General features: G+C 35.7%; 1 protein-coding gene across 3 annotated transcripts; it reads left to right on the forward strand.

The window, feature by feature from the left end:
* Nucleotides 1-10,052: 10,052 nt before the first annotated feature.
* LOC125647903 (neurotensin receptor type 1-like) lies at nt 10,053-48,011 on the forward strand. 3 transcript variants are annotated; one of them, XM_048874737.2, is made up of 2 exons: nt 10,053-10,559; nt 43,659-48,011. In XM_048874737.2, exons 1-2 carry the CDS (start codon nt 10,480-10,482, stop codon nt 44,821-44,823), a joined length of 1,245 nt encoding a protein of 414 aa, XP_048730694.1. In that variant the 5' UTR covers nt 10,053-10,479; the 3' UTR covers nt 44,824-48,011. The 3 variants fall into 3 exon arrangements, with proteins under 3 accessions (XP_048730694.1, XP_048730695.1, XP_048730696.1); XM_048874738.2 differs by lacking the exon at nt 10,053-10,559 and adding an exon at nt 24,618-29,211; XM_048874739.2 differs by lacking the exon at nt 10,053-10,559 and adding an exon at nt 29,297-29,432.
* Nucleotides 48,012-72,089: the final 24,078 nt, after the last annotated feature.

Below are 72,089 nucleotides of genomic sequence, written 5' to 3' on the forward strand. Positions count from 1 at the left end.
TTAAAAAGCATCAATTCACTAAATGTAGTACTTAACTGTGACGTTGTGGACAGTGTGACACAGAGCTATATATTCGATATCATTGTGAATTTGACTGTATACTACATATCATATCATGATTCTGTTCAAAAATGAATTTATAAATAATATCAAAATGTATTTTTAAAATCCATTTTGATTTAACATAAGTCGTTAACTTAATATAACCAAAAAAATCTAATATGAGATATTTTGAAATTGCACCTTTAAACGTTGTGACACATATCAGATACTTATGATGCCATATTGATATTGTCTTATGTACAGTTATTTTCATATCACAATAACTCTTCGAGATACTGATTCAAAATTTGATTGAATAATTCAGAATTCTCTCAAATATCCAAATACCTGTCATGATCATTGACTATTTTCCTTACTTTAAGGCTTATCTACATCCCCATTTTTGCATTTTGAGCCGGCGTCTACAGCGTATGGTTAGTGTGACGTAAAAATTTAATGACGTATGTTATTTACATCATAATTTCAATTATTCCGCAAAATTGTATGTTTATATTGTTAGTTTTAAGAAAGTTATTAACATTTTGGTAAGGTGTGTTTGGCACTCTCGTTACCTATCTACGTGCAATATTTACATAAACATTAGGATATTCAAGCTAATACATTAAATAATTCGCATTCTTAAAACAAGGATTGATAGCTAAATTGATAGAAATTAAAATTACCGTCAAAATGATATGTAATTTTATATGTAAATTGTTTTTATTCAAATTTAGAACGGCGTAAATGCTGCCATAATGCTATGTAATACGTTTTGACACCAATAGCGTGCGCAACGTTAGTGCATATTTAGGAAAAGCAGGAAATGATGACCAACACTGTGAATTTTGCAACCTTAGGGTTTTGACTTTAGAACAGGTCGAAATTAGTCATATAGTGTTAATGTTACAATATATTTTACATTATGTAAAGTCTTTCATCAGTATATGCATTTAAGTTTTAAGAACACGTCTTGTTTTATGCTGTTTCTAAATATTAGAATTTAATTTAGATGTGCAGAACAGGAAATGGTTTCTAGATTTTATAACCTTTGGCAATAGTGATACTTTTAACTAATACTCAGGTGACCGACAAGGCCTGTGGACTAGTGATACTTTTAACTAATACTCAGGTGACCGATAAGGCCTATGGGCCTCTTGTTCATTACATGATGTGTAGTTATTTCAAGTATATGTATACTGGTAGTTGTATGTACATTGTGATTTATTTTTACATTTTATTACACTGTTTAGTGGCTTCTGTTGTTGGTATTTTAATAAATGCTCTTAAACAACATCATTTGAATTACTCTAATCCTTTGACTAAAAACAAAAGAAAAAAGCAAGGTAGACTTTGGTAGAAAGACTTTATCACAGTTTGTGTTGTAAACTGTCTGAGATGATGGTATAATGACGTCATATTAGCTAAAGTCTCTAATTTATAACTAGATGTATATCTTATGTGTAACTAGATATAGATCTTACAATAAAATTCTAGAAAATAAACTCACGAATATTTGGATAAACCTCCTATATAGACATTACTAGGGAATTGTAAGGAGGGGGGGGGTTGTAAATCAATCGGAGATCGAACCCGGAACCATTGCAGTACTAGTTAAGTGATCTAACCACTGAGCTACATGTACCCAGATCCATATGATAGGCAAACTATGGTAATATTACGACCCTATAAAATGTAAACCTATTTCGGAAATCGTACAATAACTTTTCATATAGAGGATATATGGGAATATGATTTAGAACAAGTGGCATAAACGTCGCTTATGACCTTAATGACCACTGCAAAGTCTCTGAATGGTCACTGCAAAATCATATTCCTGGTGCCAGGGATTTATGTTAGAATTCGGCGATAATAGTAACTAAAAGTTAATGAATAGTCACTGAAACGTTACTGAATAGTCACTAAAGAGTTACTAGATAATCACTGAAAACTTACTGAATAGCATCTCAAACATTACCGAATAGTCACTGAAAAGTTACCGAATAGTCACTGAAAAGTTACTGAATAGTCACTGAGGAGCTACAGAATAGTTACCGAAGTCGCTCAACGGTCATTGAAAAGTTACTGAATAGTCACAGCAAAGTTATCGAATTGTCACTGAAACGTAACCGAATAGTTTCTGAATGGTCATTGAAAAGTTACCAAATAGCCACTAGAACGTTACCGAATAGTCACTGAAGAGTTACGGAATAATCACTGAAAGCTTACCAAATAGTCACTGAAACGTTACCGAATAGTTACTGAATGCTCATTGAAAAGTTATCAAATAGTCACTGAAAAGGTATCGAATAGTCACTGAGGAGTTACTGAAGGGTTACTAAATGGTTACTTAATGGCCATTAAATAGTCACGGAAGGTTTAACAAGATGTGTCTGTGAACACGGATGCCCCCGTATGGTAGCATAGTAACGCAGGTACCAATAAAAGGACTTGTCACAAGGAATACTCATGTGAAATATGAAAACCTAGAGCAATAAGCGTTCCAAAGTTATGGCTAAGGTTAAAGTTTAGGCGAACAAACAGACAGACCAATAACTATATGCTCCCGAATCTCCGATGGAGGTTGAAAGAGTTATTGAATGCTCACTAAAGAGTCACTGAATGGTTACTAGAGTCACATAATGCTTATAGTAAAGAGTCATTGAATGGTTATACTAAAGAGTTACTGAATGGTAAAACTAAAGAGTCATTGAATGGTTATGGTAAAGTGTGACTGAGTGGTTATAATAAAACTCACTGAATGGTTATAGTAAAGAATCATTGAATGGTTATACTAAAGAGTCATTGAATGGTTATGGTAAAGTGTCACTGAATGGTTATAGTAAAAAATCATTGAATGGTTATAGTAAAGAGTCACTGAATGGTTATAGTAAAGAGTCACTGAATGGTTATAGTAAAGAGTCACTGAATGGTTATAATAAAGAGTCACTGAATGGTTATAGTAAAGATCCACTGAATGGTTATAGTAAAGAGTCACTGAATGGTTATACTAAAGAGTCACTGAATGGTTATAGTAAACAGTCACTGAATGGTTATAATAAAGACTCACTGAATGGTTATAGTAAAGAATCATTGAATGGTAATAGTAAAGAGTTACTGAATGGATATAGTAAAGAATCATTGAATGGTTATAGTAAAGAGTTACTGAATGGTTATAGTAAAGAATCATTGAATGGTTATAGTAAAGTGTCACTGAGTGGTTATAATAAAGAGTCACTGAATGGTTATAGTAAAGAGTCACTGAATGGTTCTAGTAAAGGGTTACTGAATGGTTATAGTAAAGAGTCACTGAATGGTTATACTAAAGAGTAACTGGATGGTTATAGTAAAGATTTACTAAATGGTTATAGTAAAGAGTCACTGAATGGTTATAGTAAAGAGTCACTGAATGGTTATAGTAAAGAGTCACTGAATGGTTATAATAAAGACTCACTGAATGGTTATAGTAAAGAATCATTGAATGGTTATAGTAAAGAGTTACTGAATGGATATAGTAAAGAGTCATTGAATGGTTATAGTAAAGAATCATTGAATGGTTATAGTAAAGAGTCACTGAATGGTTACAGTAAAGAGTCACTGAATGGTTATAGTAAAGAGTCACTGAATGGTTATAGTATAGAGTTACTGAATGGTTATAGTAAAGAGTCACTGAATGGTTATACTAAAGAGTCACTGAATGGTTATAGCAAAAAGTCACTGAATGGTTATAGTAAAGAGTAACTGAATGGTTATAGTAAATATTAATTCTTACTTTCAACTCCCCCTCGGCGGATTTAGTCGCATTTCTAAGCATTCAAAATATCACGCTTTGACTTTCCAAGGCATCCAATCAAATCGCACCATATACTCAGTTTGGTTTGAATAATGGCGACTCTCTAGTCTAGCGCGTCTTGTCGCCTTTACCATGGCATTTTATCTAAAGAACAAAGACGGACGATTTTCGGTGAAAGTTTGGGGTTTATGATCAACTTCTAGAGATAATCGATCATGTACCTGTCCCAAATGACGATAAAGGACGGTGTGTGATGGAATAAGCTGAACAAACTCAGCAAAAATGAGTACGATGTCAAAACAAAAGTAAAAACGTTAAATTCTGAAAGGCGTGCTTTGATACGCGATTTACCCCTTAAACACAAAGGTGACATATTAGGCGTATAGCAAGTATGCACACATAGATAAAAAACAACAACATTCTATTGTTTTCACCTGTCAACTCCATTTTGTAAACATGGGGTAAGCGACTCGGACACTTGGTTTGCGAAGATGGCATGTACTATCGGTGCAGATATTCACAGATAGATAAATATTGGTTCCATAGTCAGTGCAAGTTGATAAACTTTTTGTTTCTAACTCGAGTTTTTTATTTAAAAAAAAAACCAAACAATTTCAAGATACATGAAGAATGTTGAGTGTGTTTTGAAAATTGAAAAAAAAAATAAGGAACAAGATTTTGAAAAGACCAGTTATTAATTATAACAAACACGTTACAGGAACTGTTTTTCCCATTATACACTTTTTTCTTTCTGACTTTCGGTGTGTTTTTTTTTCTATCGTCTTCTCTTCAACAGAAGTCAACCGTATTGAACTATTCTTTTACATATACATACAATAAATACAAGCGCTCTCTAGGATCCGTCAAAATGACATATGAACGGGAACAGTTCGAAGATTGAAATATTTTAATAGACAATGAGATCTTTCCAGGTGTTTCTTAAGATGTAAAACCGTGAAAGTATGAAAGAACCGCGCCGGTATGACGAAACAAAGTTGGCAATACATAAAACATTTAATACATACAGGAAAATATTTGCCGTTGAAGATGAAAACTGAAATAATTGACTCCAATTCTCTCGTTGACGTACATGTATGAATGGTAGTGATGACTCAGTGGTAGAGTGTTCATTTCGTAAACGGAAAGGTCGTAAGTTCCGTGTAATTGCAGCGGTTTCCCGCGGGTACCCAAACTATAATGCACATTACGGGTAATAAAGTTTACAACTAAACAGTTTTGATATTTGTGATGGTGTCAAACGACGATTGGTTGTTTTTTATGCTCCATCGAAAATTCTTCACTCATATCGGGACGTCATCAGCTATGTAAAATACCACATATTTAGACCTATACTTAGCCCTCAGGGCCGTAGCAGTGAGGGTTCTCTAGAGTGCAGGGCCGTAAATTACATAGAGGCGGAGGAGGCAGCTGCCTCCTCCAACTTTTGAGCCAAAAAAAATTAAAATTTAAAGTTCATTAGAATTTATGTTGTTTCCAATAACTAAGAACATGATACCTCCCTTAAAAAGCATTCCAAATCTTTCCTTTAGAATGAGTTAGTCAAGTAACATCTTAGAAGGCCCTAGAATCAAGGATTTTGCACGAAACGTGTTCAGTGTGCACAAAATGTGCTCAGCGTCTGGGGGCCGCCCAGGCCCCCGCCTAATTTCCTGCCTCCAAATTGAAGGTTAATTTACGGCCCTGGAGTGCCAACGCCTGTCGCGACACGAGACCCCCGTTTTAAGGTCATATCCGAACGAAAGACCCGTGGTTCTCATTTCTAATTGCCGAGCGTTTGGAGAAGGGGCAATCACAACCTATGTTGACGTCTTAAGTTGGACTCGGCCATGGCACGAACGGGACTCGAACTCTCAATCTCCTGTTTACGAAGCAAACGCTCTACTACTGAACTACCGCGACCAGGAGGAAATATTGAGATATATAGTTTATTTTTCTTCATCCATTTACTATATTTCATGTCATTTAATATGTATATTATTGCACCCATCTTTTTATATGGAAAGGTAAATATTTTCTAAACACTATCCAGAAGTAATGGGGAAAATAACGGTCTAGGTGCAGACTCTTGAGAATATCAGGGAAATTTTGATCTATCTTGCGTACTATTGAACTGATGGTGTTTGTTGGGTATTTTTCTTTGTAAAAAGACAGATAATTCGTTTTATGTAGTGTTTATGCCACATCTCATAATATAACACACCATAAACCGTTAGTAGATCAAATAAATGCCTTCTCTAACGGGATTTCGAGGTTCTAGAGCATGAACAAATCCGACCTTGGCACACAAAAAAACAAACTATTTCGTATTTGTCAAGAGCTTCAATATATCATAAAGTTTTTTTTTACATTCAAAATTGCAAATTTCAATGCGTCCAATTAAAATGGAAAGAAACCATCCTTAAGATAATAGCAGTCTTTGTCCTTCGATTTAATGTACACAAGGAAAATTAATTTCGTTCCGACCGTCTATCTGTCTGGTTTTGTACCTGATTTGTTACAAGTCACTGCTCTCCGAATGAGATTTGAAATACCATATACGGTTTAGCTCTGATGTTGTACAAGAATAACCATTAATAGATTGTCAAATCACCAGGTCATGCAGTAAGAAATGGTTTCCGAATGATAGTTTTAGACATGAACTTTTCACATGACGATTTTCTATGTTTGACCTACCGTTTTGAAGGTAATTATTAAAAGTTTAAAAAAATCACCACCATAATTATCATTGTGCTAATTTTTTTTTTATCCCATTCACGTTGAAATTTTATGGTATTACTTAAACGCCGAGCAATTATATGATTTGCGAAGATTTTCAGGGTGTATCACTGTTGCTAAAACACGGAACGGGAAATGAAACGGAAGAGAACGGAAAATGGAACGGGAAACTAAGGATACCTAATGAAGTATAATGTAGCCTAGATAATGTTTTTATACGTATATTAATTAATACCAGTGCACAATATCTCATATCAATGGATTTATAATAACATATCTATAATCAATTATTTTACGCAATGTAATGATTTTTTCCTCTTGACAATTGAATCATAGTGCGCTTTATGTCAATAATTTGGTTGAAGAGAGCAACAATTAAATTATTACTCTAAATTATGTCAGAAATATAATCATTTATTTTATATAGTATAATTAATTAATTAATCTAAATGTCTTATGCCACAATGCTGCAGAATATTTACTTAATGAAAAGTGCATGTATTCAGGTTGAAGAAATGGCAAGCCTCAAATGGCAGAAAATGACCATTTTTGTTTAACACTTTTCAATCAAAGGCAGGATTTCAACCTCCGTGCCTCCCTCTAGACCCCCCCCCCCCCCCCCCTGCGTTATGTTGATACGGTTGATGCGTATCATACCGTGTAGTTTTCGCTCCGTCGGCACCAACGCTATTACTTTTATTTTAGTCTGTACCTTAAACAATCTTACCTTAACCTTCTTCCTCTTCATCATTACACAAACTTCTAAACGTCAACTAAGTATGATTAGTATTTAAGGACGATCATTACAGGCAGGTTACAAGGATTAGCGTCATACATGTATATATACTATTACATTATTGTATTTTCGAGGCTGGGTATAAGAATTAGGTTTGCCAGTGTAGGCTTGATATAAGGATTAGGTTTGCCAGTTTAGGCTGGATACAGGGTTAAGTTTGCCAGTGTAGGCTGGATACAAGGGTTAGGTTTGCCAGTGTAGGCTGTATTCAAAGGTTAGGTTTGCCAGTCAAGACTGGGTATAAGGATTAGGTTTGCCAGTCTGGGCTGGGTATAAGGATTAGGGTTGCCAGTCTGGACTGGTTTAAATTCTCTTGTCTTGCCTAGAAACACGGATTAGTTTTGCCAGTTTAGGTTATAAACAAAAGTGAAGCTGACCAGTCTAGAATGGATGCAAAACTTATAGGATCATCATTTTATGCTGAGTATGTGCGTCTATGTGTAGAACAGAAATTAGGATTGTTTTAGGTGGGTAAAGGAACCAGGTTGTTCTGTTTGCAGGGGTTGGGGTTATATTATTCTAGCGGAAGGATCGGGTGTGAATCATTATATATTTTACATTTTCCGCAGTACGGAGATTAGCGGAAAATAATTGTCTTAAATAGATTCGGTAATAAATTGTCCAATGGCTTGGAGTTATGAGTCACATGGTGACGAGTTTTTTTTTCTTCTGAAGGTTCTCGTTTATCACGAGCTATCAGTTCTAGCCCATCTCCTGACAAAGAAACACAATTTTTTTTAAAAAAACTGTATATGCAGTGTAGTTTATTTTCATATCTTTGAACTATTATTGTTCAAACTTTATTGGGATATGTCTTTTATTTTCATTTGTAACTTGTTCATATTTAAGATTTTATTGCGAAGTCCCTGCATTATCTTGGAGACGGCGCGCATTTGCGATTTTTGACATGGTATGGGACACGTACAGGTTTCCAGATTTCTTATAAGAAAATTTTTTACTTTTGGTTTTTCCTGGCCGGTCACATCTTCACAAGTCAAGGGTTATTGATTCGTTACCTCACACTAACCCTTGACATCAGTCGCTATTTAAAAGTTGGGCTCGAGAAGAAGGATGACGCAATACGCTAAAATTAATCAGCCAATGGGATTTCTTGTTTCAGATGAAAGTTTGGTAAGGGAATAAACAGAAAGTAAAAAATGGCGTCCGTTAACGAAAAGATATGTGAAAAGCATCAAATCGATAATTTGACTGAAAACCAAAAGCTTTCGATATCATGTATCAGAGAAGGAAAAGATGTTTTTATTGGGACTAAAACCGGCAGTGGTAAATCGCTATCTTACGAAGTTGTTCCCATTATTTTGGACAATTTGTTTAATTTGTTAAAACATAGTCGACAAACGTACTTCGACAATCCATCATTTTCATTCGGCTCATACCCCAAAACCTCGTCTAATTGTTTCTTCAAGCAAAACGAACTCCCGAAAATCAATCGACGGTATCTGTCTTGTACTAATTGGCCACACATTATACGCCATAATGCCGTCGCCATGCGTGTTTACTGTTTAGTTTTGTTTTCGACCGATTATAAAAGCCGTTGTCTGATTGGTTTGCAGCTTCAGGCTGCAAACCAATCATGTGCTTTTTCTCGAACCCAACTTTTAAATAGCGACTGATGTCAAGGGTTAGTGCGAGGTAACGAATCAATAACCCTTGACTTGTGAAGATGGGCCGGTCACGTCGTTAATGAAAGGATACTCGATTCATTTTTGTTATCAGTCATAATAATTGTTATTATAGTGTTCATACAATGTATCCTATATTGTTTTTGTTACATTTTCATGATAAACTCCTGGCTTCCCTATATATATATATATATATATATATATATATATATATATATATATATATATATATATATATCTTATATTACTTATGATAAAGTGCAATTCGACATTTTCATCATTTGATGATATATTGTTAATAAAATCAGTGATAAAATAAATTATTACATATTAGCCACACTCACACCCCAATATATTCATCATAATGTCCTCAGTGTAAGTAGCTTGGAATATTTTTACAACAGTGACACGCTATTATTTTGTATAAGATTTCTACATAGATTGCCATCTATAGTAGGTCATTGCTCCATCTTTTTTTGAAGACTGCAAAATGCACGATTTTTAGTTTTTCTGTAAGCATGACAAAACATGGAGAGTTAACCCACATACGTTGAAATTTCACCAAACTCGACTAAAAAACGGTCAAATTTGACAACGTTGGTTGTTTTCACATTCCAATATTTCAAATAATTGAATTGTTCTGGTGTTTCGTTTACAACTTATGGTAAATAGACATACTATAACACTGGTTGAGAAATTCTAACTCCTTTTGAGGGTAACTTGTCTTTCCTATTCACCTATTTGTAGACACTTTTCTTGCCTTATTCACAGAGACACGCATCTTCTTTCTGCAGAATCATTTTAACCATCATGTGCCTATAATACAAACAAAACTTTTAAATATATCACTGATGGTGATTTTATTTTCTGTCAATCAACGAAACGTTTATGACAATTAAAGCAATCGCCTTATGTTAACGTTAAAAGTAGTAATGATTCCAAAACAACATTGTTCAGCCCAGTGTGGTTAAAATCTATCAGGAATTAATACTAGGCTTTGATATTGAATACGATGACTTTGGGTGCAGGCTGTGATTCTTTTTGTGCTGGTGACGCTTGTATCGGGAGAGTTCAACTGGATACAGTGTATGTTATTATCTCAATACACCACTAGTGTCCATCACAAAGGACTGAAACAATAAATGTCGGTACTATTATGTGACATTTCAATTAACCAGTGGAGCCTCATTTTCTATACGAAATGACAGAAACTAGTTAGTGTGTTGATCAAAATATCAAAGATCCTCCTACAGCACATTGCATCTTGATTTTACACAACAGCATCGTTTATACAGTGCAAGTATTTTGCCTTTTGCGAGAGGAGTGTATAGAATATAAAAGGGAACAATTTAGAAACGGGGAAAACTTATTTCCGATTAATCGATCAGTTCTGCCGTTTTGGTTTGGTACTAAAGAGTCTTCTTCATTGACGTTTGAGTAGTGAGAGAACCGTGAGAAGTGGAAAAACATGAATGATTATACCATTGATCAGGCCTCACCACGCGGATTTACGCTCGGAAATTAATTTTTTTCCCCTGTTTCCGCTTTCAAAGTAAGTCTGACTTTATTACAAAGGCACTATAGATCTTACCTTACTTGTATTACATTTTCCTAAACACGTACATATGTTTTAGCATGTTACAAACGATAGTCCGTGATAAAATCTAGACTATTAAAATCAAATTAATAATAATAATAATGATGATTGGTTTTATATAGCGCTTTACAATGCATTAACTTATTTCTCTGACAGGATCTTATCATTGGCACCATTAGATGTGATAGTAAAGCCTATCATAAAAAATCTCACTACTTATATATTCTAATATCTCACTACAGTTATTCATTCTAACATCTCACTACAGATATTCATTCTAACATCTCACTACATATATTCATTCTAACATCTCACTACAGATATTCATTCTCACATCTCATATCTCGCTACAGAAATTCATTCTAATATCTCACATCTGGCTACAGACATTCACTGAAATATCTCACTACTGATGTTCATTCTAACATCTCTCTACAGATATTAATTCAAATCTCACATCTCGATACAGATATCCATTCAATTTTCTCACATCTCGCTACAGATATTCAGCCTAACATCTCACTACAGATATTCATTCTAACATCTCACATCTCACTACAAATATTCATGAGATGAACCAGCATGCTCTGCTGCAAATTAAATTTCGCCATTTTCAAAATCGTGGAATCTACTTATCTTGTTACAGAGGGTAATGGAATTAAACCGTTGTGAGTTTTGTGCAGAGAGAACTGTTCTTTGTTATTTGTCAGGTTTATATAATTGCATCATCATGTTCTTATTACTCCGTCAGTCCCTAATTCTGTGCTTTAAAAGTCAACAAGGCGCCACTTGGAAAGTAGGGTATTAAAGTAGGTCGGACGATCCCCACAAACATTCGTTTAATAAGATGAAATTGCTCATTATATATTCATGTATCATTTCATCTGATGTCGTAGAAACTCCCTATATGCTAGCAACGGAACAATTTACAATTAGCAGATCAACTCAAAACAAAGTCAGAGCTCGAAATACGTGACGGATCTAACAACTATGACACCCATACGTATCTTTAACAATTCTTTTTATCTCAAATATTATTTGCTCAAATTATGTACAGATCATTCGAATTTCATTAAGATAAGAGATCAAGATATAAGATGGCTACCTTTTGATTTACAAAGAAATTCGATATTTTTTAAAAGATTAAATCATGATATTGATTCCCGGTAGCAGGATGCATGTGACCACTTTCCGTCTTCAAAGAAATTCTGTCAGTTCGTGTGTGTGTGTCTGTGTGTTGGTTTGTGTGTGTGTCTGTGTGTTGGTTCGTGTATCTGTCAGTGTGTTAGTTTGTGTGTCTGTGTCAGTTCGTGCATTTGTCTGTGTGTCAGTTCGTGTCTGTCTGTCTGTGTATCAGTTCGTGTCTGTGTGTCAGTTCGTGTTTCTGTATTTCAGTTTGTCCGTCTGTCTGTGTCAGTTTGTGTGTGTGAGTTTGTATGTCTGTATGTATAAGTTTGTGTTTGTCTGTGTACCAGTTCTTGTGTCTGACTATGTGTCAGTTTGTATGTCTTTCTGTGTGTCAGTTCGTGTGTCTGTCTGTCCTTCGTCTCTCTATAGATGCCTGCTACTTTTGCAAATATCCATCTCCCCTTGAACCTATTTCACCCACACTAGCCACAAAATATCACCAGGTACAGTCGATTTAACTAACAATCTGACAAACAATAAACTGAACGAATATACAATAAAGTTTTTAAATTCCATATTTATGTACTACTTATACAAATGTAGTATATGCGCCCTCAAATGATGCAACAGTAGATTAACCTCCTCTTTCCAGCGAGCAATATTTGGCGTCTTTATATTAGGCAATAAAGTTTTACAGTGTACAGTGGGGTGCTTTGTAAATCTTCTAACAGTAACCAACTCCTCAATATGATATGGCCGAATACTATTCACTGACAAGTGATTGTAGGTAGTATATGTACCGATATCCATGACATATGACCCCTGAGCCGTCCCTCAAGCGAAGACGAAGACAGAATAGCAACAGCAATGGCGCCCAACAAATTGATTCACGTGAGGTGATTAGAGAATCTCGTGAAATTCCCGGAGTAAGAATCTTAAGAGAAGGTAGTGGTAAGAGGACATTGGCTGGGATAGCTCAGTGGTTAGAGCTCCTCCCTCACAATGTAGGCCTCAATTCCTGTCCCAGTCACAGAGATAGCTCAGTGGTTAGAACTCCTGTGTCACAATGTAGGCCTCAATTCCTGTCCCAGTCACAGAGATAGCTCAGTGGTTAGAACTTCTGCCTCACAATGCAGGCCTCAATTCCTGTCCCAGTCACAGAGATAGCTCAGTGGTTAGAGCTCCTGCCTCACAATGTAGGCCTCAATTCCTGTCCCAGTCACATATGTTTTCCAAGTACATTGATTAGATGTATAGCATAATTAGTTTGTATATATCGAACCCCCAATGCAAACAAACTAACAAAAAAAACTAGAATTTAAAAATTAATAAAAATGATAAAAAAAAAAAAACCCCAAAAAAACCATTTACTGCTATGCCTTCTTCGTCGCATTGAAAAGTTTCACTGAAATGATATAAACGATTAATTGTATCAATTCTGTTCATTGAAAGTCATCGTTTACCTTGTATACTAATTTATTTCCCTATCTAACCATAGGTAAATATGTTATACTTCAAGATAGGTCCTCAATGTCATTTGTTATGCAATAATATGAGAGAGAGAGATTTTATTTAGTTATTCTGAGTATGAATTAAAGACTTTAAATTATCAAATGTAGTCAGCTTAGTTGAATAACTCTATCTTTCTCTCAATGAATGATAACTTATATGCTCTGCATGTACTGATTTTAAGTTTCTCTGATGATAAATGTTGTATGTACTTTCGGATGTTGTTCCATAAACATGATAAATGAAGGTATCTTGATAAATTAAGAATCCGTAATTTGTTGCGCTAAAGTGAAGGTATATTGTGCGGTGGGTTCTATCACCAATATTCACAGTAAACAGATTAAATTAATTTTCTTAATTGACATGCGAAAAGAAGATTCCGTGTAGAAATCAATTCAGCGTGTTAAAGGGCAACGAATCGAGGAGCTGATTTGTCTCCCATCGAGTACATGAACACTGCGACATTTCTTGCCAAGATCTTATCAGTGGGTGTGTTGCAAGGACAGTAACAACGCATCGTAAACAATATGCTAACAAGCTAGGGTTTGTCAAACTGTCAACGCCGAACTTAGCAATTTAGTGGCAGTAAAAAACATAGGAGAGATTGCAATCTCTCGTATCAAAACATCCATGTTAATTTGCAAAGCATAACAGATTGAGGGTTGACTGCGTTCAAAGTGCAAGGACGCGATCACATGACCTATGTATGCACATTCTCGACAATAACAGTGCATGACGCAATCTTCTAAAAGGGGTATTTGTCCTTGTTTGGTTAGGTGTTAGAATTTAGGGTAGTCAAGTACGCAGAATCCCGGGGGGGGTTTTTTGTTGTTTTTTTTTAAAGTTGTTTTTTAAAATAGATTTTATAACAATTCCACTCGTACTGTTTCTTAGACAGGGTTTTTTTTTGTGTATACTCATAGAGAGACGTCACCTCTTAAATATACATGGCTCACTGTATAAAGAAATGCTGTAAACTTAAACAAGCGCATTCTATGAATCCTATGGACTGCTGCAGAAAATCTCAAAATCTGGTAGAAATAATAAGTGTAATGTTGGTATTATCACCATTTACAAATTTTTGTAAACTTTGAATGAGGGTGAAAACGAAGACCTTTCGGGAAGTCCACATTCTGGGGTTTATTTTCCGATGGATTTATTTTACTTGTAGAAGTTATTGAAGCTGTAAAGAAATTTTAAAACGGCAAAGTTTCAGATTTTGGCAAGAAAGAAAATGAGCATTTTCGGCTTTTCTATCCGTCTGTGGAAGTTTTGTTTTTCAATAATACACGTATATATATGAGAAAGGTTTGGTCATAGTCATATCCTCTCTGGGCCCTATGGACTATTGAGGCCGGTCAACATCCCTCGCCATCTTGACCTGTCTGCTGCCACGACTTCATCTCTCTGCCAAGTGGTCCATCCGAGATTGTTCCTTTCGCTTTCAACTGTCCTTCGCCAGGTATTCCTTGGTCTTCCATTTCTCCTCTTCCGTTCTGGCGTCCATGTTAGTGCAATCTTTATATTTCTGTTGTTGTTCCTTCGCAGAACATGGCCAATCCATCTCCATCTACGGACTTCGATGCTGATTGACAATTGTATGGTATTTGTCCGTCTATAGAGATCATCATTTGAGATCTTCTCTGGCCAGTAGGTGTTGAGTATTCTACGAAGGTATTTGCGCTGGAAGGTATCTAATCTTTCCTCATCTTTTTTAGTTGTTCGCCATAACTCTGCACAGTACAGGAGGACATATATTACATTGGTGTTGAAGAGGCACAGTTTAGTATCAGTTTTGAATTTAGATGACTTCCAGATCTTGTTTAGTGCACTGAAGGCTGATCTTGCAAGCCCGAGTCTTTTGGTTATATCAAATTCGGTGCCACCAGTTTTGTCCATAGTAGCTCCAAGGTATAAGAAGAAATCGGTGTCTTCTACTTCCTTGTTATCGATTTTCCCTTTTTGATTGGTTTTTAAGTTCATTCTCATTGTCATTGTTTTCTTGGCATTGATGTTTAGGCCGGTGTATTTGGCTATTGTGTGCAGTCTTTCAGTCTTTTCTTGCAAATCAGCGAATCGGCTGGATAATAAGGCGAGGTCATCAGCATAGTCGAGATCTTCCAGTCTGCTGGTGAATTTCCATCTGATGCCTCGATTTCTGTTGTTTGTATGTCTCATTATCCAGTCAATAATGATAATGAAAAGGAATCCTGACATGACACAGCCTTGTTTGACCCCAGATTTTACCTCTAACCTTTATCAGCTCTAGCTTTGCGCTTGACCTCCTTATCTTTCTCCTGATATTGCTCTCTCTTTCGTTCTTTAATTCTTTCAAAGCTAGCTTGATTAATTTCTTGTTTTATTTTCCTTCTTTCTTCTATTGCTGTTATTGTGGTATCTTGAATCCACTCTTTCTGTTTTCGTTTCTTATACCCAAGGATGTTTTCAGCACTCTCGTTGTATGCATTTGATATTTTTGTCCAATGACTGTCTACGGAGTCTTCATTTTCGCTTAAATTCTGAAAGCGATTTTTCAAATCCAATTGGAATGCCCTACATACAGTGTGAGACTTCAGCTTGTTGATATCATGCTTTTCGTATGCTCTTACTTTGTTTTCTCTCTGAAAGGTTTGGTACCGGGTGAGTTATTTATTAGGTACATGTAGTACAGTGTACTATGCTTGGAAAATATCGGTGAACGCTCATCTCCTAAAAACTACCTCACCGTGAAGCTATTGAGATGTGTTAGCAAACTTGATGCATGTATACCAAGTACGTAATTGAAACCCCACGCAGACGAAACAAATCTTCTTTTTTTTTTAAAAGCCAAGCTGGATTCACGAAAGGGCATTCCACACTAGGCTATATTCTAATTTTACATTTTCTTTTGAACATACTGATGACAACCAAGAAAATAAACTTATCGTGCTTCCATTGAATTTAAACAGACTTTGGACACAATGTGAAGACATGGCATCGATAGTTTGAAGTATAATAAATATTTAAAATATATGCACGGGTGTTCAGTCATACAACAATCCCCAGGCATGTGTGCTGAGTTCTTCATGTGTAATATTGGAGTGCGTCAAGACGACACTTGTTTCCATTTTTATTTTCATTGTACATGTATATTGATGACATAGAAAATTATCTTGTTGATAAAAATCTAGTTGGTTTCATTTTATAACGAATGCAATAGAAAATGTGTTACACTTGCACCTTAACCTGGAGGTCGTGAGTTCAAGGCCCTCATTCGTGCCACTACCGCTTCAACATAGGTAGTGATTGGCTCCTTCGCTAAATACTTAGCATTTCGAAGTAAAATCCATGGGGCATTAAACACGGAGGTCCCGCGTCGCGAAAGGTGTTGACACGTTAAAAAGCCTTCACCACTACAGCCCTGAGCACCAAGCATAGGTCTAACCTTGTGGTACTTCCCCTACAGCGGATGACATCTCGATATGAATGAAATATTCTTAATGGGATATAAAATAAACAACCAGCCACTTATAAATGCATTGGCATATACTAAGCTTTGGTAGAATCAGAAAATGGATCGCAAAATACTCCTTCTTGGCTTTGGAACTCACTGTAATATGTACGAGTGGAGATTAAATGTTAATGAATATACTGACCTTTGCAAAACACCCCATTCCTGGTAAACCATTCTAATTTAATGGTAAAGTTCTCGAAAAGATTAGATAATTCAAATATCTGGTCATTAATTTTTATAGAAGAATTTTTCAGATTCTTTTTGCAAAGCAAAGAAACCCTAACGAGAAAAAACCCCGATACAATGTAAAAAAAAAAAAAAAAAAAAAAAAAAAAAAAGACAATTTACCCGATGCATGTCAGCTGATAGCATTTCGCAAATTCTAAGGTTGATATAATTGTCTAGTTTCAAATATGACATGGCATTATTAGGTTAAATGCTGTCTGACGTGTTTCATACCGATTGTTAGGCCATTCTTCACACAGATTTCAACTACGGATTACTCCGTTTACCCCGATCGAGATATAGGGCTCACGGCGTGTATGACCAGTCGACAGGGGGTGCTTACACCTCCTAGACACCTGATCTCTTCTTTAATATGTCCTGTAGTCCGTATTTACTTTACTCTTCATGTTGTATTTTTATAGGATTTATGACATTGATCACTGTTCGTTACCTTCACCATTCATTGATCAATGTTCGTTATCCTCACTTCTTCATTCTTTAAGTTGGTAGTACAACTTTGCTTACAAGTATATGGCTGTGAAATTTGAGTTTTAATAATTTCGATATCATTGAACGTGTACACCTTAAACATTTAAGTCATGTGTCTGTTTAATTATAAGAGCAAAACTGCTAAGATATTATGGTGTATGTTCCCTCTTTATGTTATCATTCATGCATGCATTAAGATGATGTCCCACTGATTAAAATTATCTACCAGTTCAGCAAACAAAATTGTATTCATTTTATATACATGCAGACATTTATTCACACACTTTGTTGACGATACAAAAAACTCCCGCGCAAATGTGGATTATATCATGTATGGAATGATGTTTTTGTGTGGACATATGACGCGTTACTGTTTCTGACGTAATCTTCCTCATCCCAAATCTCGAGAAACCAATCGCGGTAGCTCAGGGGTAGAGGATTCGCTCTATAACCGGGATGTCGTGAGTTCAAGCCCGGCGTGTGCCGTTACCGTGTCAAATTAATCTAAGACGTAAATATAGGTAGTGATTACTCCTTCGTCAAACGCTCGGCATTTAGAAGTGAGAATCACAAGTCCGGTACCTGAAGGAAGACGATGGAGGAGAGAGAGAGGTAGACAGAACTGAGCTGGCTTTAAATGCATGTCTGAAGGCTTTTTCATTTGGCGCCTTGTGTCTCAGGATGTGTTGGTTATTAGTTGACAAGAAATTTTCACTCATATACAGATGTCACCAACAGAAGGTGAAACACCATAAATTTAAACCTACATGTATGGTTAGCTCTCAAGGTCGTAGCAGTGAGGTTTCTTTGACGTGCCAATGCCTGCCGCGACATGGGACCTCCGTTTTAAAGGTGATGTCTGAAAGACCAGTTGTATTGTCCCAGCCACCTCCACCACCGCTGCTTCTGCGCCTCAGCCACAATTCTCGTTAAATGACGCCTCGTTGTTGGTAGCACGCTCCTGGCAGCGAAAAGGATTCGGCGAAGACATCTTCCATCGAAGCAGCGAGGGTTCTTTATCACCTCGACGCCTGTCGTGCGTCGCTGTAAGGTAATATCCTAAAGACTTCTAGCGCCGGGAACAGTCACTACCTAGGTTAATGATCCGAATTTCTACAAATTCTGGCCACCTTTTAAAAACTGTTGACTTATCGCATGTACGTACAGTGTACATGTATTTGTGCGTTTGTACCACAAGAATTGCATCGCTTGGGGTCAAATTTACTATTAATAGAGAATATATAGTAAATTCGACCCCAAGCGATGCAATTGCCTGTGGTTTGTACGACATGTCATACAGTATATTGTTTAACTTGTTTAACAAGAATTTTTTGGTTTTAATTCGGTGTTTACAAACAACTGTCACTCGGTCATTTCTAATCTATATTTGGTCACTGTTGGTCTTATCTGTATAAAGTTACGTATTTTTGTTACTACAGCATCATGCCACAAGATTAAAAGAAATAAAAACATAAAATACTTCTTAGTACAGTGTAATTTGTTGTTTTACGCTCTTCCAAACCTAAATTTAAACAGTTACGTCTTACCCCGGTAGTTATAAACATAATGTTAGGATTCCCCTCATTCATAGATGTCAACAGACTTAGCGAGCGGAAAAGGTATTTATGGTTTCCCGCTAGAGCTACTTTTCATATAATCTTCTCACTGTTTTCTGTTACATACAAATATTTTCAAGCATGCCATTAAGGAGAAGTTAATAACTTTAAAAACTCATTCAACTGCTTTAAAGTACTTCTGTACACTTAGAAAAAAATACAGATGGACATTGAACCATGACGCGGCACCTGCTTGAGAATCGAACCCGAGACCTCTCGCTCGCAAAGCATGCGCTTAAATCACGAGGCTACCATGATCAGCGATAATCACAATCAGATTTCTTAATGGTAAAGAAATATCGTGATAAAAATACTTTGAATTTGTGAGATTGGAAGATTTCTTTAGCCGTTTTGGCAGGTCATACCACGAATTCTCTTTTTGATCTGAATGGGCACTTAATATATCCCAAACGAATAATCTTAAAACGAAGATTTTCTTCCCCAAAATTGCGAGATCTAGCATTCTCTTTTCTTCAAATGGACTAAAAGTTACGCAATGCGATATCATTTTATCTAGTTATCTAAAGCGTTACGATATTTTATGCCGTAACTTACAATAAACTATATAACAACGGATAGACGCAGTTTTTCAGTTAATAGACTATGAAACTCTACAAATGTAGATGGGATGAGGCTTTTTAAGAATTTCTTCGCTTTTACGTCACTTCCGAGAATTTTGAATAACATATATTGTTACATAAATATACATACCTATATTGTTAACACGACATACATGTACATGTAAATATACATACCTATATTGTTAACACGACATAAATATTCATACCTATATTGTTAACACGACATAGATATTCATACCTGTATTGTTAACACGACATAATTAAATACCCATATCTATATTGTTAACACGACATAAATATCCATACCTATATTGTTAACAGTGGCGGATTTAGAGGGGGCGCAGCCGGCGCCCCCCCCCCCTAAAATTTTCAAATTTAAGGTAAATCGCGGTACCTTGTTTCGGAAAATGTACTAAACGACACGAGAAGCAATAATTTCTTCCACTCCCGGAGAAATAAATGATAAAATCCTTTGGTTTCTTGAATTACTTTATTGAAAGAACCTAATCTTTTTCCAAAAAACCCTTAAAATTTTGGGTCATTTGATTAATTTCACCTTATTAAAATGATAGAAAATAGTACAAATGACTTTATAGAGAAATATTTCAAGCCCCATAAAATCTGTAAAATCCAGGAGCTTCCGGGGGCTTCGCCCCCTGGACCCACTGCCTCATAAAGTGGCGTCCCCCGTAACCACAGTTCCTGGATCCGCCCCTGGTTAACACGACATACATGTAGATGTACATACCTATATTTTTAACACGCCATACATGTAAATATGCATGTACATACCTGTATTGTTAACACGACATATATATTCATACCTATATTGTTACCAAGACATAGATATTCATACCTGTATTGTTAACACGACATAGATATTCATACCTGTATTGTTAACACGACATAGATATTCATACCTGTATTGTTAACACGACATAGATATTCATACCTGTATTGTTAATACGATATAGATATTCATACCTGTATTGTTAATACGACATATATATTCATACCTGTATTGTTAACACGACATAGATATTCATACCTGTATTGTTAACAAGACATAGATATTCATACCTGTATTGTTAACACGACATATATATTCATACCTGTATTGTTAACAAGACATAAATATTCATACCTGTATTGTTAACACGGCATAGATATTCATACCTGTATTGTTAATACGATATAGATATTCATACCTGTATTGTTAACACGACATAGATATTCATACCTGTATTGTTAATACGATATAGATATTCATACCTGTATTGTTAACACGACATAGATATTCATACCTGTATTGTTAATACGATATAGATATTCATACCTGTATTGTTAATACGACATAGATATTCATACCTGTATTGTTAATACCACGTAAATACCGGACAGGTGGTATACAAGGACGGTACTACGCATACTCTGTCACTGTCAGCACACACACAAAAAAAACGTATTTACTCAATTTACAACAGAAATATAAACCAACATTATAATAATAAAATTATAATATATACATGTAGCGCCTTATTTAAAACAAATTATTCTGAGTGGTTTTACAAGAGTTAGAAAAGGAATGCAACAATAAAACACAATTAAATAAAATTAAATGACAGTAGATTGTATCAACTTCGAACTTAAAGATTATTGGAAATAATTATTCGTCGTTGTGTCTTATAAATTTACAAAGGAATTAATTATTCATGGTATATATATTGGTTTTAGATACGGTAGGATTGGCATTCTTTAAAATACATTTGACAGCATTCCCAGGGGGTTTAGTCTTACGATTATATTGTATTATTCCATGAATATTTTAGACCTTAGGTTTGCCGATGTTCAATCGCCTGGTCTTGTTTTGTTAAATTCCCCGACCTTGAACAATGTTAGGTACTCATGGGTAAGATTGAGACCATTATTATAATTGTGTGTGGATTGTAATGTGGTGTTTTGTTCAGGACTGAATGTGATTACATGGGGCGGAGCCTTTGTTCAAGACTGAATGTGATTAAATGAGGCGGATCTTTTGTTCAGGACTGAATGTGATTACAGGGGGCGAATTTTTTGTTCAGGACTGAATGTGATTACAGGGGCAGATCTTTTGTTCAGGACTGAATGTGATTAGAAGGGGGAGGATCCAGCCATACATGTATTTCAAAGTTGTTAAGCAAGTTTGTACCTTTCCTGTCCCAAAAAGGGGAGAGGAAAACCCCAAAATGGTAAAACATGAACTTTTTCGTTACAATCGTTCAGCCAAATTGGGTTACAACCCGTGTAATATTTCACAGTTTTAAATGCCATTGTCTTCCATGTAAGATACAGTGCATACATGTATAGTTGAAATTTCTTTCTGTCTCAGGATTATATATACATGTAGTTGAAGTATTTCACAATCTTCGGACGATGTACTTCCTATGCTTTATGACTGGTAGAAAATGCATGATGTGAAAATTCTAATTTATTCCATTGGTTGAAACTATGTTCAACGCAAGGGAGATAATTTGCTGATGATCTACATGTAATTTACGTAAGACTTGACAAATTTACAAGATTTATTTTAATCTTGAGAGAGAGAGAGAGAGAGAGAGAGAGAGAGAGAGAGAGAGAGAGAGAAAATTGCAATAAAATGAAACTGACACCTTAATCTTATTTATGGCAACTATCAAAAACGTTTCTATGATTCAAGAAGTAATAGAACTGGTCCTTTTTGTACGCAGATCATCAAATTCTTCTCCAGTAAGTCTTGGCAATTCTCAGTTATTTAGTACATTTTTTGTCTTGTGTGAAAAATATAATTTTAATAAATGTACTGAATATATGCTTTTCACTTTTTCTTGAGATTGAGAAGAAACAATACTTTCTAAATTTAGTACAAGTACTATGTCTACTTCAAGGTCATACTAGAAAAATTACATTGTATTACATGTACACCGTAGTTTCTAGCAGATGTTTTTAAAAACGTTATCTTATAGGAGATTTGTAAACCATTTTAGAAAATTTGCTTATGTGGTCATTTGAAATAAATGAATGAATACTTATAGCATATGAAACATTTATATCAGTTTACTGTATAAAGTTGTCTTAAAGATGGCAAGCTTTGTTAAAAAGCTATACTTGTTCCTCTCAACAGTGATTAGTAAAAAATGCATGATGTGAAAATATACAATATTTCCATTGGTTGAAATTATGTTCTTTGCAAGGGAGATGATTTGGTGCTGCTTTAATTCACCTCACTTAACAATTTTTACAATCTTATATTATGAAATGAGAAACCGAAAAGCAAATTTAAAACAATATTGTCTTACGGTACTGACTCTTTGATTTGTTTAAAATAAAATAATATAAAACTAAATATCCCTGACGTTTGAATTTCTTTAAGCTATAGTTTTAAGAGCAGTGCTATATTTTGATATTTTCATTTACCCGGAATATAAAGGTTTCTCTTTATTGCATGCCCATAAACTGGTATTGTACTCCCTTCCCACTTTATAGCCCGGTCGTATAAATTTTAAAGTCAAAATTCATAAAACGTTTTCATAAAATGATGTCCTTGTTAATGGTACATGGTTCATATCTTTTAGGGTGACAATTTCCATGCCTCAAAGACTCGCTACCTAAAAAATAGCATCCAAGTACAAGTACTGGTATTAGTGGTATAACAAGTACTTTGCATTATATTTGAATTGAATTACACATGTATGTCTCCCCTTCAAAGGGGAGACATATTGTTTTTGTCATTTTTCTTCTTCTTCTTATTCTTCTTCTTCAACCAAATTTTGTCCAGGTCCTAACTAGACTTTAAGACTTCAAACTTGTAACATAAGGAGATGGTATAGAGGAGGGGTGCCCGCTCCCAAAACGTTTGACCTTAACCCACTTATAAAGTCAAGGTCAATATTTTACGTCAACATATAGTCCAGGCCAATAGCTGAGAACCCTTTGACATTACGATTTCAAACTTGGAACGTGGCAAGAAGACATAGATACAAGGTGCACTGCACCAAAATTTTTGTCCTTGACCCCTTTCTTCATTCAAGGTCAAACTAAGAAAAACATTAATAGACCATAACTTTAGAATCCTTTGACATTAAGACTTCAAACTTAGAATAGGGGAAGGGGGAATTCCACCAAAATATTTGACCTTGACCCATTTATAAAGTCAAGGTCAATTTTTTATGTCAAAATATAGTCCAGACCAAAAGATGACTTGACAACCGTTTGACATTAAAACTTCAAACTTGAAATATGGAGAGATGATATGGAAGAGTGCACCAAAATTTTTGACCTTGACCCCTTTTTTCATTCAAGGTCAAATTAAGAAAAACATGAATTGACCATAACTTTAGAAAGCTTTGACATTAAGACTTCAAACTTAGAATATGAGAAGGGGGAAAGGGGGAATTCCACCAATTTTTTTTTACCTTGATCCATTTATAAAGTCAAGGTCAATTTTTTATGTCAAAATATAGTCCAGACCAAAAGCTGACTTGACAACAGTTTGACATTAAAACTTTAAACTTGGAATATGGAGAGGTTATATGGAAGAGGGGTGCACACCACAAACATTTTTTTACCTTCATCGACTTACAGTGTCAAGGTCACTCTTTTACATCAAGACTATAACCTGAGAACTAATTGACATTAGGATTTCAAACTTACAACTTAGAAAGCTGATATTAAGACAAGATGTACCGTACCAAAATCTTTGACCTTGACCCATTTCTTCATTCAAGGTTACTCTTTTACATCAAAGTATAATCAAGACTATAACCTGAGAACCCGTTGACATTAGGATTTCAAACTTACAACATAGAAAGCAGACATTAAGACAAGATGTACTGTACCAAAATTGGTTATCTTGACCCATTTCTTCATTTAATGTCATGTTTATAAAAAAAAAACTTGATGATTTCATAACTAAGATTTGTTTGACATCAAGACTGCAAACTTGTAATATGGAAAGGCAATATTGAGAAGGGGGTGCACATCACCAACATTTTGACCTTGACCTACTTACATTTTAAAGCCACTCCTTTACATCAAAGTATAGTCCAGACCATAACCTGAGAACCCTTTGACATTAGGTTTTCAAACTTACAACATGGAAGGCAGATTTAAGACAAGATGTACTGTACCAATTTTTTTTTACCTTGACCCATTGAATTTGATGCAAGCCACTATTATTGCCTATTACGCTTGCACTAATTAGTGTTGCCCCGGTTATTAGACAATTAAACTTTGAAGGGTAGACATCTGGGTTTTTTTTTTTTTTTTTTTTTGTAAAAAACAATACCCACTAGTTAACTTTCAGTACTCGTGCATACAATGCATTTATTCTGAACGTATTGTATGCCTCTTTAATATTTCTTTAAAATATTGTTTGTAAAGAGGGAGGACCTTTTTTTAAGAAACGCTACATGTATTTCTGTTATATATATGAGGTGATTTATCTCCAGCCTCTCCACACCGACATGCAGTATGCCGGCGCGGTGTGAAGGGGCTCGTCAGTCGAGGTATATCATCCCATATACTTTCAAACATTTCTTATATACATTTTGTTTATTTCATACGCAGTGTTAAGACTTCACATAGGTTAGGTCAAGCGTATAAAAGTTACGAGTTTATAAAATAATAATTACATTTTCTATGTTTTTGCCTTTGGTATCTTCACAAATTGTAATGTTAAGCATTTCCCCAAGAACGCGCTACAATTGTAAGCAATGCGCGAATGAATACAGAACTACTTGATAAATATAGTGCTTCTAATTTGATGGCTGGAACAGTCAGGAAACGAAAATGTAAATATAAGAAATACATCGTTTACGCAGTTTATACCCTTGTGCATTTTCAAAGAATGAAATCATATGGATATATCATCAACCATGCATGCACAACATTTTTAGAGTACGTGATTATTTTTCAAAAGCTGTCCTATTGAACCATGCTGTATGATAATGCCCTTTAATATTTGATATGTTTTCTCCTTTGATGAATTTTCCTTGGGAGTTTAATTATATATCAGATTCTTTAATTAAACAGATCGGTGGTTGAGAACTGACTTTAAGGTGACAGAGAGGTGAATTATCTCGTCCTCCCGTTAAAGCCCTTAATTCAAAGCTTAAGCTCAGTTCAGTTTTCCAAACATTTTAAGAGGAATATAAAGTATATAACTCACCATTTTGAAGTGCAGTAAACGGTGCATTGTGAGGGTAAATGTTGTTTAATCACGATGTATGTGAATTGGTAGGGAAAGTACCATGTTGATATTAGGAATCCAGTGGGGAAGGGGAATAGTTTCATAACCAACGGGGGTATAAGTGGGATGGAAAATCATGTGACTTTCTGTAGCACAGTCGGGGTAGTAGAAAAATGTAGTTTGTTTCGGATATCACCATGCGTAAAGTTTGTATCAATAAGGTGGAATAATGATTCTCATTCCTTAAGTTTATAGGTTTATTAGTTTAAACTGTAATTATGTCAACACAGGCTCACATGTGCTTATTTTCCTTCACTACATACATCTACAATCTAGGTCGATGCCACAGAATCCGGTTTTCATTCTGAAAATGTATTTTTACGACGTTTCTAGAACGTGAATCAAAAGATCGTCCAAATTCACATTTGTTTTTCAAAATAATGAAGAATAAATTGATGCTGCTAAGGAAATGTTACGATATAACGATTATATTTACTATGCTTCGTAGTTGCAAAGAATTGTTGACATCCACCCACCTCCATTGAAATTTTTTTTATGTAAGTTTCGTTGTCTAGTAATAAGCATTTTGTCGGTAATAAAGTTACACAATTACGTACAGAAATTGATACTGTACAATCATTGATACCGTACAATCATACCGTACAATCATACTGTACAATCATTGATACTGTACAATCATACCGTACAATCATACTGTACAATCATTGATACTGTACAATCAACTGCAACCAAGAAACAACCTTCTTGTAAGTCATATTTTTTTCTCTGTGAATTTTTGTTCTCAAACCATGATAAAACATGCATGAAAACGGATTTCAATTTTATTGCATCGATATTTTTGTTTTCATTATTTGACCATGCGAACTGAATTGATTGAATGTCATCTTTGATATGATGCATTTAGTAAGTGAATACTCCAATAGAAGGTTGTATTATTATTTCCTTCATGACAAAGTTCCACAGTCAGCTATAGGGAGGACTGTCTGATGTGAATTATTCTTATTATCTTTGCAGATACTGTAATCAATTTTCACAGAGGCGGATGTTCATTTAATGAAGCCTGTTGCGTTGTTTCCATTGACTTATAGATTTACTTACATTAACTTGAAATGATGATTGTGTTTTCTTCTCCTTAGATCTCTATTTCATGTCAATTATTTAGCTTTGTATATAGCATCCAGACAGACAAACTTCCAGCACCTAAATAAATCAGATCAATTATGTAAGAAAACAAACGGTCCCCCACGTCGTGCATGTTTTTCCCGATTCTCCGATCGGTCATATTCTGTAGAGCATCAAATATATCTGTCTTTATGCAAAGTATTAATATAGTGGTTCATGATTTTAATATTTTTTTCTAAACCCCCCCCCCCCCAACCTCTTCAGATGAATTCCGGCCGTCGGACGGATATGAAAATTTAGGCCTATAAACTTTTTTCCATTGTCATGATTTTTGTGTATTCAGTTAAAAGCACTCAAATTAACTTATTTCGACCCCAGACCGGCTTATTTGGTCAGTTTCTATTTCACACTAAAACATTTTCAGTCTTGGGAAAAAAATCCAAAATAGCAAAAATAGAGATTGTAACCCCCTGCCCTGAGGCCCAAGGAAGGATATCATATTGTATTTGAAATGGATCGTAAGAAAACGTTGCATTCTATCGCTTGTTAAAATTAAATAGTTTTGCTTTTATTCTATCTAATTTTATTGATCCATTAATAAGCGACAAGCGATAATAGTTTCATGAAAATTTCCCCCCGGATTTCCATTCCCATCAAACTTTGACTGGTATAGGTTCCGCTTAATATAGACACTCACAAAGTCTAGGCGGTAAGAGAAAACTCATATACATGATGACAAAACAAAAGGAATGTAGGTGAAAAAAGAAAAACACACTAAAAGTCAAAAAAGTCTTTTGCGCATACTCTTAGTTGGAGTGACCCCTGCGCCATGCCCTTGAACCAGTCCTAGCTAGAGGGTCGATCCCGATGCCGGCTCATTCGGTAGAATATCAAACATACCTTTTCTTGACGCAGATTGTGTATTGATATAGTAGTTCATAATTTTACTTGTTTCCTTACCCCCCCCCCTTTCACAGGAACATTCTTCAAAGTCTCCCTCCCGGAGTTTTCATTTTGCTGCATGGTTTACACACTTAAACGTTGTTGTCTTATTCTCATACCAGCAAATGCCCTGAGTAAGTGCGCGTCCTCCTTGATTACAAATAATTCGGTAATATAATGTAGGCAGTATGGATACACGGCAAAAATATCAATTAAGCGGGTATTTGTAAAGTCAGCGAGGTTGTAACCCCACTGCCACCCAATTTTTTTAAGTTCATATACAGCTACTACGAGTGGGTACATGTAGGTTGTTAATATAGGTAATGTAATATATAAGAGATAATAAGAAGACAATCCATAATTACGAGAATAAAAATTGTCTTCACATGGTGATCTCTGACATACGAGAATATAGTGATGGGTCATATCCACGATATTCAGAACAAATTTTGTCATTTATAGATATATTGCTAGAGTTATGATGTCATAGTAACTGTTAAACACGATCAGATTAATTATTTGACATCAATAAAATTTTACTACTTTATATGAGTTAAATGGACATTTCAGTTGCCTTCTTTTTTATTCAATTCGATGGATCAGATATTTATGAATAATCCGTCCTGAGAACATGTGTTTTTTCCTGAGAGTATGCGTAAAATAAATTTAATGCCAGTAATGGGATCATGGGAGACTCCTGTTTAGAACGAGAGGGTACACATTAAAATACAATTTGTTATCTACTTTCACTTTTATGATACCCCCTCCCCCGTGTCAGGTTTTAACTTCTCGGCTTTACTATCGGTAAACAAGCGATATTTGGCGAAACACGAATTCATATCAAATACATTACAAGGCCATCCAAGGACTTGATCTATTTAGATGATTTTCAAGCAGTCGGTTTAAAACCTGATCCAAGCATTGTACTATCACACTGGTTAGGTCCATTTCGCTCACAGCTGTGACAAATCTGTATCCGGGTCTTTCATTTTATACGTCGTCTTCATGACCTTACATAGACGAGAACGCACATTGCACGCACCTGCTAAGCGCAATCTGTTGCATTTATCAGTGCGATGGCTGCAGAACAAAGCCCGGGAAATAAAAGTCATCCCCTAGAATGTCGCTCATCAGAATAAAGCGCCGGATCAATTACAGGGTCCGCAAACAATATTTGTAACAACAACACAGAAACATTTAAACAGATTTTTGATCCACCACTGCACTTTGCTATCATCTTTGACGACTCGATATTCGGAATTTCCCCTAATGGGCGGTAAGTTTTTTTTTTCTATTTTGAATATAACAAGCATTGTATAATCGTTAAAGTAATCACACCATTTACATCACGCCGTGTTAAGGAAAATTCGAGATTAACTATTCGTGATACAATATTCAAAATTATTCGGAATCATCAGGAGTCTGATTTTTGTCTCCCTGTTAGATAATAGAGAAAATAGGTGCACGGACATTCCTTTATTCTTTCACTACCTCGAGGTAAGGTTGAAACAATATGTTATTGATAAAACTACTACCAGACATAACAGCGATAGAATAATCCTGGTATTGACAGACTGCGCAGTGAAACGAAGAGTTTGAAGAATACAGTTACAAACGTGTTCTGTTTTCCTAACATTGTCTATACAGGTTTTGTGTCTATATAAAAGTCCCCGAGATCATAAAGCCATTTTCTTTTACCTTTTTGATCACAATATTTCATCTCTCTCTCTCTCTCTCTCTCTCTCTCTCTCTCTCTCTCTCTCTATATCGTCTCTCTCCATCTCTTTCTCTGTGTAATCCTTTAAATATCATATCTTTGCCATAGATTTTGGACAAAGTTGGAATAAAATTCAGTTTGAAAATAAAATGATGTACTTGTATACCTGTATGTGTAATGACTGCAGTCTGGTGGTACGAAATCTATTATTCTTTATCATTGGATACGATAATTGTCCATATTTTAAAACTAAATGATTTTTCTTTCTTTTTATGTCTTCTTGTTAGAGAACGTTTTCTTGATGACTTGGCTTAAAAAACGTAGCAAGATCTTACCACCAAAAAAAACCCTTGATTTGTAATTCCTGTCAGCTGCCGGAAGGTGTGTTTCGTCTCATTGAACATGTTTGATTACCTTCCATCATTACAAAAAGCCTTTTTTCTACACATTTACAATAATGCTAACGACATCAACAACATGCAGTTGCACATAATGCAAAATCTTTATGTTGTAAACTGCATCTATAGCCATATAGGAATTTAAAACATGGGCTGGAACACTTGTTTTACCTTTCCAGTACAGCGAATAAATGCGCGAATGTGTATCAAGTCGAGATCGACATTCCACTGATGTCCATGGTGAGAATTTCTTCCGCTGAAGAAAACACCTCATACAAAATAAAGCATATATATATAAATATATATATACGGAAAAGGTATAATAAAGAAGATTAAATGTTGATTTGCAACAAACAATCTTAACGAATGCAATCATTAAAAGGACGGCTGCATACTCATCGACAATAAATTTTTCCAAAAAAAATGTGCATACTCGTCCATGCATATAATTTACCAGTTATACCTACCCATTAAAAATAATCTCCAAACTATAGTCATATCTGTGGTTACCTAATACGTTAAAGGATTCAAAACATCATTTGACAACTGTAATGACAATTGTGCAAAAAAAACCTATCAATTTGAAAGTACATGTAGTAGCAGCAGACTGTATCATGATTCAGTATAGATTTAAAAAATCCTGTTTTAAAAGTTTTGGGTCTATTTTTTATTGGGGGTTGGGGTTAAAACCTGTCATGTTCGTGTGGATAACTCGAATATCTCAATCGCCATAAGTTAACTAATAATATGTAATATTTACAGAATAGATTCATTTTTACATTTTATGTCTTTCCGCACTGTATGTCAAATGTTTTAATTTGCAAGATGATATGAAACATTCAAGTAACAAACACTAACGATTTGAATAGTCTTTTAAATGATAAATCTTATATAACAATTATAGTAACCATGCCTATTAGGTATTGTAATTAGTGTTTAATGTAGTAACAACCAGAGAAATTGTATCTGACAAGGGCTGTTGGTTATACAATGTAACTGCTTTGAATAATCCCTTTCCCAATATTTTTTCTGTGATAAAGCTCGGGTTTGTACTTTGTCAATCTCGATGTCCGACCCGCAACTTCAGAAGAGATAACGAGTTGTAATAATGTCTTAATAACCTCTGAAATTGCATTACTGTTTCACCTTCAATTACTCGGGGATTTCTGGTGCCCTATTTTGTAATTATATATATATATATATATATATATATATATATATATATATATATATATATACATACAATAATTCTCTATAAAAAGGATAAGATATGAACAAGTTCCTCGTAATAGACATATAACAAAATTCCAAAATTCTTCATCTCATCTTACAAATCAGGCGAGTTATGTGTCAACAGAGAATGAAATGGTGAAAAAGTCAGCTCATTTTTACAATGAAATGTTTAGATAAAATATTCGTCGTATCGAAATGATCTTAAAATATGAGTACCGGTGGATATATATAAAAAAGGAATTATGATGTGGGATATCTATGTTTGACCATTCAGTGTAATTTGATAAGATCATATCTAAAGCGAACAACATATCTCTGATTCTCAGTAAAAATGTAATAACATATATCTTTATACACAAGAGCTTGTTCTGCGTATGATCAATTTTTAAATCGGGGAAGGCTACTGACAAATACATGCAAGTTAATATTACAGGAGTTTCAACATTTTTGTTTAAAGTTAGCATTTCGCAAATTGTATGGTCGTTAAAACGATCTAATACACCAAAACAACCTGTAATTGGGTCAAATGCTGTCTGACGTGTTTTATTTATACCAATTGTTGTTCCTTTCTTTACACACTGAATTTGACTAAGGATCACTCCGTTTACCTGATCAATATCTAGGGCTCACGACGGGAGTGATCGATCAGTAGGGGATGCTTACTCCTCCTAGGCACCTGATCACATATGTGGTATGTCCAGGGGTCCGATCCCGTGGGAATCCGGGTTAGAATAGATCCTCAGTACCCCTTGTTTGTCGTAAGAGGCGACTAAATGGGGCGGTTCTTCGGATGAGACCGAAAATACCGATATCCCGTGTCACAGCAGGTGTGGCACGATAAAGATCCGTCCCTGCTCAAAAGCTGCAAGCGCCGAGCATAGACCTAAATTGTGCAGCCCTCCACCGGCAATGGTGACGTCTTTATATGAGTGAAAGATTCTCAAGAGGGACGTTGAACAATATTCAATCAATCAATCCAGGGGCCCATGTTTATATCACTCTTAGTTTAGTATTCTTTAGGACAGTTACAAATGTATTAGATTAATCTCTGTTCGTTATCCTCTCCTCTTTATCTCCGTTAAATTTAACAATCTATATATCTTAGTAAACTGTAACAACATGTATAGATGCGTTGGCGTTAACAGGCGAGGAGTGTGATATAAATATCAAATTCGGAAGAGAATATGAGTTGATAAATCAATCAAACTGCGTCTGAAAATAACGATTGGTCCTATTTTATTTGCTAGATATTTCCCTAAATAAACTCCCAGAGCATACATATCAAACAAACGTTTTAAAAACCGTATGGCATACTGTATCACACTGTTTTAAAAAAGTACATTGTATTCATCGTACTTTTTAAAATCACTTATCGCACTGTTTTCAAAACATTTCAGACTGTTGTAAAGCATGTAGCCCACTTTATAAAAGCATTTATCACACTTTTTAAATGCAATTATCATACAATGAAAGGCGAAGACAACGAACAGTAATCAATCTCACACCTCCCATAAGCAATACAAAATAGATAGTTGAGCAAACACGGACTCCTGGACACAACAGAGACACACCTTTTCAATGCAATTATTATACAATATTAAAGTATTTATCACACTTTAAACGCATTATTGCACTTTTGAAAAAAGCCTTGCAGTTTTAGAAAATCTGTCTCAACAAACTTCTTGTATATAGAGGCAGACTCTGTAAGTAAAAGTTAGCTGTGTCTGGTGCAGGCCCTGTATGTAGAGGTTGACTGTGTCTGGTGCAGGTCCTGTATGTAGAGGTTAGCTGTGTCTGGTGCAGGTCCTGTATGTAGAGGTTAGCTGTGTCTGGTACATGCCCTGTGTGTATGTAGAGGTTAGCTGTGTCTGGTGCAGGTCCTGTATGTAGAGGTTAGCTGTGTCTGGTACATGCCCTGTGTGTATGTAGAGGTTAACTGTGTCTGGTGCAGGCCCTGTATGTAGAGGTTAACTGTGTCTGGTGCAGGTCCTGTATGTAGAGGTTAGCTGTGTCTGGTGCAGGTCCTGTATGTAGAGGTTAGCTGTGTCTGGTGCAGGCCCTGTATGTAGAGGTTAACTGTGTCTGGTGCAGGTCCTGTATGTAGAGGTTAGCTGTGTCTGGTACATGCCCTGTGTGTATGTAGAGGTTAACTGTGTCTGGTGCAGGCCCTGTATGTAGAGGTTAACTGTGTCTGGTGCAGGTCCTGTATGTAGAGGTTAGCTGTGTCTGGTGTAGGCCCTGTATGTAGATGGTAGCTATGTCTGGTACAGGCCCTGTGTGTATGTAGAGGTTAACTGTGTCTGGTGCAGGCCCTGTATGTAGAGGTTGACTGTGTCTGGTGCAGGCCGTTTATGTAGAGGTTGACTGTGTCTGGTGCAGGCCGTTTATGTAGAGGTTAACTGTGTCTGGTGCAGGTCCAGTATGTAGAGGTTAACTGTGTCTGGTGCAGGCCGTTTATGTAGAGGTTAACTGTGTCTGGTGCAGGTCCAGTATGTAGAGGTTAACTGTGTCTGGTGCAGGTCCAGTATGTAGAGGTTAACTGTCTGGTGCAGGTCCTGTATGTATGTAGAGGTTAACTGTCTGGTGCAGGTCCTGTATGTATGTAGAGGTTAACTGTGTCTGGTGCAGGTCCTGTATGTATGTAGAGGTTAACTGTGTCTGGTGCAGGCCCTTTATGTAGAGGTTAACTGTCTGGTGCACGCCTTGTATGTATGTAGAGGTTAACTGTGTCTGGTGCAGGCCCTGTATGTAGAGGTTGACTGTCTGGTGCACGCCTTGTATGTATGTAGAGGTTGACTGTGTCTGGTGCAGGTCCTGTATGTATGTAGAGGTTAACTGTGTCTGGTGCAGGTCCTGTATGTATGTAGAGGTTAACTGTGTCTGGTGCAGCCCCTTTATGTAGAGGTTAACTGTCTGGTGCACGCCTTGTATGTATGTAGAGGTTAGCTGTGTCTGGTGCAGGCCCTGTATGTAGATGGTAGCTATGTCTGGTACAGGTCCTGTATGTAGAGGTTGACTGTGTCTGGTGCAGGTCCTGTATGTAGAGGTTGACTGTGTCTGGTGCAGGCCCTGTATGTAGAGGTTGACTGTGTCTGGTGCAGGTTCGCTATGTAGAGGTTAGATGTGTCTGTTCCTGTATGTAGAAGTTAAATGTGCGCAGGACTGGATCTATCAGTACATAGAAATATATAACTATACCACTGTGTCTAATACATGTAGTGTAAATGTGACACTGTCAACAACTCTTATGAATGGACAATGTAATGCTGAATCCTTGTGATAAATTGCAGCTTTTACTGCACTCTTTTGATGTTGATACCATGTATTTATATATTATTGATTATTGATTCTTGTCGGTTTTTTGTGGTGTGTGATATTTGTTTATGTAATATGAGACGCGGGTAGCGTCGAAAATTTGAGTTTTAAATAACCAACAGTGTCATGGCCTTTTTAGTGCTTTTATAAATTTCTTTACTGACCTTGTATGTTTTTAGATCCGACACTTTAAGAAAGTAGGGTGTTATTGGGTTTTCCTGCTTTATATATATATATATATATATATATATATATATATATTCAATAAATTATTTTTTCTTGGTATCGGGGTAGAATAAAGTAAAAAAAATAAAATCCAATGCTCAAACTTTTATCTATAGCGCTTTCGCCCTGCGGGCTCGTCAGTAGATTTTTAAACAATTTGTTTAAAAATCTACTGACGAGCCCGCAGGGCGAAAGCGCTATAGATAAAAGTTTGAGCATTGGATTTTATTTTTTTTTTACTTTATATATATATATATATATATATATATATATATATATATATGACACTTAAACATTCGGCAACACTACAAGTACAAAACTCAGATGCATACTTCTTTAATGTAATTAATATGACAATCGTATTTTCAGTAGATACTGAACTTTTTTATATTCCTATTTTAGACACTATGGAGTTTGCAATGTTTATGACACCTCAGTATCCTCGTTAGCTAAGCGATGAATCAAATCCCACTCTGAGCTTTCACATCTGCTCACTAAAACCAGATAAAACGCAGACCGCCCTTGACATAAATATAAAAGTCCACAGAAAAAAACACCACCAAATCCCGCAAACTAAATGCACTAGACTTGACTTCCACGATTCATAATTCCCGATAGTCCGTACCGACACGTTAATTGGTAGATAGCATTCATAGATACTGGCGACTCCGCTATACGATTGTCAGAAAGTATCAGATTATATCTACCCTTTTTGTACAATACTTGAGTGGGTTGATTTTAGTGTATACGTTTGATCAAGATTGAATATTTGGGCTTAATCAGCATGTACATGTATCCTGGATATTCTGTGACCACATCATAAGGTTCTTGTTGCATTGAAGAATAAAGGATTTGAATCCCTTACTTCACTTTTCGGCAAGTTAAAAGTCATGCGTTCCACTCAGTGTTACATGATGTCATTCTGTTTGGAAAAATTATATCAACCAAAATTGAAATTAATACAATTGATTGTATATTGTTCAACGTCCCTTACGAGAATCTTTCACTCAGATGGAGACGTCAACGTTGCCGGCGAAAGACTACAAAATCTAGGCCTATGCTCGGCGCTTACGGCCTTTGAGCAGGGAGGGATCTTTATCATGCCACACCTACTGTGTCATGGGGCTTCGTTTTTTGCGGTCTCAGCCGAAGGACCGTCCCATTTAGTCGCCTCTTACGACAAGTAAGGGGTAATGAGGTCCTATTCTAACCCGCACCCCCATCATTTGAATTACCGTAATTCTACATTGTATGTTTCTACTACATATATTGTAAATTACAAAACTGCAATGCACGTCTCGGGTATAAATATCGACGATATATTAGATAAAATAGAAACGGTAAAATCATGCAGATTTAGAGGTTTTTGATGAAACAGTTCTTTCGCAACCAAATGTAGTCATTTCTAAACCGTTTCAAAATTTGAATTGACATGAAAAATAAAATTGAACTGGACAGGTTTAAGTAATACATGTATGATATGTTTTGATCAATGAAATAAATATTTATCTTCCTTAAAGGGGGCATGGGAACGATTTGAAGTGAACATTTTCACATTTCATTTTCCACATTTTTTACACAAGCTTTGTTTACATAACATCGAATTGTTAGCTCTATCCCTCGCTTGTACCTCTACAACTTACATTCATATCTTTGCTGACCGTTAGAAATACCTTAGGTAAGCATTATAAACATTAAAAATGGGAAAATCCCCTTTAAAATCAAACTTTTAAGTCCAGCTCGCAAACATCAAATTTAAGCATTACAGAAACTTACAAACGCTGTTCTGGTCATCTCTTCAAAGAAAATAGAAATATCTGCTGACATTTCAAATACATTAATGACTTAATTTCTTATCAATAGTATCGTCCTCATTATTTTCTTCTCTTATTAGTGTCGTTTGTAAAAATCTGCCATCTACTGGGTGGGTGGATTTAATATTCTACAATATCTGTGTGCTATCTTAAATTTTGTACTTGTCCATAGTAATTAAAAATATGTACAGCAGATTCGTGGATTTAAGAACGTTTCTCTTTTAATTCAGAAATACATGAAAGTGAAAGGTGAAGATAACGAACAGTGATCAATCTCATATTAACTCCTATAAGCAATACAAAATAGAGAGTTGGGCTAACACAGACCCCTGGATATACCAGAGGTGGGACCAGGTGCCTAGGAGAAGCTAGCATCCCCAGTCTACTGGTCACACCCGCTGTGGGCTCTATATCTTGATCAAGTAAACGGAGTTATCCGTAGTCAAAATTAGTGTGCCAAGAACGGCCTACAATAAGTAAAATTACGTTTCAAGCAAAGGTTAAGTCCTTCAAATTTTTAAATGCAAAAAAAAAAAAAAATTCTTTATCACATTTTCGGACAGAGGTGTTATGATTAAATCATGAAAGAATCGTCAAAATGCTGATATAATGCGACAGTAAGCTTTAGAAATAATTTAAGAATTCTAACGCTATTTAAGAATTAACAATTCTCCCCTCAATAAGTGAAAAAAGATGATATTGTCACACTTTCCATTAAGTAATGAATACCCAAAGCCTATTAAACTTAAGTAATTTCTTTCATGTATTATATTACGTATCCAAGCATCATTTTGAAATATCAAATCCTGACGTCATACATGTATCAACATTTAACAAGATTTGATAGCACAATTATCCGGGTCATGTAAACAATCGAATTATCAATACTTGAAGACGACAACGTTCACACAACGGGAATTCACCAAACGTTCCTAGTAAACGTTTGCAAAGAAATTATTACATTTTTGCGACATTCAGGGTCATTTTGTGTGTCTATTCTATTTCCTGTCCCTGTTCAGAAACATCTGAATTTTATCGTTTTTCTTCATTCGAAATAGACTACAAAGCCCAAATGTCTTAACAAATCTGCACATTGTTTATCACGATTCTATACATCCCAAATGTCATCATCTAAAATAATTTCTTCGGCCCAATCTACAATGTAAATACAAATTTTTTTATTTCGTCAGTATTAATATTTGAATTTCGTTCATTAGTGCACTCCGACACGTAAATCAACCCTCGAGCTAGTGTTTCCGATGGCAGTGACGCGTCATCAGCCTGCATCGTTGAAATCATATTGAGTCGCTGTGTATTAGCCAATTGACCAGTTCTTGCTCAATGAAAATAAGACAATAATCCCCTGTGTGAACAGCCATTGACTACTTCCTCCTTAAAATACGCGTAATTATTAAAGAAAAACAATCAACAAATAAAAAACATTCACATTCATTAAGATACAAAGCTAATAATGTCGGGTGTCAAAATTTTACTTGTAAAACACTTGATTTATTGATAAAGAAATCGATGTAAAATCTATTATATTTCATAATGGTTTCAGTATTAGCACGTAGAGATATAATGATATTCAACATTTTCCTCTGTAAACCAAGGTTGATAAGTTCATGACATAAATGCGATTTATTTAAATATTGTTGTTTCATGGATTTTAAGATTAAGGCAATTGGCTCAATTGCCTTCGTTTTAAAATCCACGAAACAACAATATTTTCCCCCTTATTCTTCAATGTTCTATTTATAGAATTTAATGTTCCATTCATCAATACATCATATAATGTCATGTACATTTGTAATACGCAACTTCCGAGATATCAGCTCTCCTATGATGGAGGTACGTTCAGAGTTCCGTTGAACGCTTGGGTGGGTACAAGATGAATACATACATCATGGACTAGCTATGTAAATACGGATAAAATTATGAAAGTGTAAATTTTACTTATATCAGCCGTTGGTATACATTAAACGGACACTATTAAGAATGATATTTGTTTGAGTTAGGCCATTAAAGTAAATATGAAATTATTTTTATTTCCTCATCTGCCCGAGTGACATTTTAATCAAAGAAAGATGGTGTTTATCCATTTTTGTTTGAGCTATTTTGTTATTACATGTAAATTCTCCTAAACATACTAATAGTGTGTGTCCCTGCAAGTTGGGTGGTTGCATGATGTCTGATAATCGGCCTTTAGGCAATATACGAAGGCAGCGATAAGTATTTGTTCCTACCGCGTGTGGAAGAAAATATGTTTTGCGTCTCACTGTGCGTAAGAGTTCCACCAAAGGAAAATAAAACCATTGGGCAACTCGGAAATTGCGTATTGTTGAATATGTTGTGATTATAGAATATAATTTTATCATAAAATAATTACATTTCCAAATATTTCACCTTCAGTATCTTCAACAACTTTAATATGATAGCCATTTCCTCATGAATGCAATGCAGATATAAAAAATGTGCGTATGAATCTCAATGAATATAGTACGTCTATTTTAACGGTTAAGAACTCCGACAGAAATAAAAGTGGAATGTAAATATAAAAATAAAGTTCATTTCATAAAATACATAAGTAAATGCACTGCAACGTTTTAACCAGCGCACTTTTCGTGCTAACACGTTTCATGAAGTCTGCTGGTGTTAAGTGCTGCAGGTTTTAACCAGCGCACTTTTCGTGCTAACACGCTTCATGAAGTCTGCTGGTGTTAAGTGCTGCAGTTCATATCCTCATGTACATTCCAAAATGAAATTTATTTCTTAAACGTATTCCGAAAATTGTGTCAACTGGTGTAGGGATACAATTCTGTCTGGTTCCTAAACACACTACATATAGTAACTTTACAGGTTAACACATTTAGTAACAGCGAATGACACAACTCTTTTAATCAAAGTCAATATACTCATTTATATTAACAACACTACTCTTTTAATAAAAGTCAATATACTCATTTATATTCCAATGGAGAGAAAATAGTCGATTCACTGATCCACACAATGCACGATAGAAAGGCTGTAAATCTATCATCATTACTCATAAACACAACGAAAACACAATCGACGATAATACTTTATTATCAGAATCTCAAAACAAAGTGTGATGAATGTGTGAGCAATGTTCAGAAAACGAAGACGGTGTCATTTGGAAAACTTTTTGAACGAGGCCGTAATCGGAAAACGAAGTAATTTGGAAAAATTCTTTTAGAAAGGAAGTAATTCATCCCACTCTTCTCTTTCATATATATTATCTCTAAATAAACCAATAGGATGTGTTATATACAAACTGTATATATATAATCAATATAATATGATATAATATATAATAAACCAATATAATATAATTATATATATATATATATAATATCTATATATAAACCAATATTATCTATATAGATATATGTAAACCAATACTGGCAATAGGATTGATTGATTGTATCTTGTTTAACTTTACTCTTGAGAATTTTTCTCTCATATGGAGACGTCACAAAGACCGGCGAAGGGCTACAAATTTAGGTCTATGCTCGGCGCCTACGGCTATTGAGCAGTGAGGGTTCTTTAGCGTGCCACACTTACTATGACACGGGGCATTTACCCGTGACATTTACACCTGATGCCGAGCGTTTGGCGATGGAACTGTCGCTAGACCCCGACCTTCCGCATGCGGGGCGAACGCTCTACCTCTAGACCACCGCGGTGGTTAAACCAATAGGAATTGTTTGTATATTATCTATGAATAAACCAATAGGAAGTGTTTGTATATTATCTATATATAAACCAATAGGACGTGCTATATATTATCTATATATAAACCAATAGAACGTGTTATATATTGTTTATATATAAACCAATAGGACGTGTTATATATTATCTATATATAAACCAATAGAACGTGTTATATATTATTGATATATAAACCAATAGGACGTGTTATATATTATATATATATAAACCAATAGAACGTGTAATATATTATCTATATATAAACCAATAGAACGTGTTATATATTATCTATATATAAACCAATACAACGTGTTATATATTATCTATATATAAACCAATCCTATCTGTCTATCGATCGATTTATCTATCGATCTATCTATCTAATCTCTCTCTCTCTTTCTCTCTACGAACAGGACGTTTATACATTATCTATATATAAACAAATAGGACGTTTTATACATTTTTTGCACATAAGATGTTACAAATGTTATCTATGCATAATAGAATTTACCTATGATAACTTAAATTACTTTTTAAAGATGAACTACAGGTGAATGAAAAGTGAAGATAACGAACAGGATTTAAAGTTGAAAGGATTTGAGTGTCTGTAATTGCATGTCTTTCGAATTAAAGTGGATGCATGCAGACTGCAGTTCTTTTTAAATTTTAAACGCGGAATGAAAAGAGTAAACAGTTTCGGCGAAGATATGTAACAAATCGGTGCATATCCCTGCGTCAGTCACATCCGACATTTATGTGAAGAATATCGAAATCATCTGAGGATTTCTGATTGATGTTTAGACGTAACACATTGTAGTGACGTTTAAATATTTGATGAGTAGGCTTAGCACATTGTAGTGACGTTTAAATATTTGCTGATTGCTTTGTAGATATAACGTACTGTAGTGCGTTTTGATGTTTATAGTTAGTGCAGTGGCTACTCAGTGTAAAATACGCTGTAAGCAAAGTTACTGATTTGTCGGTGGAAAATACACAACTTGCGGGGCGCTGTGCTGTAACTCACATACATATACCAATATACATTTCATATACCAATACTTCTCATTACCAGCACATTAGAGTTATCGCGCTTTGATGACTCTTGTGCGTCATTGGTAAGAAAATGCACAAGTCTCGCGAGCAAGTGCGAGATTACTGGGACATAAACGAAACGTTCATAGCACACACACCCCCCTTTTTTTTAAAGTTAAAGTACATGGTGTACTTTTAAATAAAATAGCCATTGGTCAAACTGCATTTTAAAAATATTCTAACACTAGTTTATCAAGGGTGTTACATGTTTTTTTTTTAAAACTCTACGACACCTATTATAAAAATTCCAAGCAACGATGTTCTCTGTCCTAAGACAATCAATATTTTCTAATTTTCAAAATAGCTTAGATGCAGTTTAGAAACGCATTTGTTGTGTTAATTAGTGTTACAAACGTCTAAAAAAAAAATGCAGTTTGGCAAATATATAACTTATTCTAAAATATTTGAAAATGAGAGAGAGAGGGGGTGGGGGGGAGGGGGGGGGTACATTAACGAGTACAAAGTCCATGCCATATGAACCTGTCCAAATTGTATGATTAAATACATGTAGAATGTCTTCATAATAGGACAGAATGATTTTAATAACATATGAATCCCATTAATTACAAGAAAAGTTATTGTGTCGGATGTGCATATTGGTTTTTTCCTTCACAGTTCTTCTTGCGATTGATGCTTTATATCGGTCAGATTTGGCAGATTTAGTACCTGTACTCCTTCAAATAGTTTGATAAGTTCGTCTGTATTCTTGTAAGAATAATCAATTCCTAAATTTGCCTTTAGAATTTTAATCAGTGTCGTGGTTTGCAGTCGGTTATAATATGTATTCGATACCATAATTTATATTACGTATGCCTAAGTAATGTTTACGTATGTTGTCCCGGTAGCACGACTTTACGCGCCTTTAATTTGAAGAGTTCCACTAATGGAAATGATAAGTATTGTTAGACCGTTCTCTGCACACTGATCTTGAATTTGGATTACTCCGCTTACCTGATAAAGGTACTATATAGGGCTCATGGCGTTTGTGAGCGGTCAATAGGGAATGCTTTCTCCTCTTAGGCACCTGTTCACTCCTCTGGTATGCCAAGGGGTCTGTGTTTGTCCTATTTTCATTTGAGGTTCATCATTGTTCGTTATCTCCACTCCGTTATACCTGTTTTTATTTTAGCTTGAAAACAGTATATTTTAACATTATATATATTCATCAGTGCAAGTTATAACAGTCGCAACAAATAAAATGATCTTAGGTATGTTACTAGGTTATATATTACCGGTGTACAGAAATGCAAAAAATGCAGACGTAGTGATTCGAAACAGTGTAGACATGTGGTAACAGTGTAGCGATATCGATGTTGTATTCGTTGTGGGATTTATAGGATTGATCACTGTTTTTAATCTTCATCTTTTTCACAGAAAGCATAATCTGTGCGAGGTTATATTATTAATTAATAGCATACTTTATTTCTATATGGTTGACTAAATTCGATTCAGCAACTTAGGGGACAATAGAACATGATGTTAAACTCTAGTTGCCTTCAAGGTAATATTATACAATTATTGACATTTTTAGGTCAATGCAAATTTTGTATTATTTTAGGAGTTATGAGATCGATCACTGTTTGTTATTTTCACCTTTTCATTCTTTAGTTATCTGAGAAGTACAAAATTCACTGAACCCTTTAGACGAGGTCAAATGCGTTCTTTAAGGCTCGCTAAAGCATTGTATTGACAAACAATATCAACTGTTATGATATGATTGAATAATTCAAACTGTGGGAAACAGCTACCAGTCCTTTTCAAACGATACCAGATCGACCATCGTCGTTTGATATAAATATTTATGTTAAGTGTAAGTCTTAGTCAAAAGTGATTAAAGACGCGAGTTTTCATTGGACGACCAAATGCTAATAGCCAATCATATCAATTTTGGATTTCCCCCAATTCATATTTGGTCTGATGTTGGAAAAAGATAATAATGTGCATATGTACGTGTGGTTACCACTCTACGCGGAAATGAACATAACTTTCTAATATTTCAGAACAAAATCGGAAAATATTCAATCATATATAAATATATTGATTTTTATAACGCTCAGTAAAAAATTTACGCGATCTTTGTAGTGATGACACGTGGGTTTTTTTTTTTTCGGGGGGGGGGGGGGGGATTGAGTCGATGTCTTATAGTATTATTGACATGGTGTGTGCTGTAGTATCACATCTGGGTTTTTTTTTCCAGAGATATGAACTGGACTGGTACTGCTATGACTCTACACTTCAATGAGCTGTATGATTATCTACGGAAAGAATCCACGAACGCCAGCGAGAGGAACTCCAGTGTCCACGACTGGGTCGGACATATTGAAACAGACACATTTCTGACGAACGCTAGGATATTTTACTCCTACTTTACTCCAGGGATTCTCATTGTCGGATTTTTAGGCAATTTGCTATCGCTATATGTGTTTTTATCCAGAAATATGAGAGGGCTTTCGGCAAGCACGTACCTAGCCGCCTTGTCGACGTCTGATCTTCTGACGCTGATGTTTTACGTTACTGTTGAGTGGCTAAGAAGAGGACTTCTGTACTTGAGGCCGGAAATAAAGCTTACATTTATCGATGTCGATGGCTTCTGTCAGTTTCAACTTTACATGTCCTACATGTCGCGATTTCTGTCAGCGTGGCTGGTGGTGGCTTTCACAGGAGAACGCTACATTGGCGTCTGTCACCCGCTGAAGAGGAGAAATATCTGTACAAAGAGTGGTACGAGGCGAATAGTGGGTTCCATCTTCGTGATATCAGCCGTAGTTGTGCTGTATAAACCTATCCTCAGCGCTGTGTTTGTGAGTTCGGATGGAAAACACTATTGTACGACAGAGAGAGACTATAACTTTGTCTCTTTTATTCTGGACAGCATTTACGCCGTACTGATCACGCTTGTTCCGTTCATAATCATCTCAGTGTTAAACATTCTCATCATGCGAAGACTTATCATCCGAAACAAACGAAAAAGAGAATGTAAAATTATTACGGAAGAAAGCATTATTCGGTTAGAATTCACAATTATCCTATTAGCGATTTCATTCTGTTTCATTGGTCTTAACATTCCCTTTTTCGCTGTGTGGCTTCGAAATTTCCTGCATTCCAAATATATATCGAACGTGGACGTTTTGGAACTGTATACACACAACTTTGAATTTTGGCAAGGTGTGCTTTACATTACAAGGAGTATTTTCTACATCAACTACTGCATAAACTTTTTCCTATACAGCATTACTGGGGCTTATTTCCGAAGAGAAGTGAAGATGCTGTTTACGTACCACTCGTTAAAGAGAGACTCGTATAGCAGGTGCTCGCTACGAAACTCGCGCTCAAATTCCCATACTCCACAGTCGTACTTGTGAGCTATTATCAGCAAAAAACAGATCAATTGACTTCATCTAATTCAATACCAGTCAATTTCCGAGAGAAATAAGTCGTGACAAACAAAACTTGCCATGCTAATGGTCTTAAGTGTCCATTTCCTTCAGTTTGCATAATTATTGACAATACGTATACTCTTGTTTTCTTTCGTCGATCTGTATTTAGAAGTTGCAGTATATGCTTGTTCATGCAATTGCAAGTTAGGTAGGGAAATCTATTAAAGAACTCCCGAGACACTGCACAGAAGAACGGAATATATATATATATAGCTTGAAGAGTTTTCACTTGTTAGCCACGTTCAGTCAAAGTACAGACATGATAGACAACCTTTTAAGGATAGACAGGACACTGAGCACGTGACTGAAATAGGTTATGTGACAGATTCTACGTCTTGATTGCACCAATCCTCCTTTTCCTAGCTATGCCACCATAGCCTACTAAAATGCGTCATCTCTCATTATAGAGTGTTACGTCATAGCCATTGCGTACATTTTTACCTCAAATCATAAGGATCTCAAACCCGATGGAAATAGAACACCGCTAATACGTGATTTTGAGAATTTATTTTCCCCCTTCAACTCGACTATTCAGAAAGGATCGTATATATTTATAAGAGTCAATTTACCGTTTAATTGATAGATTATTTGTTTGATTGGTTATTTACACCGAGAATTTTCACTCATCTTGAGACGTCTAATGTATAATGTACCGTTGAAGTACATGTATATATGATAAAAGACACATCTGGTAGCGAGGCTACACCAAGTTCAGTGTCTCCCTAATTCAACATTGAAGTCAACTTGAGTGTTTCGTTTAAACAATAAATGCGTTCTTTGTTGTTTCATCGCGTTAATGGGTTTTGCAATTTTTTTGCAGCAATGATTGCTACCTTCATCACCCAAAACAACAAAGAAAAACATTTTATTATTTATATTTTTATGTATTTTTAAGATAAATAAATTAGATTCAAGTACTAAAATATCATGGTTGACCCATTCGTTACCTTAACCGGAACAGGCAATGCACCCTTTGACCTTGACGACGCTCCATATTTGGCAATGATTACGTAGACAGGTGGTACTAAAAACCGGATCGAACTAGTTTGCAACAAACATGCTTTCATTGTCTGTGACGAGAGCAATGTCAATTTCAAAAGAAATATTCAGTGAATGTAAATATATTCCCCTAATGTATGGAGTATATAGAAGGGTAAAAAGGGAAGGTAGATTGACATGTCTATAATTCCTTACAGTGCCAAGAACCCCCGCATTATTTACAGATGTATTTTTGTTAAGGGTTCTTGACACCAATATTGTATGAGGAAAAATTCATTGACAATTGTTTCCATGCCACTGTCCTAACTATCCTTAGATCAATACACCATTTGACTAAGACAGCACACAGCCCTACCTGTGTTTGGTATGGTAATACTGATCCCACGCTGATATGTTTATACCTAACATTACTTCAGACACGTGTACATATGATTTCACACCAATGAAAGTACCTTTGATATCAACACCTGACGCCATCATCATGGTTGTACCGTATCTACACAAGTAAACAGAAAAACTATTGTAAACTGCAAGTCATTAATTATCATACTAGAAAAACACCTCTGATACAACTATTGACAATTGTACAAATGTTAGTACTGATTACTATGGAAACACATTTTTATATTTTGACGTACTTGAGTTAGGAACTTATTACATTTTGAATAATTTTGTGGTTTTTGATTTTCATAATCCAGACTCGTATAGTAAATATTTATCAATAATAAGCCTTCAAAACTTCGATTTAGTGTAATATCAAACCGTCTGTTAATTTGATATAGTAAAATGTGATACTATGATGATGCACAGTAAAACGTTTGCTACTTTGTTACACTACGTAACAAATACTTTCAATATTTTGATTGACTACTGCAATAGTTAAATCTCAATACTTTGATTTACTGCAAAACATACCTGCGATACTTTACAACAGCAAAGATTTTCGATACATTTATTTACAACACGAAAACTTGCGATACTTTAACACTTTCGATACATTAACTTACAGCACGAAAACTTACGATACTTTAATTTACTGCAGCAAACGCTTTCGATACATTGATTTACAACACGAAAAACTTGCGATTCTATAATTTACTGCAGCAAACGTTTTCTATACATCGATTTTCTGTGGTAACATCATTGATACCATGATGAACTCTAGGTTTGTGTACTGCGTTTGTTTTGGTGCAGTTTTGTCGGATGACGTAACCCATTCCTGGATGTGGATACCTTAAATATCTTTAGACTATTATGTATTATAGTTCATTAAGAATCTGTAAGGCAGTCAATACAATAAGGTTAGGCTACATATACATATGTAGGAATATGATGTTGAAATTTATACATACTAGTATGTAGGTGGATCTTCATTGCTGATGTCTGATGTCCACAAAATATATGTTGGTAAAAACAACCATCAAAGGAAGTGTAGAATAATGAACAAAGAGATACAACAATACCTAGGATGTTTTACTGTTTGAGTATATGAATGATTACCTATATTACCAGAAAAAAAATCATATATATATATATATATAAACGTGTGGTGTATATCAATACCAGCGTACAACGTGTATCATACATGTAAATGTGCTTTATGAAAAGGTGAAGATAACGAACAGGGATTAATCTCGTAACTCCTATAAAGAATACTTTAATGTAGTGCAAACACAGACCCCTCGATATACCAGAGGTGGGGTCAGGTACCTTTATATAGTAACGGTGCGTATTATACATGTGCTTAATACAACATGCAGTGCATATTATGCACGTGCGTAATATAACATGACGTGCATCTTATGCATGTACTCAATACCAGCGAGCAATGCATATCATATTTCTGAATTAAAAGCTGAAGATACCGATATAGTGTGCGATGTGTATCAGACATGTGCTGAATGTAGTGTACGATATGTATTAAACATGCTCTGAATATCAACATGCAGTGTATAAGATCAGTATCGTTAATCATTATGTGTGTTTTCTGTTTCACCACTGTTACATGTACTTTGTGAATTTATATGTTTGAATTTGCTTCTATCTTAAATGGCTTTTTATAGGTGACATACGCAACGATAAGTTTTTGTTTTCAAAATAAACTATAAATGTCAGCAAGTTTTTGTGGAATTCTTTATTGCATAATTTCCTAAGTCTCGATCGATCTGCATTCGAGATCAGAGGGGGACAGATGTGAATCGGTGTAGGACATCGATCGAGAGAAACATACAATAATTACGAAAAATACAAATATAACACGAAAAATATACAATAATTACGGTAAGAATAGAACAGTTACGACAAACACATGCAATTACGACAACGACATACAAAAGTTAAGACAAAAAAAAAATTAGAAACACATCCTTATCATGCCTAGTGCAAGAAGGGTAGTGTCTACTCATGAAGATCATTGTTAGTTTCCAGTCAACATGCTTAAGAATTTTAAACAAAATGCAACAAGATGTGTTTGTGAAACACAAATGCCCCCGATAATGGCCAATGCCGAAGACGGCCAAGGTCACAAGGACAAATATCTTGGTACCTGTAGAAAGATCTTGTCACAAAAAATACTCATGTGCAATATGAAAGCTCTAAATTTACCATTTAGAAGTTATAACCAATGTCATTTTTTCAAAAGTAGGTCATATGCCAGGTCAAAAGGTTTAGTACCCACGGAAAGGTCTTGTCACAAGGAATACTTAATATGTGAAATATCAAAGCTCTAGCACTAATTGTTCAAAAGTTATTAGCAAAGTTAAAGTTTTCAAAACGGAGGTCAAACTCCAAGGTCAAGATCACAGGGTAAAATACGTTGGTACCCATGGAAAGGCCTTGTCACAAGGAATATTCATATGAAATATCAAAGCTCTGGCACTTACTGTTCAAAAGTTATTAGCAAGGTTAAAGTTTCAGACAGGGCAAAAACAATATGATCCCTGATCTTCGATGATGAGTCGATTAATTCGTACGTATAATGCAGTTTAGTTTTAAGCCAACTAAGTTAGTATACTATAGCAATACCATTTAATGTTAATTCATGAAGTAAACATTTAATAAAACTTAAGTAATGCAGCATTAGCGCGTATACATGTAATTACATAAGTTCCCCGTAACTAGGTTTGGTGGATTTAGTCAATTCGCACCAATGTGTGTATAACTATGTATTTGATTTGAATGTAGGTCCCGATATAATGACATTTGTTGTTTGGTGTTCCATGTAAAGCGGACCAACTGTAAAATATGCATCGCTAGCTATTCAGATTCTTTATTTCCGTGAGCCCCAGGCTCATTGGATATCATATACATAAATACATTTATACAAACAAACAAAAATGGCATTATGGAGAGCGAGTAGACAACAATGTTACAACGATGTACAATTTAGATTAAACAAATGATATCACACCATATGAGAGTTTCGTAGCTTAGTAGCATACTGTAAACATTTTCCAACATTAATCAGTTCTTTAGTATTTTTAACACTGAGTAGTTTAATCAGTTTGTAAACACTGGGTTTTGTATAATAGAATTTCTTAACATATTTTTTCTCTCAAATCATCATATAGAGGGAATTTTAAAATAAAGGATGTGGTGAATAGTGAAAGGGGAGGATATCGAGCAGTGATTAATCTTGTAACTCCTATAAGAAATACAAAATAAAGAGTTAGGCAAACACGGACGCCTGGATATACCATGCATAATATATAGATCTGTAATATAAAGTGGAAAAGTTTTTACTTTTCTTGGTTTTTTGTTCTTAGTTTTCGGAAGCCATCCCGGTCAACCAGTAACACGAGCTACCACAGTGATATTCCGCGAAGTACACAGTAAGGTGGCAGTTTCTTTGGTTCTAAAACATGTGGATAGGGGGTATACATCAAAGTCAGATTATGACAGACTAATGAAAAACCATATTTCCCCTTTTATGTCAATACTTGTATTTCATACTGGTGTAGTTAATAAATTATTACCCTAAATTACATGTAATCTATAAATACTGGTGCTGGTGCACAAAACATGCTCTGAGCAGGTTCCCCTTTTTTGCTTTGATTTTCTCTCATTTGGGCTTATCCGCACCACCCCCACACCATCACAGTACCAAACATGGGGATTTAGACACTGTGCACAATCAAGAACCATATCTGCCCTTCTCAAAAATCTACCTTTCATATGGGGCCATCCACCTTCCCTTTCAGCTACAGACCTTTTGCTGGCCCATGCATGTTTTCACCGGAATTTATTCAGCAACTGACCACGTGTCTTAGTTTCGTATTTGCACCCATCTATATGCTAGGAATCATGGTGACACCTACATGTTGTATATCAACATTTTTATTAAGCACTCAGCTACATTTGACATGCATCCTAAAATTATTGTATACATTTTTACACATGTAATACCACTTCAAATATGGGGTATTTCCATTTCTTTTAAAAAGATAACCGGGCCTATAGTGCGAAACTGTCCCCTGCTACCTAAACGTTAGTGCAATAGATTACTTGTAAAACGTAAGATTTTTATATAAAAAAAACTCGTTATTCTAGACATATCGACTTGGTATCATGAGTTTGGTTCACACATTTAATTACCTTGCCAGACTACCAATCACTCTTGAAATACTTTGTGTGAATTAGGGATCGAAAAAGATTTTCTAACACTCTCATTACACTAAATGAGAGATACACCTTGCGTGAATTACTTATCCAACCATATTGTCTAACACCCCTGGTACAATGTCAGAAATACTTGGTGTGAATTATTGATGAAACCAGACTTTCTGTCCTCCTTAATGCACTCAATATGAGAAAGATGTTGTGTGAATTACTGATGAAACCAAGACTTTCTAAACACTCTTAATGTTATTATACTCAGTATGATGAATACTTCTCACTTAATCCTCTTCATGCATGTCTCTCCCTTGGCTTCTATAATTCGTACACTGATGATATTGTTCCAGTAATAATTGACCTTCTCCATGTGCCCTTTGGTCTTCCAGGCTTTCCGTTTCCAGGTGCTGTGTTTTTGATAGGTCTTCTCATTATACTTTATGTCTAGTCTTATCACATGACCCAAATATCCCCAGCGTCTCTTTTTGATTTCAGCATTAGTGTCTGTAATTCCTGTTCTTTCTGTCACTTCAATGTTTCTTATCCGATCTTGCCATTTACTTCCTGGTGTTCGTTTTATGCATTTAACCTCAAAACCGCGAAATCGGCTTTCTATTTCCTTGCTCGTTCTCCAAATCTCAGCAGCACTTGAAAGCACCGGGATTTTTTTTGTGTTTTGGTTTTTGTTTTTGTTTTGCATTAATCTTTTATAGTTTGATATCTGTTTTCCTTGGTATTTTCCTTGAATTCCAGATCTTGTGTAGTTATTTTTAATCCTGATGTTTATTTCGTCTTTGACATCACTTTCTAGGTAGCTGAATGTCTAGATCTTTGTTATAGACTTTTATCTTCTTAGTTGTTGGCACAATGATTTTAACTTCGGATTACTCATTTTACCTGATCAAGATATAGGGCTTACGGCGAATGTTACCGGTCGACAGAGGATTCTTACTCCTCCTACGCACCTGATCCCACCTCAAGTACATCCAGAGGTCTGTTTGTCCCACTCTCTATTTTTTATTTCTTATCGGAGTTATGAGGTTGATCACTGTTCGTTATCTTCACCTTTTCCCATTCAGCGTAAAGAATCATCATGAATCACATTCACATTTTACTTAATATATGAGAGCCATATCGATGCATTCAACTCACTCATATTTCCTAGATAAACACACACTCTTCAAAGGAAAACAAATGTTAAGCACTTTGATACAACTGTTATCCCAGGACCGTAGAATTAACAAAACAGAGAAAATATCAAAGTAAAATGTTTTACTCACCTCAGAAATCTTGTTTGTGTCTGTACGAATGTTTTACTCACCTCAGAAGTATTGTCTGTATCTGTACGAATTTCGAAGTTAGAGTTTGATCAAAAGAGAATTTGCTGAAACCCGTGCTATTCCGTTGCGAGTGAAAACCTAAACTCAAGTAAATAAATATGTACAGGTATCGAGGGGTACTCTGAGGGGTGTTTGACTAAAGAGGTACTGTACAGGATAAATGAAAACATACTATACATACATGAATATAACCAACACCGTCATGTGACCGCTCGGAATACATTTAGTTCTTACATGTAGGTGAATGCAGATTTTGTTGGATTAAAATCAGGTTATACAAACCAAGTTTTTTGTTTGACCGTTCTTTACACTTAGGATTGTGACTGATCAAGATATATAGGGCTCGTGGGTGTGGTCAGTCAACAGGAGAAAAATACTCCTTCTGGTTATCTGATCCTACCGCTGTGATGTTTACACCCCTCCCTTAATTTCTTCTTTTTATTCTTTATTGGATTTATGAGATTTATCAATTGTTCATCAAATAAAATGAAAGATTTAAATCAAGCAATATGTTACTTGTTGTCATTCATAGTGTAATAAGTACACTGTAATGAATGATACAATGGGCCTAACCTTCCAAACACTGAATAGACTCGGACTAATGGAATAGTCCGAGATCCTGTTAACTATGGTGTCCGGATAGGGCCATTTGCAAAATCGTGACTGCGCGTTAGTCACAACACGCCGTCACGCCAACAAGCAACGCACCTTCGCGCTCTCACGCCAACAAGGAACGCGCCTTCCCGCCTTCCCGCCAACAAGCTTCGCTTGGACAAGCAACGCGCCGTCACGCTAACACAACTTTACACAACTCGCCTTCTCGCAGTCACGCTAACACAACTTTACACAACTCGCCTTCGCGCCAACAAGCAACGCGCAGTCACGCTAACACAACTCGCCTTCGCGCAGACAAGCGCGAGCTGTGTAAAGTTGTGTTAGCGTGACTGCACGTTGCTTGTCGGCGCAAAGGCGAGTTGTGTAAAGTTGTGTTGGCGCGTTGCTTGTTGGCGTGACGGCGCGAAAGCGCGCTGCTTGTTGGCGGGAGAGCGCGTTGTTTGTTGTCGCGAAAGCGTGTTGCTTGTTGGCGCGAAGGCGCGTTGCTTGTTGTCGCGAAAGCGCGTTGCTTGTTGGCGTAAGAGTGCGAAGGTGCGTTGTTTGTTGGCGTGACGGCGTGGTGTGACTAACGCGCAGTCACGCTTTTCCAAATGGCCCTATCCGGACACCATAGTTAACCCCTATTTGAATGGGTATAACCCTTTGCCTTATAAGATGCTGCAGAGGCAGCATTATTCATGAACGTGCGAGCTTGGTCAACTCCACGTTAAACACTTTCGGCCATAAATACAATTGCACACACAACTATCCTCCTGCTTTCGGCCAGTAACTGAGGAAATTTAGGCGACTATCTAAATTATTTAGACAAATTCAAGCACAGACCTGGTGGGTTTCTGCACTGAATCCGATGGGGTGCTCCCTCCGTACCTCCTTTGCCGCGTCCTCAACACAGTCTCCCCGATTTTACTGAAGGAGATCCGAGGGTCGATCGAACACAGATGAAGAAAAGCAAACTATCTTCAAGAAGCCCTTCCCCCGACTATACTATGGGGATGAAGGGGCGATCGACTCCAAGAAGAGGAAATGGACCCATCCACCACCTTCTGGAGGACCTAACCATCCTCGGATCTTGAAGAAGACCCATCCCCGTTTCCAGGGGATCCGAGGATCGACCACCATCGTCGCCTCAACAAACCTAGTGTAATAGGGCCCCTAATGGGCAGTCTGCACTATAAATCTACACCATCGCCATTATTCATTCGTAAACAGCCCACTGTTGGTAGAAGGAAGTCAGAATTAGAAGGTAGACTATTAAAGAATTAATAGTGAAAAGAATTTGAAAGGTTAGGGTAGAAATATACACCACTGGTGAAAGACAAACTAAGGAATTGTGGTGAGATGCAAGGTGTAATAATCCTTAATAAGGGTGAGGCACCGAGTACTCACAAGCAATAAAAACTTAGTTTCGGAACCAGGTGCAAAGTGCCCAACCATCTTTACAGAACCGTGTAAATAGAAACCCGGCTTGTGTCCAAGTGTATTTTAAAGAAAAACAAAAGCCGGGACAAGGATCCCAGTAAATCAGAAAAATCCTTGTAAATGATAGTGATTCCATGTAATTGATTATTGGCCCATGTAGAGCCCGAGGAAAAGTCCATATATATATATATATATATATATATATATATATATATATATATATAGTTCACAAGATCCTTTTATCCTTTGAAAAGAACCCTTAGAAAACACGTTACAATAAAAATGATTAGAATGTAGCCAGATAAACATATCCGACCGTTATATAACGAATTTGATAGCACAACAAAGAGCATTGGAATATGAAGGAAACTTTTTCAAAAAAATTACCTAGCTTGAGGGTTCTACTTATTCGTGATGTTATGTGACGTCAGCGAAGGAAAATATTAGTCTGTTGAAAAACGAATATTTTCGAGCTTAGGATTCTTTCACCTTTTGAAACTTTAGCCATGGGTTGCTTTACTTTTTGAATTGTTGACTACATTTATGATATTGAGTAACGTATCAAAGATACATTTCAAGATCCTTTTAAAAGAAGAATTACTTGCCTTAGATTAATCAATCAACAAACGTGGAAAGCATCATTTTCTATTTCGCAGACTGTCAGAAAGAAGTCCCTAAAGTTGCAGAACCTTTAAGTGTGAATGACGCAAAAGAGATGCGTTCAAGGCCCATGGATCCTGATTTGTTTTTATATTCACATTATCTATGGAAATTAAAATACGATTTCTCGGTGATGATACTTAATTCTATGCATTGTTCTGTCACTTTATTCTCCCAAGACTTTGGTTTTGCGACGATAATGTAACACTATCTGATCAAGAATGCTGGATAAAACACTCATTTTGTTCAATAAACACAGAAATTTAAATGTACTGACAAACAGATTATTTAAAATACTGACAATGATATTCATCATAATTCTATAATGTTAAAACAACAGAGAAAGCTGAACAAGTGAAGCTAACGAACAGTGATTAATCTTATAAATCCAATAATGAATACAAAATTGAGCGTAAGGCACACACGAAGCCCCGTACACCCCAGAAATAGGATCAGGTGAGGAGGACCAAGCATCACCTGTTGACCGGTCACACTCGGTGAACCCTATATTGTGAACAGGTAAACAGAGTAATCTTCAGTGAAATTTAGCATGCAAAGAACGACCTAACAATTGTTATGAAGCACGTCAGACAGCAGCATTTGACCTAATATAATGACAAGCTGTATTGCGAAGTAGATCATTGTACAACGACCATAGGATTAGCAAAATGCTGACTTTAAACACCAGTCAACTTCTTTTTAGTAATCTACATCGATTTAAAAGTTTATCACACACAGAACATGCTGTAGATTGTATGCATCAGATCATTGACAAAAACACCATAAGAAGCTACAGAAATTCTTAATTAGATTATTTTGAGGTCATTTGCTTTAGAACAGCACAAAGCAAAATTCATAAACTGCAAGGAATCTAAAAGAACAAGTTTGCCAAGAATGTATTGAACCTGAAAAAATTGACAGTTCGAAGAAGACCCTCTATGATTAACACTGGTTTCCTATCATATGATTAGGTATAACTGCTCTGTGGGTCATACCCCAGTTTATTTAATTTTATTTTATGGATTACAAATCAAAGATTGTGGTGTTTTTTTTTCGAAATACCGAAAGTAGGAATACGGTTCCATTTAACAATCGAAACAAAAACAATTCATCAATAGGAATGTTTGTGCCATTGTTCCAAAACTATGGAACCCCTAGCTACCCTTGGATATGTAAGACAGTCTAAATCCCTGGATTTATTCACAAGCAAGTTGAAGATATACAGTTTTAGATACTTTATGTATTAGTCAGCATGTATATACTAAACGTTCTTTGGAATTTTTAAGATTCCACATTTCATATACACCACTTCTTATTAATTTGTAGGGGTTTTTGTGGAGCTCCCATTTCCTGTATAAGGTATAAAAACTCATATCCATTCGTCCCTTTGATTGGGTCATTAAATGTGTAAGGAACTTTGGGTATAAGTTGGATTACCTATGTTGACTTAAAGCCAGATTTGTTTAAAATGCAACGGTGATAATGATCCTCACACACACAAAAAAAACCCAGTGTTGTTAAACGTTTTATCAGCTGTAACCAATACACATAAAACCTGTGTAATTCTTTCATCATTTCTGATTTACAAAAGTTAAGTGAATGGAATGAATTAGTGCAAAATCGGTAGGGGGTGGGTCAAGTGCAGGTGTATAAAGTTGTTTCATCCCTGACATTTTACAGCGTCCTAACCATAATCAATGGGGTGGATTATATGATAGTGGCGAAAGAATATAAAGATAAACATGAAAACGGCAATAACAGAAAGTTGATACTTTGCTAAGTTTTATGGCTTGCATCGTCACATACGTGGGCTTTGATTTGAGACAATGTACCGTTATTGAATGGAATTACTATCATGAAATACGAATCCTCCAGCATTTAGATTTTTATTGAGAGAAAAAAACCTGTTTCCATCAAATCCAAAGTATCAATTTACACTGTGAGAATACGATGTCAACGTTTCATTCAGCGGAAATTGCCCATTTTGCGTTATAAAGAAATCTAGAACAGCAGCGTAGATACCTGACGAACATGTGATTACGTCACAGCAAAGTAGGAAATCGGAACAGATGCAAGCGGCTTAATATTGCAACAATGGCTGAAATAACTTTAGTTGATTAAATCAGCTTTAATGGAGTGAAAAGGAGAGCGAGTGTTGAATTAAAAAGCATTTTATGTTTATTTGAAACTACAACATATAGATAAACGTGTACACATTACCTTGTTGTACAACAAAAATTTCAGAGCTCAGAAAGCAACCTGATTGTGGAACAAGAGAGTATTGAGTTCCAAGGGTTCTTTTCACTTACAAGTGACATTTGTGCAAATTCAATAACAATTTGAAGAAACGAGCGTTTCCGTTGTTAGGATTAATTCTACCTGGTGTGTGTAGTAATTATGATATTCAATAACGTATCAGAGATAATCTTTCAAGATTACTTGAAGAATTGCTCGTTTTAGAAAAAAAATCAATCAACATATTGACAAGGCATCATTTCCAATTTGGTAGACTAAGGGAATGAAAGCCTTAAAGTTACAGAAACCTTAGTTACTAATTACTTGAGATGAGCATTGAAAAGTTCAATGCCTTTGGCTCATGAAACGTGCTAAAATTTAAAATCTCATCACAAATATTTCATTTGGGATTATTTGGCATTTACGCACAGTGTATATGAACAAGTATTTAGGCTATGATTCGTCATCTGCCGCTTGGGTTAAGATTCCGAAGTTAGGGCCCGTATGTTGCCACGCTTTAACTTGAGATAAACATTTGATTTCCCGGTGAATTTTTTTTTTTTTTAATTTTTTTACTAAGTCTTGATTTTCAGATGATTTATGGATTCTCTGTGTTGATACCTAATTCTAAGCATTGTACTATAACTTTATTGTCCGAAGACGTAATTGTTAGGAAGACTGGGTAAAGTACTTGATCATATAATATGAAAAAATGATTTTGTAAAAAAACAAACAAAAAAAACACGCACAAATGTAAGGTACTGACTAACAGGCAATTACAATCGTGGCGATGGTAGTTGATACGTTGCTAGGATTGTCAATTTATCATGGTACCTGATGCGTTGCTAGGCTTTAGTTACGATATATTGTCATTGTAATTAGTGCGTTAGTAGGTTTTAGTTACGAATGTCGTGATAATTGATGCGTTGGTAGGTCTTAGCTACGATTATCACGGTAGTTGATACGTTGCTAGGTTTTAGCTACAACTGCCACGTTAGTTGATGCGCTGCTAGTTTTAGTTACGATTGTCATGGTAACTGATATGTTTCTAGAGGATTTAATCACGATTAACACTTTGGTTAATGCGTTGCTAGGTTTTAGTTACGATTTCTATCGTTGTTGATGCGTTGCTAGATTTTAGTAACGATTGTCATGTTAATTCATGTGTTGCTAGGATTTAGCTACGATTTCCACGGTAGTTGATATATTGCTAGGATTTAGTTACAATATTGCAAAGGTAGTTGATGCGTTGCTAGGTTTTAATTACAATTAACGCCGTAGTTGATGCGTTGGTAGGTTTTAATTACAATTAACGCCGTAGTTGATGCGTTGGTAGGTTTTAATTACAATTAACGCCGTAGTTGATGCGTTGCTAGGTTTTAATTACAATTAACGCCGTAGTTGATGCGTTGGTAGGTTTTAGTTACAATTGCAACCATAGTTGATGCATTGCTAGGTTTTAGGTAGGATTGTCACGGTAGTTGATGCGTTGCTAGGTTTTAGGTAGGATTGTCACGGTAGTTGATGCGTTGCTAGGTTTAAGTTACGATTGTCATGGTAATTGGTGCGTTCATATATTATAGCTAAGATTGCCACTGTAGTTGGTGCGTTTCTAGTAACGGTTGTCATGGTGATTGATGCTTTGCTAGGATTTAGCTACGATTAATCACGGTGGTTGATGCGTTACTAGGATTTAGTTACAATTGCCACGGGAGTTTATACGTTGCTAGGTTTTACCTACGATTGCCACGGTAGTTGATGCGTTGCTAGATTTTAATTACAATTGTCATGGCAATTGACGTGTTGCTAGAATTCAGTTACAATTACCACGGTAGTTAATGCGTTGCTATGTTGTAGTAACGATTGTCATGGTAATTAATGCATTGCTGTTTTAGTTGAGATTTTCACAGTAGCTGATGCGTTGCCAGGTTTTCGTTACGATAGCTACTGTAGTTGACGCGTTGCTAGGTTTAGTTACGACTATCACAGTAGCTGATGTGTTGATAAGGTTTACGTCACGTCTCTTCTCGTGTGGATCTTCATTCGATTGTTTACATTGTTGTTAAATTGTAGTCAATGGTTACTGATATAAAGAATAAACAGCATTTGGTATCGGCAGGGGGAGGGGAGTTTGGGTTTTTTCTTCGGTTATAAAATGTCGCTTGATTATGGTTGAATCCTTATCGGGTCCATAACAGGGGTGCTTGTAGGATGAACGATTATCTCAACCAATTTCCATACTTGTTATCGATCATAAAAATGTGTAAACGTCATTTAAAGATACCCTGTTTATACAACGGATTTCAGGGCACAGAAACACTTCAGAAAATAGGATATCACTTCGTTCGAGTATTTTCAAATATTTATTATGTTTGTGCAATTCTAATTAAATGCGGCATCAGTCTCTTCTACAACAAGTGACTCTGTTGTATCCTGCTCACTACAATGATTATATGATATTCAATTACATATCAACGATATCCACAGAGACCCATTTCAGACGAATTGCTTGTCTTAGAAAAATCAATCAACAATTGGCAAACCTGTTAATGTGTCCACGTTCTCAGACTGACATAAGAAAGTTCTTGATGTTAACCATTAGTAATAGGTTGTGTGGAAAAGATGGACAGATTCAATGGCTAGATATCAAAACACGAGCTCTTAAAGTTGTATGGTCCGAATTACAATTTTTTTTTTCACTTGTAAAAACGCTAAATTAAATCACCGCACGTATGTAGTTATGGAGCTGTATGACCTGTTGTACATTATTTCACCTGTTTTAACTAAAATTATTTGATTTTAAATCGGTTTTTACAAACAACCGCGTCACTCTGCCCTTTCAAGTGACAGTCACGTGACCAGTTTAAACTTACAGATCATCGATGGTCTTATCTGTGTAAAGCTGTGTGTTTTGTTACAACTGTACCGTGCCATAAGTTTGATAGAAATAAAAATATCAAATACCTAACTCTTAGTAATTCGTTGTTTTACGCTCTTTCAGCCTTAGAATAATACAGTTGCGTCTGAGTTAATATATCATGTTGGGATTCCACTGACGCGCGTGCGTCATCCGGAACATCTCGAGCCTTTCACCGAAAAACACCATGTTTTCACATTCTCTACCCAGAGCTCCGTGTGTATGTGAAGCTTGCGTAACGCGCCCTCTGGTGAGAGAATGCATGTTTTCGGTGAAAGGGCCGAGGTGTTCCGGGTGATTTTATTTGTACTACACTATGTTTACTTTCTAAATAATCTTCTCACTGTTTTCTTTTACATGCAAATGTTTTCAAGCATGTAATTAAGGAAAAGTTAATAACTTTTAACACTAATCAATCTGCTTGAAAATAATTATGACAAAAATAATACATGAACATCGGGTCATACAGCTTTAAAGTTAAGCTAAAATTCCGATCCTCTCACAAATTCGAAATAACTGCAAAAGTGAAACGTAAAATTTGCAGTGATAGCATTCTAATCAAGTAATATCACAAAAATTCTGAGTTTGGGCTAATTGGCTATATGACTTGATTAAATATAGGATTGTTCATGTTCATTGTTCCAGGATTCCAATTATGTTTTAAAGCCGCGGGAATTGACATGAAGATGGTTCTCTTGTTTTGATTTCTACATGATCATTGCACGACATGTACCACTTGACTTAAGCCTAAGATTTGTCATGTTTCAGATCTTCTGGGAGAGGAAGCAGGAATTAAAAGAATAAAAGATTGGCGCATATTGTTAATCCTTGATATGAACATTTTATTTTGCACTGCTATTATCAGAATTACTAGATGATTATAGCACGGTAAACACAATCTAACTGCAGTCTAAAAATGTTCACGTCCCTTGGTTCAGCATTCGAATGTACATATGTAAGGGCCATATGGGACGGACATTCAAGCGATATATAAAACACTATGATTAAGTATTTGTACTCTCATTGTGTTGCGTAAATGTGCTCGCGTACATGCCTGTGTGTATGCGCGCGCACGCGTGCATGCCTGTGTGTGTGCGCACGCGTGCATGCCTGTGTGTGCGCGAGTGTGCGTGCATGCCTGTGTATGTGCGCGCACGTGCATGCCTGTGTGTGCGCGCGCGCGTGCATGCCTGTGTGTGCGCGCGCGCGTGTGTGTATGTGTTGTATCAATGATATAGTAGATAATATTAGATATTAGAAGCGCAGGTTGTTTAGGAGTTATAACTGCATGGACCACAGAAAATATGTAAGCGATGTTGAACCATATGGTATGGGGGAAAGTCAGCTTGCAGTGAATGTTTTCATCGGAACCAATCAGAACATCGCTCGGCCTTTACCGTCAAGTCCAGATTGCACTGGGGCTTGATGTCACAGCATCTACTTATAAATACGACCTATGGGGGAGAAAGTCAGCTTGCGCATGCACAAGCACATGTTTATCAGAATCAGCAATGTTTCATAAACAAGAGAATTAAAAAAAATATTTGTATGGTTTATTAAAAAAAATTGTGTTCTTTATAAAAAGGGATAAATGTTATGAAAGTTTATTCATTTGTACATAGCAAAACATGAAAGCAACACTCAGCAAAGGTAATACTTGAAAACAAAAGTAATATATTGCTGTTCATATCTTAATATGGACATCATTTGTGAAGATGCACTGATCTTTTGAAATGGAAATCGACATTCAAGCTTGTGGGCGTCAATATTTTGTTGCCAGATTTTGATCATTCAGTGGTGAATCGAGAAAATTTCCGAATGGGGGAAGGAAGTTGCGACCCAAGTTTGTACCTTTTCTGCCTGAGGAGGGGGTTGAAGACCCTATTTAAAGTGGCAAATATGACCTTTTTCGAAAATAGCATTCAACCAATGCCTGTCACATAACCTCTAGATCCGCCTCTGTCATTGGATTAAGGTACATCACTGGATTAAGTACATATATGATAAACAAACGTTAATCAGATTGTGTCTGTTGAATTTCATCTTTCATGTCCAAATTAAATACAAGATGTCAAAGCTACAAATGTTTCATATCTATCAGGTCTATATATCACATACAGCTCTAACAATAATACAGACGGTGGAATATTTGCTTGTTTCAAGATTTAATAAAATCTGTTTAAAAACACATTTTTATTTCAATCTAGAATATAAATGAATTTCTCCTTTATATTTTTGATCCAGAGAGGATATGTTGTTGGATATATTTTCAAACATTAATGGAATGCATCTACCATGACCAACATTATGTACAATTGTACATATTGTGTGAAAAGGGTGAAACGTTTCGTTTATTGTTAAAGAAAACTTCTAGATGTGCATGTTGTTAAATTATTATGCATCGGGATATTATATACCATTTAGCATTGGATCTGTCACCTCCAAAGATGATATATTGTTGAAATGTTTTATATTTGTGCGTAAATGTGTATTAAATCAAGAATTTGCTCTTTTTCCTCATTGTTGAATTCTAGGGGAAAAAATGCTTTTTAAGCATATTGTTCTTGCTTTCAACAATTAAAACTTGTAATAGTATATAAAGTTAAAGAAGAACTGTCCATTAAGTTAGGAATCGACAGTTTTGTCAACTAATCTACGGTTACAGGTGACTTAATGCACTGTTTTGGATATTCAAATTTATGGACATGTATTCTATATGATGAACAAAAAACATAAAAGATTGCATAACATTTTTTTAATGACTGAGAAGTTGGAGTATAATTAAAATTAGCAAACGTGAAATTAACGCCAAGTTTGTTTAAAATACAGTCGTAATAATGAGCCATACAAAGACAATGTTGTTACAATTAAGCTATGTCAGCTGGAACAAAAACATATTACCCATGTGACCTATCTAATTCTTTGATCACGTCTTGCCATGTCTACTTAACACAGAAGGATAGGTGGTACGCATTTGCACTTGCATCAATTTACGCAGGGAAAAACCCAGAATTTCTCAATTCACCTCCATACTGTGAATTCCCACATTTATCCCTTATAACAAAGGATTAAAACAAATTAAAATACAAGCCTTTTCTCCCTTATAAATTATAAAATATTATCATGTCGTATTATGTTGAAGATTAATTTATTTGAACTTAATGGTGGCTTGAATTTCATCCCACCCACATTATAAAAAAACGTCTGACCTAGACAATCAGCTGATAAAGTGCAGGTCTTCGTTTCATTCAATATGTAGGGCACATCTATTTGATATTTCCTGGTATTGTCTGACTGGAGAGTCACGAATCTTTATAATCTGACACGTAATATTTATTCGATCCCTCAATTTTGAAGAAGAACTTATTTTGAAATATTACGTGCCAACAAGTTGCTGTCCTTCAAAAAAGGGCTGCAAAAGAAAAGGGCTGCAATGCATTAACCACATGCATATATTTCTAACGGAAACTTAATGTCCTAGATTGAAATAAAATGTGTTTTTAAAGCAGATCTTGAAACGGGCAAATATTTCATCATAAGTCTTATTGCTAAAGCTGTAATGGAAGGTGAAGATAACGAACAGTGATCAATTTCATACTCCTATAAGGAATACCAAATAAAGAGTTGGGCAAACACGGACCCCTGGACATACTAGAGGTGGGATCATGTGCCTAGGAGGAGTAAGCACCCCCTGTCGACCGGTCACACCCGCTTTGAGCCCTGTTTTGATCAGGTAAACGGAGTAATCTGTAGTCAAAATCAGTGTGCCGAGAACGGCCTAACAATCGGTATGAAACACGCCAGACAGCATTTGACCCAATAATGTGAAATGCTGACTTTAAACGAGGATATCAAATAATGGATGAATTAAACATTTGAAGCTTTGATCTTTAACATCAGACTTATATTTGATTTGAGTGGTTGAAATTCAACAGAGGACACGATCTGGTTCAAATCATAGGGGAGGGGGTTACAGGGGTTGTAACTCCCTTCCCCTTTGTTTGCATATTTATCCTTGTTATTATAACCTATTATTAAATAATGTCTTTATTGCCATATTAAGGTCTTCAACACCCACCCACCCCCTTCTTTCTTAGACGGAAAAAGTACAATTTGGATCTCAAACCCTGTCACTGAATAATATAATTTGACAACAAAATATTGATGTCCACACTTTTGAATGTCGTTTTTCATTTAAAAGGCTCAGTGCAACTTTACAAATGATGTCTATACTAAGATATGAACAACAGTATATGACTTCCTTTGTTGAGCGTTGCTGAGATGAGTATGATGTCATGGAACTGTATAAATGAATAGATTTAGACTTCCAAAACTTTTATCTTTTTCGAATACCATACAGAACAATTTATTTAATTCTCTTGTTTATAGAAAATATGACCGATTTCGATAAACATGTAATTTCGCATGAACAAGCTGAGCTACGATCACGCGCTACTCTGTTAAGTTGTGGTCTTGCCATCAAGATCCGGTATAATCGGAATCCTGCATTGCTCGGCCTTTTATGTCAAATCGAGATAAAGCCGAGCGGATATTGATTGGTTCTGATAAAAGGGAACTCTTTTGTATGCGCAAGTTGACTTTTCCTCATGACATGAAAAGGTGAAGATGATGAACAGTGATCAATATCATAACTCACTATAAGGAATATGAAATAGAGAGTTTGGAAAACACGGACCCTTGGATATACCAGAGGTGGGATAAGGTGCTTAGGAGGAGTAAGCATCCCCTGTTGACCTGTCACAACTGGTTTAACCTGGCTTATATATTTTCTGCTTGGACCTCAGAGTTCGCGCAATACGCAATTTGATGGTATATGTATATACATGTAGAAATATCAACACCCTATGTCGCATTCGGTTCAGACAAAAGATTAAACCTGCATATGTGTATTAGCATTTACAATTTCATATCATTAGTTGATAAAGCTTTATATCATTGGTTTATACAACTCTAAAGTCCATGTCACTTTATGATTATCATCAGTTCATGCAACGTTTTTATGTACATGTATAGATGAAAAATTTATGGTTAAGTTATCTTTTAAGGGAATACCACAGTACATGTACTTCCGATTTAGCGCTTGACAATCCGGGATTTGTATGTCTTCATAAACAGAGAGCCGACTCCCAGGAAAACAGTTAGCCAGGTTTAGTACTTCCACAGCACTTGCATCCTGGGAAATTAAGATATTGTCAATGAGGAACTCCGTGATCTTTTTTATATCAACTTTAAGAGTCCTTGTTCAAAGAATCAGAATGGTTTTTAACAAAGGAAAGTTTTGGATGACTCATCACAAGTTGCGGTCATCTCCAAGTTCTACTTTAAATGAAAAAGGAAACAGTTGTCTATAATGTCAAAAAGCTCAATACTTAATTTACCATGAGGAATGGTGGATTGGGTGTTGAAATGCCGTACATTATTACGCTGTTGATTTTGGGGGGAAAAACATGCATATTAGCCATCGACCTTTCCTTGTTGATTTATTACAATTGTAATAATTTTCTTTTATTGATCAAATGGGACGTGTGAAAATTCATCCATTGTTCTACAAGTGGTCTGCAAGGGCTGTTTATTAGAATTAATTTGCATTTTATTAGTGACATGTGGAAACGACTGTCGATCAGTTATCATGATAATCTCGAATATTTCGACAAAATGCTTTCCTGTAATAAAATGGAGCGTGAACACAATTACTTTATAATTTGGTATATATAGTTCAGAAAATTTGACGGTCTATCAAAAAGCGTTTGCTGGCAAGATATCACACTCATTTCATTATCAATATGAAATATCACATTATAAAGGCAATTACTGCGTGAAGACGCGGAAGTGGGGGTTGCTAAGGACACCTGAAGTAAACCGCAGCATGTATGCATTTTATACTGGTTTGTCAATATGTGTGAAAGATATATAAAAGCAATGTCATTAATGGTTTCATGTCACAAGAATACGTTTATGAGCATTGATCTGCATTAATTGATTCCAGTGATATAGTGTTATTAGAAGTGACTCTGTGGGAATACAGGCAACATATGATTTGTTGAACCTGATGATATACCATTATCCAAGGCCTTGGTCTGTGATTTCGGGTATATGTTTTGATTGCAATTCTTATTTTATCCTGTTAATAAGTGTACTGTAATACCATTGACATATCAATGTTTAAACTAGGAAGCATTGTTTTAGTACACTAAAACTGATATCTCCCCTTCCATTGTTCATAGATTTTAAACACATTTTTGGGGTCATCTTTAAAGTGTAAAATAAAGATTTAAGGTGCATACATCTCTAACATTCGCCTATATATATATGAGCTTCAAACAAGGAACAGTGTTGTGAACATATGATAGTAAATTAAACATACCAAATATCAAAGTCCTATGTCAAAAGACAACAAAGTTATGGTCCGGACAAAAAAATGCAAAAAAATAAATAAAAAGTATGTTAAAAGTTTTAAAGCAAATTGCATATGAAACTAATAAAATTATAGATTTCAATACCAACTGGAAGAAATGGTCCTTTATTATTGATGATATTTAATTCCTCTCTCTCTCTCTCTCTCTCTCTCTCTCTCTCTCTCTCTCTCTCTCTCTCTCTCTCTCTCTCTATATATATATATATATATATATCTGAAAACGAAACAAAATATATAAATAGGCCAAGATGATTATGTGATATTAGATATGATATCAAAGATCTAGATATGTTTACCATATATTTAAGATTGACATCAAAAATATATACTTATGTTTGTCATCATATATTCACATACATGTATAATACTGTATATGTTAGTATGGAAATAAATGTTGTAACACACACACAAAAATGAAAAAAAAACAACTTATATTATTTTACCTTTACATAAAAGGTCAAAGGTCAGAAAAAATGGCACGCGACACAGTCTTATCATGGTATACCAACATACTGAATATCAAAGGCCTATATCAAAAGACAAAAAGGTTATGGTCTGGACAACAAAAAGGCCAAGCAAATTCTATTATTTGACCTGTACATAAAAGGTCAAGGTCCAAGGTCATCAAAAATAGCACGCGACATGCTGTCTTGTCATGGTATACCCAAATATTTAAGGCCTAGTCCAAAAATTCTATCAATTGACCTTTTTACAATAAAGGTCTAAGGTCATCAAAAATGGCACGCGACACACTGTCTTATCATGGTATACCCACATATAAAATATCAAAGGCCTAGCCGAAAAATCCTATTAATTGATCTTTACATAAAAGGTCAAAGGTCGTCAAAAATAAAAACGCGACACACTGTCTTATCATGGTATACCCACATACCAAATATCGAAGGCCGATATGAATAGACAAAAACAATATGGTCTGGACAACAAAAAGGCCATGAAATTCTATTAATTGACCTTTACATAAAAGGTCAACGTCAAAGGTCATAAAAAATGGTACGCGACACATTGTCTTATCATGATATACCCACACACCAAATATAAAAGGCCTATGTCAAAAGAAAAAAGTTATGACCCGGACAAACGTTGTAAGAGAAGAAGGAGAAGAATTCACACTAAAACATCATACCCCCCCTCTCGAAAGGGGAGACATAATTCAAATGTATCTAACCACTCACTATCTACCCTTTACTCATGACAGTATTTTGCATGCTGGCAATATAGCACTATATGTGTACAATAGAAATGTTGCACTATACGTGTGTGTGTGGTACATTAGAAATGTTGCACTATATATATATGTGCGTGTGGTATATTAAAAATGTTGCACTATATATGTGTATGTGGTACATGCATTAGAAACGTTACACTATGTGTGTGTTGGGGGGGGGGGGGGGGGTTACATTAGAAATGTTGCACTTTATGTGTGTGTGGTACAGTGTACATTAGAAATGTTGCACTATATGTGTGGTGGTACATTAGAAATGTTGCACTATATATGTGTTTGTGGTACATTAGAAATGTTGCACAATATGTGTGTGGTACGTTAGAAATGTTGCACTATATGTGTGTGTAATGTTGCACTATATGTGTGTGTGGTACATTAGAAATGTTGCACTATATATGGGTGTGGTACATTACAAATGTTGCACTATATAATGATTGATTGTAAATTGTTTAACGTCCCTCTCGAGAATATTTCACTCGTATGGAGACGTCACCATTGCCGGTGAAGTGCTGCAAAATTTAGGCCGATGCTAGGCACTTACGGCCTTTGAACAGGGAGGGATCTTTATCGTACCACACCTGTTGTGACACGGGACCTCGATTTTTGCGGTCTCACCCGAAGGACCGCCCCATTTAATCACCTTACGACAAGCAGGGGGTGCTGAGGACCTATTCTAACCCGGATTCCCACGGGATTTACATTAGCAATGTTGCGCTATATGTGTGTTGTACATTAGAAATGTTGCGCTATATGTGTGTGTGGTATATTACAAATGTTGCACTATTATGTGCGTGTGGTACATTACAAATGTTGCACTACATATGTGTGTGGTACATTAGAAATGTTTCGCTATATGTGTATGTGGTACATTAGAAATGTTGCACTATTATGTACGTGTGGTACATTAGAAATGTTGCACTATTATGTGCGTGATTTTCATTAAAAATGTTGAGCTATATGTGTGAAAAATCACATATACAACAGTTGATATAGAGAAACTAAGGGAAGCAGTTTAAACTGGAATGTAAACATTTACTCGGGTTTCTTTAAAAATGCGAAGGGAAATCGAAGCAAAACCAATCAAAACCAAACCAAATGGCACAAAATGAAATAAATCGAAACGGAATCAAACCGAAACTAGAGTAAGACGGAATGAAATAAATTGAAACCATATGGATAAAAGATAAAACTTATTTCATGTCCAAAAATAACTAGCCTTATCTATGAAATGTCACACACGGGCACTACTCAAATTCCACTCTGAATTGTACTTTTGAATCCTGTTTTAAGAATTCGACAAACGTGAATCTGTATTTAGCGGGAAAGACAAACAATATTAATGACATTATATGATAAAGGTAATTTTGCAAAATTTTGGAAACAGCGTTGGAACATCTTAAAAGAAATCTAGCTTAAGACGTACATGTAGACTCAGACCAAATAACGAAATGGCAAAACAGAGAGTGTAACGAGGTTGACACCGTCTGTACATTCTATAAAAGTATACACGAACTATATGTAAATTGATTAGGTTCAGGAATTAGTATAGGCCTGTATAGGTCTCTCTTATGTCAAAGTGAATCTGCAGCAAGGTAGGCAGCGTAGAGTGGGTGGTAAGATCACTACTCCAGTTTCGTAGCGTTTTCTGCCATATGCGAGTAAAGTCTGATTTTGAAAGTCTCTGTATTTCCAGCTATCTATGAAGGCCTGTTTCTTGAACAAAAGTAATAATTGGTTTGTTAATCGCCGCACACTCAAGAACAAACATTCTGCAAGGCCGATTTTTCCGTGTTTGTGATTTTGACTATATAGGGACTTGGTTGTCAAATATATTTTTTCTCCTTCAGAATATCTATTTTGTTATAAAAATAATTGTTAAGTATGAATACTTATTTAACAAGCGAAAATAAAGGTTTGTGACGTTTGGCCATATATGCATCAAAGCATGCAGCATGCGCACAATAGTTCTCAAGGGTGTTTTGTCATTATTGCATAAATTAAAGTTTATAAGACAAAAAAAAATTCAGGAGAAACAAATCTGTTGCTGCAGGGCAGTCTCCATAAAAGTATAGGACATTTTACAGATATATTTGCGTCAATTCCATCGGTCCATCTCCTTCATTTGACATGTTAAGAGTCAGCAATTCCTATTTTCATAAAACAAAAAAAAACCAAGGATATAAATTTGTGAAGACAAGTTACTGGAGAAAACAGGCGATTTAGACATGCCCTAGACAATTGCATTCATTTTTAGTCGATGGTAAGACTTCCAATTCGTCTGTAAATAATGATATATTGGATGTAAATCGCTATTGCTCGAGTTCAGGAGAGAGAGGTTATCAATGTATGTTACAAGTATTCACATTCTTCATGGAAATGTAATCAACAAACATTCAGGGGTAACATTTGAAGAAATGCCTACAGCCCCGGGGGGTTCCTATTAATTCCTCCTACAGTATCGCGCACTTGTTGCGGTGCGGCGTATAAAGATATACGAATCAATTTTACATTCACTTCGACGAACTTGCTCTATAACAGATTTTCAGGTTCATTTCACTATTCTCAACAAATGATGGTTCTGTTAAAACTTATTGTTCATTTATGTCCTTGGAAAACAAACACCATTATTTTCCCAAATAAGAAAAAGAGAATAAAACAAGATAAGTTTGAATATTCGAAGCAATTTTCAAGGAAACACACAGAAATTGTAATATGAAATATCTTATTTAAAAATGGAAATGTTAAGAAACAATTTTAGGACACTTGATACAAAAAATCTGGCTTGGTTTGATTGTAATAAGCACCAATATAAAATTCCTAGAATATTAATAGACCTGTAAATTTTCTATGATGTTCAGAAGTTGAAATATGAAAGGTGAAGATAACGAACAGTGATCAATCTCATAAATCCTATAAGCAATACAAAATAGAGAGTTAGGCAAACGCGGACCCCTGGATATACTAGAGGTGGGATCAGGTGCCTAGGAGAAGTAAGCATCCCCTGTCGACCGGTTACACCCGCCGTGAGCCCTACATGCTTATCTTGACCAGGTAAGCGGAGTTATCAGTTAACCTCTCCCATATAACTACACCAATTTCCCCACTTTTTTGGACTTGATGAAGAAATCATGGGAATAAATCATATTCCATACGATAATTTAAATTGAACTCATTAATTTCAAAATTAGTGCATTAATGTGTCCTTTATCAGAGCATAATTTAAATTCACATTTTTGTAGAGAGCATAAATATAGATAACGTCGATCAATTCATTTAAATATCATGTGTTTTTTAATATCACGAAAAAAGTACCAATTCTTCAAATCCAATTTTTGATATGCAGCGGAACCTAGAATTAAGTATTTTAAAAAAAAGCAAGTGCACCTAAATAAATCTTAAACTTACAACTACCAGAGCATGTATGTCGATCGGGGGGGGGGGGGGGGGGGGGGGGGGAGGGAGGGGGGAGTGTCAGAGAAAACATTGATACTGACAAAAGATGTTCATATACATATGCAGCAATCTTCACTTAAACTCGTTCAGATGAACCTGGTTACGTCCCGATACTGTTGGCTTGTAGAAATCTCTCCGCACTAGGCTGTTTAGCTAGTGAAAATCCTTGGATCAATAAATTGCATGGATTGAAAAACTCCACGACACAAACTTTTTTTCTGCATTTTGAGTCTGATTTGTGTTTATCAACCGTTACAATTCTTTTAAAACATTTTCATGTACTTTAAATTCTTAATTTTTTTTTTATATGTACATGTACATTTATATTTCATTTACGGACTAGAAAAATTTCATAGTGAACATTGAATAAATGAATGTGTCGAATTAGCCATGGTGGCTAGTTTCACATAAACGTTTTCATGAGGACTGATGCAGATATCGATTTGTCATGACGAAATTAAATCACGATACATAACTGAATAAATCAATGAATATGATCACAAAATGTATCCGTCCATCTTTGATTAAAACACTTTATTCTTGATATATGTAAATCAATTATTTTCCCTATATCTTCAACCAATATGGATGTCGCCCAAGTTTGTTTATGAAAAAAAAAATGCTAGGCAAAGAGAGCTAGCGTTATGAAACATGATTGGATGTAGTTTCAAAAATAAACAATAATTAGATTGTAACATGATGTGAACTTGAAAATTATATTAGTTTTACGCCAGATTTTATTATCAAAATACAGTAAAACACGGTACGCTCCGGGGGCAGGGAGTGGGGGGGGGGTGCTGTCAGGCCCCACAGGGTGCCTACAAATGGCCACAAACCACTTGTCTTTCAGAATTTTTTCCACGTGCCTCTAAAATGAAATCCTAGATCCACTGATGCCAGCCTATATGGATGCTGAAATACCATCACGATGGTATGCAAATGATTGGTTGATTGATTGAATATTGTTTAACGCTCGAGAATATTTCACTCATATGGAGACATTACCACTGCTGGTGAAGGGCTGCCAAATTTAGACCTATGTTCGGCGCTTATGGCCATTGAGCAGGGAGGGATCTTTATCGTGCCACACCTGCTGTGACACGGGACCTCGGTTTTTGCGGTTCCATCCGAAGGACCGCCCCATTTAGTCGCCTCTTACGACAAGCAAGGGGGTACTGGGGATTTATTCTAACCCGGATACTACGGGATGGTATACAAATGAAGCAAACATGAATATTAGTTTCCTTTGATTGCAGAAACCAA

Source organism: Ostrea edulis, chromosome 6 (genome assembly GCF_947568905.1).
Source record: "Ostrea edulis chromosome 6, xbOstEdul1.1, whole genome shotgun sequence".
NCBI lineage: Eukaryota > Metazoa > Mollusca > Bivalvia > Ostreida > Ostreidae > Ostrea > Ostrea edulis.

What these genes read in the sequence shown, in the direction of transcription:
- LOC125647903 (XM_048874737.2), top strand. Translation starts at nt 10,480, where the DNA reads ATGATTATACCATTGATCAGGCCTCACCACGCGGATTTACGCTCGGAA. An exon ending in CCCCTGTTTCCGCTTTCAAA is followed by an intron (nt 10,560 to 43,658) that starts GTAAGTCTGACT and finishes TTTTTTTTCCAG; the next exon opens with AGATATGAACTGGACTGGTA.